Genomic DNA, 72,089 nt, shown 5'->3' with positions numbered 1-72,089 from the left:
GGTTCCAGGGAGCTACCCATGCTGTCGGTCCACACGGAGTTGTAACTGCATGTGTCCACTTCTAAAGAACCCCAGTCTGACTGGAGCATGCAGTGTGGGCCGAAGCCCACCTGCATTAAACATGACATTACCTCAGCTGTGATGGGCAATGCAATGGGATATATTTATGTACCGCCGGTGGCTTCCGGGCACCCACCCATGCTGTCGGTCCACACGGAGTTGTAACTACATGTGTCCACTTCTAAAGAACCCCAGTCTGACTGGGGCATGCAGTGTGGGCCGAAGCCCACCTGCATTAAACATGACATTACCTCAGCTGTGATGGGCAATGCAATGGGATATATTTATGTACCGCCGGTGGCTTCCTAGCACTCACCCATGCTGTCGGTCCACACGGAGTTGTAACTGCATGTGTCCACTTCTAAAGAACCCCAGTCTGACTGGGGCATGCAGTGTGGGCCGAAGCCCACCTGCATTAAACATGACATTACCTCAGCTGTGATGGGCAATGCAATGGGATATATTTATGTACCGCCGGTGGCTTCCTGGCACCCACCCATGTTGTTGGTCCACACAGAGTTGTAACTGCATGTGTCCACTTCTAAAGAACCCCAGTCTGACTGGGGCATGCAGTGTGGGCCGAAGCCCACCTGCATTAAACATGACATTACCTCAGCTGTGATGGGCAATGCTATGGGATATATTTATGGGCCGCCGGTGGCTTCCTGGCACCCACCCATGCTGTCGGTCCACAGGGACTTCACAATAGGGAGTTGTACCTGCCTGTGTCTATGAATTAAAAAGCCCGGTCAGGTTGGGGCATGCAGTGTGGGCCGAAACCCACCTGCATTTAATCTGACGTTAGCTCTGCTGTCCAGGGCACTGCAATGGGATACATTTATGTACAGCCGGTGGGTTCCAGGGAGCCACCCATGCTGTGGGTGCACACGGAATTCCCATTGCGGAGTTAGGGATTCCCAGTTGTACCTGCCTGTGACTATTTATAAAAAAACGCGGTCTGACTGGGGCATGCAGACACCTTGACAGAATGAATAGTGTGTGGCACATAGGTTCCCCATTGCTATGCCCACGTGTGCAGCTCCTGATGGCGGTGGCACAGGATTATATTTCTCATTGCTTCTGTACAGCATTGTGGGCTATCGCCCGGCCACTTTTAAAGAGGGTCGCTGCCTAGCCGTGCCAACCCTCTGCAGTGTGTGCCTGCGGTTCCTCCTCAAGGCAGACGCACTTATAAATAGACATGAGTGTGGCGTGGCATGAGGGCAGCTGAAGGCTGCGCAGGGACAATTTGGTGTGCGCTGTGGACACTAGGTCGTGCAGGGGGGGGGGGGAGGAGCATGTAACCCAGGAGAAGTGGCAGCGGAGTGTCATGCAGGCAGTGATTGTGCTTTCTTGGAGGTAGTGTGGTGCTTAGCTAAGGTATGCATTGCTAATGAGGGCTTTTCAGAAGTAAAAATTGTTGGGAGGGGGGGGGGGGCACTCTTGCCGCTATTGTGGCTTAATAGTGGGACCTGGGAACTTGAGATGCAGCCCAATATGTAGCCCCTCGCCTGCCCTATCCGTTGCTGTGTCGTTCCCATCACTTTCTTGAATTGCCCAGATTTTCACAAATGGAAACCCTAGCGAGCATCGGCGATATACAAAAATGCTCGGGTCGCCCATTGACTTCAATGGGGTTCGTTATTCGAAACGAACCCTCGAGCATCACGAAATTTTCGTCCCGAGTAACGAGCACCCGAGCATTTTGGTGCTCGCTGATCTCTACTTGTCACACATCCAACACTGTTTTATGTTGGTTAGAGGATATGGATGTACCATGATTAGACTTTTGCAACCTGAAGCTTTCTGAACAGTTTTGGATGAACTAGAACTTCGGGTCAGGAGAATTGAACAGCACCCATCTTTTTTGAGAGTACTTCTTTGAGAATACCAGCTGAAATGTATCAGACGCTAGTAGGAAGTACGCCATGGAGAGTATCTGATGTCATTAGGGCCAAATGAACACTACTAAGTATTAACATATGGAAATAATGACTACATCTAATTCTTACTCAGGAGTCCAATTACTTTTGGTAGGATAGCTTAATTGGTGAAATATAAAAACACAAGGTTTACTACAGTACAAATCATTATTTTTGTGGAAAACATTCATATCTTTGAGAACATCACAGCTTGCATTTCTATTTCCTAATTGAAAAAAGAATAACCTTAATGTGCCAAAGGTATCATTTAGGAAAAACTGCTCATTTGACCTTTAGTAACTAATCAGAAATCAGAGTTCCTGCTACATTATGGACTCCAGTCTGCTTTTATTGACCACAAGGCCACTCTTCCTCAAAGACAGTTTGGATATGTATTGTTTCTTTTTATTACTATACTTAACTTGAATTTTGCTTTAAACTAGGTTGTAAATTAGCAAGGTAAGCAGTCCTCTGATTTGCAGATATTAGCTGGCATTTAGTTGGTTAATCCATGCTGTAAGTATCTCCAGCATAAGGCTTAGTTGTACAGTATAAATGTAAAGGATGAAAGTCCATAAATACATTTTATAAAGCTCTTTCTCCTCATCTGTCTCTGACAAAGCATTTCTTGAGTCAGCAATTTAATGTGGAAGCTGCCATATGTTGATGAGTTGATTTTTCTCGCACTTCTAGCATGAGCAATATGGTTAAACCAAACCAATGTAAGTAATATTCAGTCACAGAGATCAGCCGTGCTTTGTGTTCTAAGCTCCAGCTGTTCTGGCCAGGTCAACAGGCCTTCTCACAATACAAAGGATTATGTTGTGAGTTATATTGAGAACTTACTTATTTTCTTCTATTAAATGAATCTTTTCAGCATTCATATACAGCAATCCTCAAAACCTTTAAAGGGGGGTTCTATTTTAGTAATTCCTGTTTCTTATTAGGGCCATAAGAATAAAAGGCATGGGTTTTACACTGATGGGGCACTTAGGATCAGCACAATTGTATGGGGAAAATAGCCACACCTGTTAAATTCCCCTGCTGCTCCCCCCGCAGGGAATATGAAGTATTGCAAAGCTGATTCCTCCAGAGTGTGGTTAGCTTTTTGTAGTCGTTTTCTGCTCTGACTCATAAATAAGAATCCTGAGAGACATTCATTTCCTCTGTTAACTCAGAATCCCTTAAAATAGTGTTTGAACTAACGGCTTCATAAACCAGGAAGCAATCTCAATACTTTAAGGCTATGGAAACATTGGTACATGAAAAATCAATACACACATATCTTACTGAGTCCTTGCAGAAAAAAATATAATATACCTAATTGTTTTTGTATTGAGTTTTCATTCTCATGTATTTAGAAAGCCTTATACTTGGTTTGCAGGCTTTCCTACATACCTGTTCCTGGCTCTTTCTGGCATTCCCAAAACTGATCAGCTGGTCTCTCTCTATAGACATGTCCACTCAAGACTACAGAGCTATATTTTATCTTCAGTAGCTGCTGATCTTCTTCCCCCTCACTGCTGAAGAGCAAAAGATTCAGGGTGCTTTCACATAGGCAGAATTATCCTGCAAGATGCACTACAACATGCTGTAAATTTTACACCAAAATCCGCAGAGCCACCTGCAGATTTTGATGCGGTATTGAAAGCAGCTTAAATCCGCCTGCAATTCCACATCAAAATCCATAGTTAGACTGGTAGATTTTGGTGCAGAATTCTGCAGTGGTAGCTTAAGCTGCGCCTTGTGGTGCATCCTAGCAAAATAATTCTGCCCGTGTATAATGTACTAAAAAACTTTGAATAAATTCTAAGTGGAGTCAAATGGAACTGATTTATTTTTATTTTTTTTAGTCACCAAAGAGGACAAGAAGATGTGATGGTTTGATAACTTCTATAGCATGATGTAATACCATAGCATTATATCATACCATGATCTGATGGGCAATCTATCAAGCCAAGCCACAGACATGGTTTGATAGACAATCTGCAATGGCAGCCCAAGGGGCTTTTAGAAGGCCCCTGGCTGCCATGGCATCCGAATGGGGGCATTTAAATTGATAGCGGCATTTAAAGGGTTAACAGCTATGATCAGCGATAGTGAAAGGTGCTGATCAGTGCTGTTGCGGTGTGTGTCAGCCATAAGAAACAGCTGGCAAAAAGGGTGTAACTACAGGGGATGTAGAGGATGCGGTTGCACCCAAGCCCACGAGCCATAAAGGGCCCATAAGGCCTCTCTTCTCTATACACAGAGCCCAGTACTATGAATAAAGCATTATAGTTGGGGGCCCTGTTACAGAGTTATGCCTCTGGTCGGCAACCACATTGTATGGAGTGGGATCGAACCCGGACCCCCTTTATACATACCCCAAGCCTCCATGATATAAATGTATGTACTGGAGTGTCAAAGAATTAAGGATAGAGATGAGTGAGCATACTCGTCCGAGCTTGATGCTCATTCGAGTATTAGGGTGCTCGAGATGCTCGTTACTCGAGACGAGCACCACGCGGTACTCGTCTTGATTAAACGAGCACTGACCATTGAATTCAATGGAGCCGGCAATACAGCCGGCTCCATTGAAAGCAATAGGCTGCCGGCGAGCGTGGGATGAATTTTCAGGAAGGGCTTAAAAAATATAAGCCCTTACCTGAAAATCATCCTAAAATGTGTAAAAAAAAAAAAATGTATACTCACCTGCAGCCGGAGTTCAGCCGCGTCTGGCCTGCAGTTCTCCTGAACTGCTCTCTGTAGTATTCAGCAGCCGGGGATTTAAAATTCCCGCCTGCTGAATGAGCTGCCTCTGATTGGTCACAGCCTCACCAATCAGAGGCAGCTGTCACTCACACCCATTCATGAATTCATGAATGGGTGAGTGAGTGCTGCCTCTGATTGACAGCTGAGAGCTGCCCCTGATTGGTCCCTGTGCTGAGCCAATCAGAGGCAGCACTCACCCATTCATGAATTCATGAATGGGTGTAAGTGAGAGCTGCCTCTGATTGGTGAGGCTGTGACCAATCAGAGGCAGCTCATTCAGAATGATCTTTATGCTGACAGTGCGGGGGGGGGCACTCTTGCTGCTATTGTGGCTTAATAGTGGGACCTGGGAACTTGAGATGCAGCCCAACATGTAGCCCCTCGCCTGCCCTATCCGTTTCTGTGTCATTCCCATCACTTTCTTGAATTTTCCAGATTTTCACAAATGAAAACCTTAGAAGAGCATCGGCGATATACAAAAATGCTCGAGTCGCCCATTGACTTTAATGGGGTTCGTTACTCGAAACGAACCCTCGAGCATCGCGGGAAGTTCGACTCGAGTAACGAGCACTCGAGCATTTTGGTGCTCGCTCATCTCTAGTTAAGGACTAGAGATGAGCGAACGTGCTCGGCCCCGCCCCTTTTTCACCCGAATACCGCGATTTTCGAGTACTTCACTACTCGGGTGAAAAGTACTCGGGTGCGCCGGGGGGCGGGGAGAGGCGTGGCGGCGTGGGGGGTAGCAGCGGGGAACAGGGGGGAGCCCTCTCTCTTTCCCTCTCCCCCCCACTCCCAGCTGCAACCCCCGCGCCGCCACGGCGACCCCTAAATTTTTTCGCCCGAGTACGGAAGTACTCGAAAATCGCGGTATTCGGGCGAAAAAGGGGCGGGGCCGAGCACGTTCGCTCATCTCTATTAAGGACCAAGCCTTACTTTTCAAATCTGACTTCTGTCACTTTATCTGGTAATAACTTTTGAATGGTTTTACCTATTAACATGTTTCTGAGTTTGTTTTTTGGGACATACTGTAGTTTCTGTTGGTGGTAAATTCTCATCAATAAATGTTGTCTTTGCTAGTAAACAAAAAAAAAAAACTAAATGTATTGGAAATTTGGAAAAAATTGCATTTTTCAAACTAAATCTTTCTTCTTCTAAGACAAATAGTCAAACACCACCAAATAGTTAATAATGAACATTTACCGTAGGATTACTTTATATTACAATTTGTTTTGGACTCCAGAAAGTATAGAAGTTTAGCAGTAATTTTTCACATAAAAATGCCTACATTTCAGAAAACCCCATGAATCCCTACATTTTAAAAACTGCACCCCTCAAAGTATTTAAAATGGCATTTAGGAAGTTTATTAACCCTTTAAATGTTTCACAGGATTCATAAAGAAAAATGTTTCAGAAATTACAACCATTCCATTTTTTTCTATACCACTCCAGGAGTTAGCAAGGAAACAAAAATCAAAATTTATTACCCGGATTCTGCAGTTTTTAGAAATGTCCCATATGAGGATGTTAACTGCTGTTTGGGCACATTGCAGGGCTCAGAAGAGAAGGAGGGGCTTGTTGAGGACATCAGATTATATTGAAAAATGGTGGTTCAATGCAACAATAGAATTTAAGTTCTGTGGCTGTGTAGTGTATTTTGAAGCAATTTTCATGCGTAGCCGGGTTGCATGGGGCAAGTTTCTAAGTGATATATGGTGTCCATCCTTGTCCCTCATTTGTAACAGCTACTGCACCTCACTAGGAAAGTGTGCCTTACTTCCAGAAGTACTGGGCTCACCCCTTTCTTGGTCCACAGAAATTAGGGCCTTGATAACCTCCTCTTGGAATTGAAAAAGGCACCCCTTTGGCCTGCACATCAATATTGCACCTAAGCATTATACAGTCTTACCTGTATGATGGGCATCAGATGATTTGTGGTCCTCTGAAGTAGTAGTCCTGGGATGCCTTTTTTTTTTTTTTTTTAACCAATAATTTTTATTAGATTTTATAAAGAAGCAAGAGCATATACACATCATTACATATATAGGTAGCAGATATATACATCGTTACAGAGTTTTCATAATATGACGATAAACATATCAAGCTTTACATTAGTGTAGCGATATATGTTTTAAATGTGATAGATTACTCTTTGAATTTAAGCAGTAGTAAAAAGAATTCAACAAAACAATTTTGAACATGTCAGAACTTATTTTCCAGTTCGAATTTCTGCCAATTGTTCCAAGTGCTATTAAACTTAGAAATACAGTTGTTGAATTTAGCATATATCTTTTCGTAGCAATAGTGGTCCGAAACTGCGCCCAAGAGGTCACCAATTGAGGGTGGGGGGACTCTCTTCCACTTTTTAGCTATAATACTTTTGGCGGTCAGTAGAAAGTGACATATCCACCCTCTTTTCTTCTTGGATGCCTTTTTGAGGGTACATAGGGTTCAGACTCACTTGATGATGAAGAGGATAATGCCCGAAAAGTGGGGTCATCCTCACTAGCTGTCTGTCTCAGATGCAATTATTGTGTTTCTTCCACAGTAAACCTCCTGCAGGCCATACCATAAATATATAACTTTTGTTTTTTGTTTTTTTTTACACTGATGGATATGCTGACACTACACTGACTAACCACATACAACACTATACTGACTAACGACGGGAGGTGTGACTATAGAAATTTTGGGGTTTTTGGGTTTTTTTGTATTTACACTGACAGGATCAGACACTACCCTAAACATCTAGAACTGTGTTTGGCAGCGCTCTCTCATGCAGGCCAGATGTGGTGAAGTGCCCCAGAGTTACTCCATCCCAGACTCTATCGGTATCAGAAGTAAACAGTTGGACAGCACACACTGAGGGTTTTTTATTTGCTCATAAGGTTTAATGGAACAGTCCAGATGTGCATATTAAGTACAGAGTTGCTGTCAAGTATATGCGGAAACTTGAAACACTCAGGTTTATTGACAGTAATTTACCCTGGATATAGGTAACGTCCGAATGTGAGTTAGGCTAAGTGTCAAAAAAGTCCTGTGGTATGGTATGCAGAAGGGTTAAACGCTTTCTTTTTGTTGTTTATTGCCCCCTTTACATCTTAATTGAGCCACATTGGTTTTGTCCTACTCCTAACGCCTTCATTACTGTAAGGTATAAAACTCTCCCAGAAAGTATTTAGGATGTTTTTACATATTTGCCGTTTATTGTCCATACTCTTATTTTTGAGGATATCATCCCAGTCAATAAGGTTAAGGGCATCTCTGAGCTGATTAAACTTTACCTTCTTAAAATTTAGTATTTTTGTAGCTCCCAGATAAAACTCCCCTTTGAAAGACAAGTGGAAATGTATTAAATTATGGTCATTATTTTCCAGGTGGCCCCCAATAGCGCATGTGCCATGTCTTGCTGCAATAGTATATGAACACTCGTGGTAAAACACTGCGCAAGCGCAGGGGCGGCAATGGCCCAGCATAGGATTCAGCATTTCCTGCTAGACAGTAAACACTATGTCACCAGTGACTTAGCGTACATTGACCTGCAGGAAGCAGAATGCCGAGAATGTATACTTCCTCACAGGCAGAAGAGGATCTGACCGACTCGAGGTGAGTACACTCGAGGGATTGGAGGAGCCAGGAGAAGAATGGTGAGGAGAAGATGGAGTAAGAAGACTGCCTGGGGAGGAATAGGTAAGTATTAGAGATGAGCGAGCCTCAAAATGCTCGGGTGCTCGTTACTCGAGTCAATCTTTTCGCGATGCTCGAGGGTTCGTAACGAACCCCATTGAAGTCAATGGGCGACCTGAGCATTTTTATATATCGCCGATGCTCGCTAAGGTTTTCATTTGAGAAAATCTGCAAAACCCAAGAAAGTGCTGGAAACGACACAGAAACGGATAGGGCAGGCGAGGGCCAACATGCTGGGCTGCATTTCAGGTTCCCAGGTCCCACTATTCAGCCACAATAGCGGCAAGAGTGCCCCCCCCCCTACCAATTTTTACTTCGGACAAACCCTCATTAGCAAGGCACACCTTAGCTAAGCACCACACTACCTCCAACAAAGCACAAGCACTGCCTGCGGGACACACCCCTGCCTCTTCTCTTGGGTTACATGCTGCCCAACCCTCCCCCCCCCCCCCCCCGCACGACCCAGTGTCCACAGCGCACACCAAAGTGTCCCTGCGCAGCCTTCAGCTGCCCTCATGCCACACGCTGGCCTCACAGCCACACCACCCTCATGTCTATTTATAAGTGTGTCTGCCATGAGGAGGAACTGCAGGCACACACTGCAAAGGGTTGGCAGGGCCAGACAGCGACCCTCTTTAAAAGGGTCGGGGCGATAGCCCAAAATGCTGTACAGAAGCAATGAGAACTCCAATCCTGTGCCACCTCCATCAGGAGCTGCAAACGTGGGCATAGCAATGGGGAATCCATGTGCCACACAGTATTCATTCTGTCAAGGTGTCGCATAGCTCAATCCACACTGCAAGGGGAAAGCGCTCTGCCCTCTACCCAAGTCAGTCAGTGCCTTTGTGCCAGACAGGTCAAACACTGCGATGGGAACTAAGTTTGCACCAACAGCATAGGGGGGTCCTAGGAAGCCCAAGACATCAACCAAAAATTGATCTGAGCGGCCAAACATGGCAGACTTGCACCGCGCCCACGACATAGGCCTCGGCCCACAGCTTCAGCAATCCTAGGCAGGAAGCGGACTTTCACTGCACCAAGGACATAGGCCTCTGCACAAACCCTCAGCAATTCCGTGCCTACAGCGGACTCCTATGCTAGCGTAGCTGTGCAAGTCTCAATAGCGCTGTATTGCTCCTGTAGTTTGTCCCAATGCAGTGCCCCGGATAGTAGAGCTAACGTCAGATTAAATACAGGTGGGCTTCGGTCCACACTGCATTCCCCAGTCAGACCGGGGTTTTTAATACATAGACACAGGCAGGTACAACTCACTAATGTGAAGTCCGTGTGGACTGACAGCATGGGTGGCTCCCTGGAACCCACCGGCGGTACATAAATATATCCCACTGCAGTGCCCAGCACAGCTGAGGTAACGTCAGGTTTAATGCAGGTGGGCTTCGGCCCACACTGCATGCCCCAGTCTGACCGGGGTTTTTAATACATAGACACTGGCAGGTACAAATCCCTAATGTGAAGTCCCTGTGGACCCACAGCATGGGTGGCTCTCTGGAACCCACCGGCAGTACATAAATAAATCCTATTGCAGTGCCCTGCTCAGCAGAGCTAACATCACATACAATACAGGTGTGCTTCGGCCCACAGTGCATGCCCCAGTCAGACTGGTAATATGCACCTTAACAGTAACCACGTTGGTGGGAATGTGGTGGTGACTGCGGACCTAGTAGCGCGGTTTTATTTAGTTGGTTTTCGGAATGTGGCCAGGATTAAGTGGGCCGTGGCGGGGGGATGGTGGGGGGGGGGGGGGGCTCTCTTGTTGTGTTGGTAAAGGTGAAATCCTGCAGAGGCAGGAAACAATTATGCGCAAGGCTGGGTATTAATTCAACAACTACTACCCCCAGCAGAGACGCAGTAAACTGAAGGCAGTGACAGGCAGGCCAAATACAGTATTTTTTTGAAGTTTTGGGGAACAACCACCCTGCCTGTGATATACACTGTATTTCGATTTCCCTGTTGGAGGCTGACTTTGCGTACGTAACGCACTACAGAGGCAGGCAACAATTATGCGCAAGGCTGGGTATTAATTCAACAACTACTACCCCCAGCAGAGACGCAGTAAACTGAAGGCAGTGACAGGCAGGCCAAATACAGTATTGTTTTGAACTTTTTGGGAAAAAGCCCACTGCCTATATAGTCAGTATACCTCTTTCCCTGTACCACTGTCCCTGCCTCACCAGTACTGCCCCTATACACAGTAAAATGACTGCAGACTGAGGACGCAATGGTCTGCACGCCCGATATACAAAAAAAAAATAATTGTGCAACACTGCTAAAAGCAGCCTCAACAGTACTGCACACGGTCAGATGTGGCCCTAAGAAGGACCGTTGGGGTTCTTGAAGACTAAAATAATACCTAACACTCTCCCTATAGCAGCAGCAGCATCAGCAGCACTGTCCCTGATCTATGTCAGCATGCATCTGTGGCGAGCCGCCGGCGGGGCAGATTTAAATACTCGGGTGTCACCTGATCTCCCCAGCCACTCACTGCAGGGGGGTGGTATAGGGCTGGAACGTCGCAGGAGGAAGTTGTAATGCCTTCCATGTCTTTCTATTGGCCAGAAAAGCGCGCACATTTCTCAGAGATGAAAGTGAAAGTAACTCGAACATCGCGTGGTGCTCGTCTCGAGTAATGAGCATCTCGAACACCCTAATACTCGAACGAGCATCAAGCTCGGACGAGTATGCTCGCTCATCCCTAGTTGTAAGTATTGATTTTTTTTTCTAATAACAGAGCTCCTTTAAGTCCAAAATGTCTGTCCCTCTAGTTGGGTCCTGTACAAGTTTGGTAAATTAATTGTCTTTAGTTATTTTTTATGATCCCCTCTAAACAGACTGTAACCCTGTAAGTTCACTGCCCAGGCACAGCTTTCATCCAACCAGGTCTCTGTTATCTCCCACTACTTTTCTGGTGTGACACGTCATACAAGTAATATTTCAGAACATACTACATTGGAGGTTCTTGCTCTAAGCTAACATCCCAGTTCCTTGAAATTGTCTTTAAGGACCTTCAACCTACTTCAAACTTTAAGTCTATTTTAGTACAGCAACTTTAAGGGGCTATTTTCTGCAGTACCATAACAGAGATTTTTGCAGTTGGTGTTTGGGTACCGAGTTGTCAGATGTAGCTGGACACCCAGTAGTGATGGTATATTTTTTATCATTAAAAGTTTGATGGTGAAGAATTGGAAAGACCATTTTGTCTTCATCTCTTGGTTCAACCAGCACCAAACCAATTTGGTGATTGAATTAAGATCATAATTGGTCTAATATGGGTCCATATACAGTATCTTCTCAGTGCATAAAAATATTATACATATATGTAATATTTTTATGCACTGAGAAGAATATATAACCGCAAAAGCCTTCACTGACTGGATGACTCACCACTAATTCTCTATCTTCCCGGTGTCGTACAAACATGAAATTTAGCACAACCATTTTTTAGGTCTTAAAGTGGAAAAGTAAAGGGGTCACAACTTGATTATTCAATGCTAAGTGCAAAAGTAAGTGACACCCTGTGAAATGTAACTAATAACACACATCTGTACCGCACCAACGTGAAATTTGGCACGACCATTCCTTACGTCCTACATAGTAAAGGTAAAGGGGTCACAACATCAATATTCAATTCTAAGCATGAAAAACTGTTTGAAAATCTGTGATACTTGAAATAGTTATTTTCTCAGAAATGGTAAAGCATAGGGAAATGATTCATATACTGAGGAGAATCTACATCATCTCTATGTGTATATAGTGAGGAGAATCCACCTCACCTCTATGTGTATATAGTGAGGAGAATCTACCTCACCTCTATGTGAATATAATGAGGAGAATCTATTTCAACTCTTTGTGCATATACTGAAAGTCTGTAAAGTACATAAGTAAGTGGCCATGGACTGCAGAAATGGAGCATGCCTTTAAGGCTAAGAAGGGTCCGCAATCTCCAGTCTGGGGTTAAATATGAATTAAAAGGGGCGTTACCTTTAAGGGTAAAAAGTAAGAGGTATGGCACATTCTGCAGAGGGACATCGGTACATGTAGTCTGAGGAGAATATAACACTCCTCTATGTGTATACATATTTTATTCCTCGGTTCCTCTGAAGTAACCATGACTTCATGAAATTTTCGCATGCGAACAACAGGTAGACACACCTGTACCAAATTAACTCTGGAAAAAACGGGTATTATGTATACTATGTATATTTTTTTATCAGTGGTAAAAAGTTAATTATTTTACAAAAGCCATATGGAAGATAGAAAGACTATTGTCAATTACTTCTGGAAGTTTCACACCAGAGCCCTATAACCAGATGTCTGATCTTGTCACCACACATGTCTTCAATGTTAGACATTTTCAGCCAACTCGGTTAAATCTTCTTAGGTAAAGCTGCTGCCTGCTGGGCCATGAAAGATTGACAAAGCTATTTCCTAACTATCTAAACCTATTTTAGTCCCAATAAGTATTTTAAGAAAGCTGAATGATACAGGTTGAAGATGTAAGTTTTCTTTCTAGTACTCAGTATAGCAATCAGCAATACTCTGACACAAAATGTATTTGTAGACCCCAGCTTCTCTGAAAGCTCTCTAGGTTTTTCTCATCAATGCTAACTCTGGAGAAAAGCAAAATATCACATTTTTAAGAATAAAAAGTGCACTTCTTAGCAGGAAAAAAATCTTTCTGAAAAAATGCCTGTATCTTATGGGAGAGCAGGGCTAGAGCCAGGAGAAGATGCAGTGACACAACTTTATATTGGAATCTGCTTTACCTGCTTCACTCAGCTACCTCAGGGCGGACACACACTGGCATTTTTTTCTCCATTGCGCTGCGAGAGCAAGTGAAAATTCTCGCCTTGCAGTGCGAGGAAAAAAACGAGATGACGCCGGGATATCACCAGTCTTTTCAATGGGGCCAGCGGCAGCAGCCCTAGCCCCATTGAAAATATATGGAGAATACCACGGACTTCTGCCACAGCTGTCACAGCTGTGACAGCTGTGGCAGAAGTGCAGCACGCTATCCCATTGCTTTCAATGGGATCGGCGCTGCTGCTGGTCCCATTGAAACCAGTGGTTTGTGGCAAACCCTGCAGTATGATTTTTGGGAAAGGGCTTGAAATATAAGCCCTTCCCTGAAAATCATCAATAAGTTGTTAAAAATGTAAAAAAAAAAGTACTCACTTCTCCGTCGCTCACACGCCTCCTCCGGCTGGCTCCCCGACACTGTTATCCAGCACTTTCAGCAAGCGGGGATGTAAAAATCCCTGCCTCCTATAAGGGCTGTGCTGATTGGCTGAGCACTCAGCCAATAACAGCTAGTGCTTAGCTATTGGCTGAGCGCTCAGCCAATTACAGATAGTGCCTAGCTATTCATTCTTGAATAATGCGAATGAATAGCTAAGCACTATCTGTAATTGGCTGAGCGCTCAGCCAATAGCTAAGCACTAGCTGTTATTGGCAGAGCACTCAGCCAATCAGCACAACCCTTTCAGGAGGCAGGGATTTTTAAATCCCCGGCTGCTGAAAGTGCTGGATAGCAGTGTCGGGGAGCCAGCCAGAGGATGCGTGTGAGCGGCGGAGAGGTGAGTACTTTTTTTTTTCTTTTTTAACCACTTATTGATGATTTTCAGGCAAGGGCTTACATTTCAAGCCCTTCGCTGAAAATCATACTGCAATGTTTGCCAAAAACCACTGCTTTCAATGGGACCGGCAGCAGCACCGATCCCATTGAAAGCAATGGGATAGCATGCTGCACTTCTGCCACAGCTGTCATAGCTGTGACAGCTGTGGCAGAAGTCTGCGGTATTCTCCCTATCTTTTCAATGTGGCTAGCGCTGCTGCCGCTGGCCCTATTGCAAAAGCTAGGGATATCCCAGTCTCATTCCGGCGTCTTTCTTGCGCTGTGAGGAGAGTGTTTTCACTTGCTCTCGCAGCGCAAGATAGAAAATATCGCCAGTGGGTGTCCACCCTCAGTGTACTGTTGTGCCATGGCACAGGCCTCGGGTAAAGGCTTATTCTTTAGAATCACTATGATCGGCGAGTGGCTGACTGTGCAACTGGGTTGATGGGTGGGCAGGCAAGTAGCCAGGCAGGGAAATGAGCTGATAGGCAGACAAGCAAGCAGGTGGGCAATCAGGCAGACAAAAGGGCAGTTATGCAGCTGGGCAGGCACTATGCTAAGGATGGCTTTACAGGGGACAACTACAATCTAAATAATCGCTTGATAGAACAAATTTAAGCAACAATTGTTCAGTGAAAACCTGGCCACCTTAACATTATTGGTTCTTTAAACTCTGCTCAGCCAATTAATGCAGAGCTGGATAAACTAATCACAGCCCTAGTATTGCTTCAGTGAGAGCTGCCTTGATTGGCTGCGTAGCGCTGGATAAACCAATTAGAATCATCACTTCCTGGAGGCGTGATTTTTGAATCCTGCAACCAGGAAGTGATCTTCTGTGGGTAAATGAGGAGTATAGGATGCCCGGCGGAGCTCCACATAGGGCAAGAGTACCCGGACAAAGCCTGCTAGGTAACTTTCCTGGGATGTTTCTCGTGTTTGGCATGTGCTTCTCCCCAAAGAAATTATTGGCTCCCGTTTTTTTTTAAAAGACATTTTGCCCTCCACCTTAATGTTCTATTGCAATTTTGAGAAAAACGAAACAGCAGAACCTTGTTTCATGTCGAACTTTGATAAAAGTTTGGTTCCATACAAACCAAACTTCCTGCAGTTTGTATTGGCTTTTCTTCTTTTTTTCTCAGTGGTTAGCACTGTTGCTTTGCAGCACTGGGGTCCTAAGTTCAAGTCTGACCAATGCCAACATCTGCTTAAATTTCTACAAACATTCATACAAACAAACGCCATGCAGATGTTGTCCTTAATCAGATTTGAACCTAGGACCCTAGCACTGGAAGACCCCAGTGCTAACTACTATGTAAAGAGAAGAAGGAGTCTTGTAGCTCTTAGATAGTTTTATACACCAGTTTTAGGGATACTGATGGAGTTCCAGTTGAACATGTCAAAAGTTCACTTAAGGCCTTAGTCAGACGGGCGTTTCTTCGCCCGATTTGCGGATTGCATGACGGATGCGCATCCGCAAATCGCGTGACCGGTGCCCGAAAATCGCCCGAAAATCTGCTCCTAGCCGCGTTTCATTAGAAACGGGCCGGAGCTGTCCAGCGCATTGCATTCAATGGAGCCGGCAATACAGCGGCTCCATTGAAAGCAATGCGCTGCGGGCGAGTGTGGGATGAATTGTCGGGAAGGGCTTAAATATATAAGCCCTTCCCTGCAATTCATCCAGAAAAGTGTTAAAATAAAAAATATATACATACTCACCTGCTCCCGGCAGCCGGAGTTCCCCGCGGCCGGCCTGCAGTGGGTGTGAAGGGGGTGTGAGTCAGACCTGCCCCCTGATTGGCTCAGCGCTGAGCCAATCAGTGGGCAGGTCTGACTCACACCCACTGCTGGCCGGCCGCGCGGAACTCCGGCTGCCGGGAGCAGGTGAGTATGTATATAATTTTTATTTTAACACTTTTCTGGATGAATTGCAGGGAAGGGCTTATATATTTAAGCCCTTCCCGACAATTCATCCCGCGCACGCCGGCAGCCCATTGCTGTCAATGGAGCCGGCTGTATTGCTGGCTCCATTGAATTCAATGGGCAAACATCGTTCTTCTCTTCCACAGCTGTTACAGCTGTGGCAGAGAAGAATGATTTGTCTTCTATATGTTCTCAATGGGGTCGGCGCTGCTGCCGTCGGCCCCATTGAGCGCATATAGAGAAGAGAACAGGAATCGCAGATCGCAGATAGGTGCGATCTGCGATTTCTGTTCTATAATTTATCGGACGAGCGCATAAAAAGCGCTCATGTGTCCGATACTATTGCAAAGCAATGGTTTTAAAAAATCGCCGGACGCATGCGCATGCGCAAATCGCGCAAAAAAACGCCCGTCTGACTAAGGCCAACACTGCTCATAAGTAGGTACTAGTGGTCTATAAGTAAACCCTCACTGCTGCAGTCTTTTACGGGTCTGAAAACACATTATAAATATGGTGCAAACCATGTAAGACATTTTTTGATACAATTTTCCCCAGAAAACTGGTGAATTTTAAAAAAGAAATCTGTCCCAGTGTACTTTTCGTTCATTTGTTTTTTAACTACAGAGGTGGGTCCTCGATGTACATTATAACAACCCAATACAGGATATGTAATCTGATGGCATGCACTAACAGCTGTGGATCAATTTGATTATTAGATTAGTCTGATTTAGAAAATCATTTTTAAAAGAACTTATTTGGGTGTTCTCAGTTGATAGAGGAGAATCCTCATTTGGGACCTTCATCAATTAGCTGGAGCTGATAGTGGCCACAAAGCATCTTTCAATTTGGAGTATTCAGCATTGTCCATTACAAGGACAACCTACTATGTTCAATAAGAAGGGTGTAATGCTTTAGTTCTCCTCTGGTGGCACTGCTAGGAAATGCAATACTTACTGCAGGCATCTCAAGCAGATTACAGATGATCATTTATGGTTCCCATGTGATCACTTATTTTCAGGAAACCCTTACAATGAAAAGGGTGATTGTCCAAAGTGGACAACCCTTTAAAATTTGCCAATTGCTGACATATTATATTTAGAAATATGCTTTAAAGTTACACAATGAAGCCAAAATTTCACCGCATTATGATGTTGTTTGTAGAAGTTCCAGCTGATTTGGTCGAAGAGAACAATTCACTGGATAGACAAGATGCATTCAAGCACACTGGTAGAGTCTTATTAATGAGCCAAAGAAAAGAACATGAATCAGAGACATGTTTGCAAAATCAAGGAAAACCCTGGGGTGTGTAGTGGTGTTAAGAGATAACAGCGTGAGGCATTGCTTGTTCTTCCTGAGGCTCCATGTAATCTCATAGCACCACTGCCCCCCCACCCCCCTGCGACTCGTCTGGAGTTGTGGTGTTTAATTAGAACACTTACTAAATGTATCAGCCAATCTGCATTACGTTCCAGGCATTCACGGTGCATATGTCCACTGGCAAATGATTTCCACGCTGTCGCTTCGGTTAATGAACATGCTAAAAATAAAACAAAATACTTTTAAATATAAAGCAATTTTACATTAATAATAATTTAATTACACTACGTTAACTCCCGGTGGTGGAAGATATCGAGCTTTTCTTTTTCTAACGGTGATGAATCTGTTCTCTTTGGTTTTTTCCACCACTTGATAGTTGCATTTTTAAAGGCACTTAACAACAATCAATTTACTTTTGCCCATATTAAATCCTGTCCAATTAATTCACCCAAAAATAATGGGCTCCGGTAATTCAGAATCCGTCAAATTATTATTTTAAATTAAGGGAGATGATGAATATGTGCTGTGGAATGAAAACCAAAATGGTAGATTGCTCAAATAAATGAAAAGAATAAAATACGTTCCTCATACACAATCATTTCCACATATTAAATGGATACAAGTGAACTTGAAAGATTTATTAAGGAAAATTTAATTGTGGAAAGATTTTTAATGGCAAAATTAAAAAAAATATACAATCAAAGCTATATATAAAAAATTACCTGGAGAACAAGAGACAGCAGAGCAGTTGGGCAGTTGGGCAGTAACTAAAGGTCCAGAAGTGGATGGGACCCGAGGATTACAGAGTTTTGAGCTAAAAGGAACACGTGAATGGCATAACCTTCCAATAAAAAGAGCAAATTGGCAAGGAATCTCTTCTAAATTTCTTTACGTTTTCGACAGGTGAGCGTGTTTCGCAATATACTCGTTTCTCTGTAATTTTTTTGTGCAGTGAATTAGTTTAGTTTATTTTGCCCATGTGCCTGGCACCACTCGTTAACATGGGCGGGGGAATAGCCTTGCCCTAATTTAAATGGCTAATTAGCCTAATGAAGTGCCAGTGATCGTAAATATGCTCAGTGGTTTGCACATATCCAAGCGTGCAGATATGTGTGTTTGTGCACCTTCCATAGACCTCTATAGGGCTCTTTGGTGCACAAATATGCACAAAACAGAGCAGGTCCTATTTTTTGTGCCTGCGAAAACAGCAAAAAAAAAAAACGAGAATGAAGCTTTTGAAATCAATAGGTTCTATTCTCCGTGGAGAATCCCACCCCCCAAAACATGCTAAAACACGACTGTCTGATGTCACCCTAAGTGTGATATAGGATCAGCAGTAAAACCTTCCTGCTGCTAGGCAGAGCAGTGGAGAAACTGAAAGTGAAAGTATCTATGAGTTAAACCCTGGAGACAGCAAGGAAGTTGTATGTGAGATGGAGAGCCCCTTTAAGACAATGCAGGCATCTTACCTTTTGTAGAGGGAGAAAATAAACCAGTATCCTTAATTGAATAAACAGTTGAGAAGTTATGCAGCAAGGATGGAGTCTTCTTCCCTGGGTGCATGCACAAAAACTCTCATGATAAACAGAATGTAATCCGGTCTACAGGCTAGACAGCAAATGTTAATCCAATGGTCTAGCATCTGGATTGGACAAAGGAGATGGAGCGGGAAGAGTCCCTTGAGTATGACTTCCATAGGGACTCAGATAGGTCCCTATCCCCATGTCCTAAAGACCCTGCACAGGACCCCCAGCTGGCTGGCGCTCACCTTGCCGTGCTAGACATACCTCTGCCCCAGTTTCACTGGAATGAATACTATTACAGGTTTTACAAGAATATTCTCATGGTAATGTTGGCGCTGGTTATTTCCATGCCTCATGGTCCAAAGTCACGTCACTTACATAAGCTTGCATCATGTGGTGCACCCGCCAGCATACATATATGCTTCAGTCAGTCCTAGTCATCAAGGGTTAAAAATCTCCCTGCTGATGTTTAGCTCAAGTACTGGTTGGTGATAAACAGTCCAGCTAGCTATTCAGTTACCTTAAGGCTGGCTTCACACGGGACAGATTTCCTGCAGAAATTCCGTGCAGAATTTCTGTGCAGCAAATCCACCCACGGCTCCTAATCCTGGGATTAGCCAGCCACGCGGACGAGATTTTGCAAAAATCTCATCCACACGAGGCGTCCAATCCGTCGCAGCAAAGCTGGGCGGAACTGGCGGTGCGGCACGGAATTGGCAGCGCAGCATGTCAATTCTTTTTTTTTTTTACATTGTGGCCTCACTCCTCTCTATAGGGGGAGAAAGCCCCAACAGACTAACGGCGGCCAAACCGCTCCAAAACCCGCAGCGAAATGCCACAGGCTTTGAAGCTGCAGCTTTCCTGTGGAAATCCAGAGGCTTTTCAGTGGGCCAAGCCATGAGATATCTGCAGGTAACTGTCCTGTGGGAACCCAGCCTAATAGAGTTTTTTATCTAATGGGCCAGTTGGGTTGATTGAGAGCTCAGTCAGGCAGTCTGCTACTTTCTTATGATAAATAGGCTGCTCCCTGCTTGGGGTGCTGGTTATACTCCTTGTATTCTGACCTGGCATGACTCTTAGCATACCTGTCTGTTTTCAGTCTTGTACTCGCAGCTTATCCGTCTGATTTCAGGTTGTCACTTGTCAACATTCTGCTTCCAGCCCTTCTGTAGTCCCCAGTCCAGTTTTCCAGTTCCTCTCTGTCTTTGGACCTTGCCTCTAGGGTCATTCTTTTCTAGATCGTTGCTCCGCTTTGAGGCATATGCTCCTCCAATCAGGGAGGTTCAGGGTGTTCTATTTACATCTGTACCCTTGTGTACTGTCCAGCCTTGCATCTAGCCACCAGTAGTCTCGCATATACATGCCTGTCTAGACTGAACTGGCATCTTTCTTTCCCTAGTTTAATCAGCATTGTCGACAGATGTATCAAAGACATGCCCAAAATGAACAAGATGAAGTTTGTATCAGTTACCAGTTCTTTTCAGCTCACAATTCTGTGTTGCTCCATGCCCACTTACAGTAAGTTGTCCATCTGTTTGGGCAGCTCATCCATATTATCTTTACATCATAGATTCACCTCCTTCTCTCCATGGCTCTACCATAGTCATGTAGCTCTTCAAGTACTATGATGGGGTTCCTCTACTCCCTTTTTATTTCATTGCACCAGGGATCTAAGCAGTGGTGCACATTGGAGAAAGGGGGCAAGATAGCAAAGATCAAAATTATTAAATTGCTGGATTTTGACACCCAGGCGTTTTTCTCTCCAGTCCCTTTCCAAAATCCTTAAGACAATTTCCAACCCTCTTGTTTTTGAGCAATTCAATTCTTCTGGAAAAGGGAGTATTGCACTTGTTCCAGCCAACCAGTGAAAAAAAGGAGGAACTAAACATTGCCGGGTACCCTCTCACCATGGGCCCAATAGCATTTACATGGTCTAGCTTTATAGTATGTATGCCCTTGGATCCAAGATCATTTGCCTACTAGCACACAGCCAGGTCTAATGGAAGATGCTCACTTGAAGCTATAAGTGGACTAAATTACCTTCCTCACCATTGACAGATTTTGATGGCTGGTTGATGTCATATTAAATGACATCACCTCATTGATTGTAGAATGTTCCCTGCTCTCTAGGTGGCCAACATAATATCAATCTGCCCCCTCTTCTAAATCTAGCATCAGAATAAATCAACGACAATTTGGTAATAAGAAGACAGGACTCGAAATTATTATTTTTTCCACCAAGCAATGCTAGCTGTGTGATCATGGATGAAGGGGTTTTTAAGGACTTCCATACTTATGGCCTATCAGAATAGACCAATAATACTAGATCAGTGGAGGTCAAACTCCCAGTGCCCCAGCCAAACTACTGATTGAAGACAAAATGCCACTCAATGGAGCCCTGTGCCCTCCGTATTGCCTATGAGGCACAGTTCTATATGCTTTGCATTAGTACTTGAGCTCAGCCCTATTCATATGGTCCTTGAATGAGACATGCTAAAGTTACCACGGTGAGTATCAAAAATTGTCAGTCTTTATCATACAATGGTGTGGAAAGTATACCAAGAATGGTGTGGTCAAGTAAAAGCATCCAGTGAAAGGGGATTCTGTGGACATACATTGGTTGTCACCAAAAAGGGTCAGAGTAGGATGTCAGGAACCATTCTGACATACAGTACTGACAGTGAACGGCCCAGCAAATTGCAGTCAACGTGTCCAAATACACAACTCATTGCTTCTTAGCACGGATGGGCTATAACAGCAGTGTCATTGTATTTTAGAAAAACAGAAAGGTGAGACTCCAGTGGGCAAAAGAGCACAAAAATTGGATCATTGAGCAGTGGAAAAACATCTCCTAATCAGATGGATCCAGATTTCTTTTGTATCTTGCTAATGTGAGGTCAGAAATTGGCACAAGTAGCATGAATTGATGACCCTTTTCTGCCTGGCAGATGTAGCAATGGTATAGAGAATGTTGCCTTGGATCCTCTGATGCTCATGGATGGGGTCCATTCAGTGTATTATGGGATCTAATCTACACCAAGTTCATATTTATGGGGCCCCTGTCCTGATGTTTTTCTTTTGCCGCCTACTATATATATATATATATATATATATATATATATATATATATATATATATATATATATATATATATATATATATATATATATATACATATATATAATCTGTTTAATTATTGTCATCTTTACCAGCTGTGAAATATAATTATTTCATCTCAAATCTTAATAATTAACAATTATGCAGTAACAAATCTCAGCTGAAACTCTAAAGACATTGTTGTGTTAACTGTAGCAGAATTTATAGTGAGTCGTACAATGTGGATGCCGCTGGACCCCTCCCGCCACATGAGAACATCTCAGGGGTAATTCCTCGGCTCTCTAGGGTAAATAAAATCAGCCAGCTGAATTCTCTTTCTACATTTTGTGCCAGCTGATCCATGGAAAGCCAGATCTTTAGGGATTATACTCTCTGATCTCATTAGTGCTTATGACAAGTCATAATGAAACCAAGTAGCATAGAGATATGTACTTACTGTCATTCACTACATATCTTTATAGCCTCGTCCTCTGGGGCTTTTTAATGTTGCTATTGTTAAGCTTATTCTCAACATGAATCTTTGTTCCTGTCGTTCAGATTGGGTAATTTATCATTAAACCTGAAATGAAAGTTTAAGAGAACAGGTGCATGAAGAGGAAATAGTTTATAGCGCTGAGGAAATTGTATATTTATAACTATAGGTGTCAGGGATTGGGACTCATTTACACTTTCTGTAAAATGGTGTAAGTTATTTATCCTCGGTGGAATTGTAGAACTGATAGATTTTTTTAGTCAGATATGAAATCCTTCATACATTGAGCACCATTTTTAAAACTGAAAAAAATGCTATAAAAAATATCTCAGTTCGTTAATTTTGATGCAGTTTTTTTCTTTTTTTATGGCTGGGGTGATAAGACCCTTCAATACAAACATTTTCAGTCCATGTTATATATATAGATATTTGAAGCATGTTTTACCAGTGGATTAGAGGATCTTCCAGTGAAACCAGACATAACATGGTAAGAGCTCATGGCTCATGTCCACGGACATATGGGTAAAAGGCTGTGGATGTCCTGTAGCATTTTACTGGTCCGTGTGATGCAGGCTCTGCCAGCAGAGACCAGGTATAGGCGGCAAGATTTTTTCTTTTTAATTCATTGCTCTGTTTCATAGCGAGGTTGTGTATGATTCGCCTATATGCATGTATTGCTAATGTACAGCGATGCATATGCTGCCCATAGAAAAGAATAGGGCTTATGCTGCGTCATACGCTGAGAAATAGAATCCTAGACTGGTAGAGTTGGAAGGGACCTCCATTGTCATCGGGGCCTACCCCCTGCTCAATGCAGGATTCACTAAGTCATCGCATTCATATATTTCTCCAGCCTTTGTTTGAACACTTCCATTGAAGGAGAATTCAACACCTCCCATGGCAACCTGTTCCACTCATTGATCCCCTTCACTGTCTAATATCTAATCTATGCCTTCTCCTTTTCAGTTTCATCCCATTGCTTCTAGTCATTCCTTGCACAAATGAGAATGGAAATGGAGCATACTGTGATCTATGTGCTGCATGTATCTACACGCAGTGCTTACATGTTCATTTGAATGGATTAATGAAAGGCCATTTACTTTTATTGACTCCATTCATTGTGTTTCTCATCCATACATCAATGAAAACACACCCATGGACATGAGTCCTAAGGGGCCCAGAGATTTAGTAGAAAATAACTCCATTTGATTTGACTTTGGGGTCAATCACCTGAAACTAGGGTCTATTTCTTATGGATTGATTAAAAAGTTACCTATTAGACCTTATAAATGACATGTCCGGTCTTTACAATGCTAACAAAAAAAATTACAAAGAAATTAAAGTATAACACAGGGTCTGTAGGGAACAGGATCGGTAGCTGACAGCTGACATCACCAACAACAATCGTGATTAGTGTGAACACTTATTGCGGCTCTTAACCCTTGCTATCAATTCTGACAGCAGCATTTAATTGCCCCAAATGATGTTTGGAGGTCCCAAATGCCACCTCCACTGCAATGAGATTGTGAGATCCTATCGTTTTTCTCTGGCTAAACCTTCACCGCCATGAATGATTACCTATGAATACATGCCTGTGGCACATCTTGATAGAATGCCTGTCAGGATATGGTATAATGCAATACTATGAGTGATCAAATGATTGCAAGTTCAAGTCCCCTGTAGGGACTAAAAAACAATGGAGAAATGAGTAAAAATCAGATTTTGATTAACTGTTAAAAATAAACCTTTTCCCATATTTATAATAAAAAAGTAAAAGAATCCAAAAAATATTTGGCATTGCTGGGGCCAAAAAAGTCTGATCTACCAAAGTACTACATTATTTATTTAAAAATGGTGAACATCATCAAAAAATAAAATACACAACACCAGCATTCGGCTTTTTTTGGTCAACTCGGCTACAAAAAATGTATGAAAAATGATTATAAGGTTATATGAACTGCAAAATGTTACCAATAAAAACTACAGGATGTTCCAAAAAAACTATATCAAAAGGATATGGCGGTCAGAAGATGACGGCAGAAAATAATTTTAGTTTTTTTATAGAGAGATTTTAATTTTTAATAGTAATGCAGCAAAACAAAAGTATAAAATTTAGTATCAACATAATCCTATTGACCTACAGAATAAAGTTAGCATGTGATTTTTGCAATAACAAGAACTCTTTGCCCCAAAAGATTGTGGAATTGTGTTTTTCATTTCCAGTTCACTCCGCTTATAAAATGTTCCAAGTTTTTCAGTAAATTATATAATACATTAAATAGTGCCATTGACACCTAAAATTTGTCCCACGAAAACAAGCCCTCAGACAGCTACGTCAATGGATAAAAAGTTACGATATTTTGTGGGGAGAAAAAAACAAAAAGGGCTATTAGGGCCCGTTCAGATGAGCGTATGCGCTAATGCGCACGCACATGCGCGCGTTTGAACGTGCGCGCAAAAATGTGCTTGAACAAAGGTCCGTGCTTTATATATGCGTGTTAGCAAATGTGATGTTGGCTGCATGGAGCGCATGTAAATGCACTTCATACCTTGAGCTGTATCAGCAACCCAGCCAATATACACGGCGCCAGTATTTTAAGTATTGATAGTTGTGAGACAGACGATTTTTCGCGCCCCAGCGAACTTTGGATTACTAAGTTTCTTCCTTTATATAACAGGCTGCACATCGTTTATTTGTGTTTACAACCAAACACATCCGGAACACAACATGGAGAGCTTTATGCAAAGGGAAAGACACAAAAGCATTTAGCTTTAGCATAAAAAAAAAAAAAATTACATTGCTGTCTATTGGGCCGTTCACACGACCGGACTTGCGTGCAGCGTGTCCCATAGGAGCCAATGCTAAGAGCAGCGCAGTACGGAGCAAACTGGTACGCATGTCCTTTATTCGTTGCTGCGCGCGTTCGCACGCACTAAAAACACGCCCATGTGAACACTTCATAGGAACTTCATAGTTTTATATAGGAGCGCAGTTTTGTGCGCGCGTATATGCGCGCGAAAACACGCTCGTCTGAAGGGGCCCTTAAAGGCTAAAACTTTTGAAACATCATAGTGACATGTCAGAAGTTTAGATCAGCAGGGTTCTGAATGCTGAGACTTCCACCAAACTTAAAAATGAATGTCAGAAGCGTTCAGTTGAGCACTATGCCTGTTCGGCTGTCATTGGGAGCAATGAATGGATTCCATAAGCTTTCTATGCAGCTGGTACACTGCTGAAGGCAGTGACAGAAACAACCTAATGTGCATTGCCCTCACTTCTGCCCATTTGTTTTAGTGATCGATAGGGTTCTCAGCACCCGAACCCCAAACATCAAATCTTCTGACATGTCACTATAAGGGCGCCCACCCACTGGCGTTTGCGATTTTCGTGCGTGAAAAACGCAGCGTTTTCGCGGCTTTTCCATTAATTTCCATTGACTTTCATGGGTGCATTAGGAGAAAAATAAGGACACATATGCAACTGACAGTTCCTATGTTAAAAAACGCAACGCAACGCAAAAAAAAACGCCAGTGGACAGGAGTACATTCAATTCTAATTGCTCTTGAGAAAAAACGCAAAACGCAAAGAAAAAAAAATCGCCAGTGGGTGGGCGCCCTAAGGGTGACTTCCCACTAGCGTTTTTTTTCTGCTGCAAATTTGCTCCTATTTTTTCTTCCAATTGTCAATGGGACTTTCTAATGTTAAAAACGCAAAGTTGCGTTGCGTCGCGTTGCGGTTTTAACATTAGGAAGTCCCATTGACAATTGGGAGAAAAAATTTGCAGCAGAAAAAAAAAAAAAAAAGCTAGTGGGTAGTCACCCTTACATGTCAAAAGTTTTTAAAAGGTTTAGTTACTATTTAAAAGTGTACTTCATGTTTTGTGTAAATAGAGGGTGGTCCTCAGAATCAACTCTTCTTGGGGGCTCAAAGAACCCCAGTCAACCACTGATTGAAATCAACACAGTAGTAATCTTTCACATACATCTTTTTCAGTGGGCACCAGTATTCCTCTATGCTTAGAATGATTGTGTATTAACACAAAGAGGTAAAGAAATAACTAGCACTGTTTGTTCAAATGATTGAGCATGTCTGCTTATGGAAACACCCATAAACCTTATTAATAGAAGGAAAAAAATGACCATATTCACCAAATCTTCAAGTTCCCTTTATTGAATGGACATAAAATCACAGTGGATCACATTCAGACTCGAGATTAAAGACAGTGACAATAAACAAGCATTTTGCATTACTCATGCTTGATCCTGGGCTAGAGTAGTTCTAGATATGGCTCTTAGATTTATCTAGAGCATCTTTCCAAGTTCTGGACCTTTGCACTGCTGACTCAATGTTCTCTAATACAGCATAGAACAAGGTGTATAGAGGGCTTCAGAATGTTGGACCTTACCACTAGTGTTTCTAAATGGTGACCATTTGCTCTATAGAAGGTGTTTCCACCTGGTAACTAGAGATGAGCGAGCACCAAAATGCTCGGGTGCTCGTTACTCGGGACGAAATTTTCGCAATGCTCGAGGGTTCGTTTCGAGTAACGAACCCCATTGAAGTCAATGGGCGACCCGAGCATTTTTGTATTTCGCCGATGCTCGCTAAGGTTTCCATGTGTGAAAATCTGGGCAATTCAAGAAAGTGATGGGAACGACACAGCAACGGATAGGGCAGGCGAGGGGCTACATGTTGGGCTGCATCTCAAGTTCCCAGGTCCCACTATTAAGCCACAACAGCGGCAAGAGTGGGCCCCCCCCCCCCCCAACAACTTTTACATCTGAAAAGCCCTCATTAGCAATGCATACCTTAGCTAAGCACCACACTACCTCCAACAAAGCACAATCACTGCCTGCATGACACTCCGCTGCCACTTCTCCTGGGTTACATGCTGCCAAATCCCCCCCCCCCCCCACGACCCAGTGTCCACAGCGCACACCAAACTGTCCCTGCCCAGCCTTCAGCTGCCCTCATGCCACGCCACCCTCATGTCTATTTATAAGTGCGTCTGCCACAGGAAAAGCAGGCACACACTGCAGAGGGTTGGCACGGCTAGGCAGCGACCCTCTTTAAAAGGGGCGGGGCGATAGCCCACAATGCTGTACAGAAGCAATGAGAAATCCAATCCTGTGCCACCTCCATCTGGAGCTGCACACGTGGGCATAGCAATGGGGAACCTATGTGCCACACACTATTCATTCTGTCAAGGTGTCTGCATGCCCCAGTGAGACCGCGTTTTTTTATATATAGTCACAGGCAGGTACAACTCCGCAATGGGAATTCCGTGTGCACCCACAGCATGGGTGGCTCCCTGGAACCCACCGGCGGTACATAAATATATCCCATTGCAGTGCCCATCACAGCTGATGTAATGTCGTGCTTAATGCAGGTGGGCTTCGGCCCACACTGCATGCCCCAGTCAGACTGGGGTTCTTTAGAAGTGGAAACAGATGCATTTACAACTCCCTGTGGACCCACAGCATGGGTGGGTGCCAGGAAGCCACCGGTGGTACATAAATATATCCCATTGCATTGCCCAACACAGCTGAGGTAGTAAAGTCATGTTAATGCAGGTGGGCTTCGGCCCACACTGCATGCCCCAGTCAGACTGGGGTTCTTTAGAAGTGGAAACAGATGCATTTACAACTCCCTGTGGACACACAGCATGGGTGGGTGCCAGGAAGCCACCGGCGGTACATAAATATATCCCATTGCATTGCCCATCACAGCTGATGTTATGTCAGCTGTAATGCAGGTGGGCCAAAAATTTATTGGATTACACTGTAGGCGAGGGCTCACAAAAATTGGTGTACCAACAGTACTAATGTACCTGAGAAAAATTGCCCATGCCCAACCGAGAGGGCAGGTGAAACCCATTAATGGCTTTGGTTAATGTGGCTTAATTGGTAACTAGGCCTGGAGGCAGCCCAGTTAAAATAAAAATTGGTTGAGGTGAAAGTTTCAACGCTTTAATGAGCATTGAAAGGTATAAAAATTGTTTAGAAAAATTATATGACTGAGCCTTGTGGGCCTAAGAAAAATTGCACGTTCGGCGTGATTACGTGAGGTTTCAGGAGGAGGAGCAGGAGGAGGAGGATGAATATTATACACAGATTGATGAAGCAAAAAGGTCCCCGTTTTGGATGGTGATAGAGAATGATGCTTCCATCCGCGGGTGCAGCCTACGTATTGCTTAGGTATCGCTGCTGTCCGCTGGTGGAGAAGAGAAGTCTGCGGAAATCCAGGCTTTGTTCATCTTGATGAGTGTAAGCCTGTCGGCACTGTCGGTTGACAGGTGGGTACGCTTATCCGTGATGATTCCCCCAGCCACACTAAACACACTCTCTGACAAGACGCTAGCCGCAGGACAAGCAAGCACCTCCAGGGCATACAGCGCGAGTTCAGGCCACGTGTCCAGCTTCAACACCAAGTAGTTGTAGGGGGCAGAGGCGTCACCGAGGACGGTGCTGCAATCGGCTACGTACTCCCTCACCATCCTTTTACAGTGCTCCCGCCAACTGAGCCTTGACTGGGGACCGGTGACACAGTCTTGCTGGGGAGCCATAAAGCTGTCAAAGGCCTTAGAGAGTGTTTCCCTGCCTGCGCTGTACATGCTGCCTGATCTCTGCGCCTCCCCTGCTACCTGGGCCGCGGAAATGCGCCTTCGGCCACTAGCGCTGTCGGATGGGAAGTTTACCATCAGTTTGTCCACCAGCGCCCTGTGGTATAGCATCATTCTCGAACCCCTTTCCTCTTCGGGAATGAGAGTGCAAAGGCTCTCCTTATACCGTGGATCGAGCAGTGTGTACACCCAGTAATCCGTAGTGGCCAGAATGCGTGTAACGCGAGGGTCACGAGAAAGGCATCCAAACATGAAGTCAGCCATGTGTGCCAGAGTACCTGTACGCAACACATGGCTGTCCTCATTCGGAAGATCACTTTCAGGATCCTCCTCCTCCTCCTCATCTGGCCATACACGCTGAAAGGATGACAGGCAAGCTGCATCTGTACCCTCAGCAGTGGGCCAAGCTGTCTCTTCCCCCTCCTCCTCATGCTCCTCCCCCTCGTCCTCCTCCTCCTCTGGCCATACACGCTGAAAGGATGACAGGCAAGCAGCATCTGTCCCCTCAGCAGTGGGCCAAGCTGTCTCTTCCCCTCCTCCTCATGCTCCTCCCCCTCCTCCTCAACGCACTGAGATATAGACATGAGGTTGCTCTGACTATCCAGCGACATACTGTCTTCCCCCGCCTCCGTTTCTGATTCCAAAGCGTCTGCCTTTATGCTTTGCAGGGAACTTCTCAAGAGGCATAGCAGAGGAATGATGACGCTAATGATTGCAGCATCCCCGCTCACCATCTGGGTAGACTCCTCAAATTTTCCAAGGACCTGGCAGATGGCTGCCAACCAGGCTCACTCTTCTGTAAATAATTGAGGAGGCTGACTCCCACTGCGCCGCGCAAGTTGGAGTTGGTATTCCACTATAGCTCTACGCTGCTCATAGAGTCTGGCCAACATGTGGAGCGTAGAGTTCCACTGTGTGGGCACGTCGCACAGCAGTCGGTGCACTGGCAGATTAAACCGATGTTGCAGGGTCCGCAGGGTGGCAGCGTGCGTGTGCGATTTGCGGAAATGTGAGCAGAGCTGGCGCACCTTTCCGAGCAGGTATGACAAGTGGGGGTAGCTTTTCAGAAAGCGCTGAACCACCAAATTAAAGACATGGGCCAGGCATGGCACGTGCGTGAGGCTGCCGAGCTGCCGAGCCGCCACCAGGTTACGGCCGTTGTCACACACGACCATGCCCGGTTGGAGGCTCAGCGGCGCAAGCCAGCGGTCGGTCTGCTCTGTCAGACCCTGCAGCAGTTCGTGGGCCATGTGGCTCTTCTCTCCTAAGCTGAGTAGTTTCAGCAAGGCCTGCTGACGCTTGCCCACCGCTGTGCTGCCACGCCGCGTGACACCGACTGCTGGCGACGTGCTGCTGCTGCTGACACATCTTGATTGCGAGACAGAGGTTGCGTAGGAGGAGGAGGAGGGTGGTTTAGTGGAGGAAGCATACACCCCCACAGATACCACCACCGAGCTGGGGCACGCAATTCGGGGGGTGGGTAGGACGTGAGCGGTCCCAGGCTCTGACTCTGTCCCAGCCTCCACTAAATTCATCCAATGTGCCGTCAGGGAGATATAGTGGCCCTGCCCACCTGTGCTTGTCCACGTGTCTGTTGTTAAGTGGACCTTGGCAGTAACCGCGTTGGTGAGGGCGCGTACAATGTTGCGGGAGACGTGGTCGTGCAGGCCTGGGACGGCACATCGGGAAAAGTAGTGGCGACTGGGAACTGAGTAGCGCGGGGCCGCCGCCGCCATCATGCTTTTGAAAGCCTCTGTTTCCACAAGCCTATACGGCAGCATCTCTAGGCTGATCAATTTTGCAATGTGCACATTTAGCGCTTGGGCGTGCGGGTGCGTGGCGTCGTACTTGCACTTGCGCTCAAACTGTGGCGCTAGCGACGTCTGGACGCTACGCTGAGAGACATTGCTGGATGGGGCCGAGGACAGCGGAGGTGAGGGTGTGGGTGCAGGCCAGGAGACGGTACTGCCTGTGTCCTCAGAGGGGGGTTGGATCTCAGTGGCAGGTTGGGGCACAGGGGGAGAGGCAGTGGTGCAAACCGGAGGCGGTGAACGGGCATCGTCCCACCTTGTGGGGTGCTTGGCCATCATATGCCTGCGCATGCTGGTGGTGGTGCCTCCCCAGCTGATCTTGGCGCGACAAAGGTTGCACACCACTGTTCGTCGGTCGTCAGGCGTCTCTGTGAAAAACTGCCACACTGTAGAGCCCCTTGACCTCTGCAGGGTGGCATGGCGCGAGGGGGCGCTTTGGGAACCAGTTGGTGGATTATTCGGTCTGGCCCTGCCTCTACCCCTGGCCACCGCACTGGCTCGGCCTGTGCCCACACCCTGACTTGGGCCTCCGCGTCCTCGCCCGCGTCCACGTCCTCTAGGCCTACCCCTACCCCTCAGCATGGTGTATTAGCAGTAGTGCAGAAACAGAACGCTGTAATTAAATGTGCCGCTTATTGGCCTGTGGTTGGAGGCTGACTTCGTTTACGGAATCCCAGGAAATAATTTGGCGCAAGCCTGCTGTAACAATTAGCTGGCTGCGTATTTATTTGGAGAACTACTACCCCCAGCAGACACGGACCCAGAACACTGAGCAGAGTGACAGGCAGGCCAAATAGATTTTTTTCAAATATTTTTTTCAAAAGGACCACTGCGTATATTCAATCTATAATATATGTCTTCTGGCCCTGCCTACACAATTCTATCCCTGGAGTATTACTGCAGGGCGCAATGCTCTGCACGGCCGATATACCAAAAAAAAAAAAAAGTGCAACACTGCTAAAAGCAGCCTCCACAGTACTGCACACGGTTAGATGTGGCCCTAAGAAGGACCGTTGGGGTTCTTGAAGCCTACACTAACTCCTAACGCTCTCCCTATAGCAGCTCCGGCACCAACAGCACTGTCCCTCAGCTATCTCACAACGCATCTGAGGCGAGCCGCGGGAGGGGCCGATTTTTATACTCGGGTGACACCTGATCTCCCCAGCCACTCACTGCAGGGGGGTGGTATAGGGCTTGAACGTCGCAGGGGGAAGTTGTAATGCCTTCCCTGTCTTTCAATTGGCCAGAAAAGCGCGCTAACGTCTCAGACATGAAAGTGAAAGTAACCCGAACATTGCGTGGTACTCGTTACGAGTAACGAGCATCTCGAACACGCTAATACTCGAACGAGTATCAAGCTCGGACGAGTACGTTCGCTCATCTCTAATTGTAACTAGACTTCATGCATAAGATGCTCACTACTGAGCAAATGCTGCATCATATTTCACTGTAATACACTATATTGCCAAAAGTATTTGGACATCCAGCAATCTTGTACGGTCAGGTGAAGGAGATATGCAAATTTGATGGGAAGGACTAGGGCCATTGGTCATAGTGAGGTCCACCTTCAACACTAATGGGTACAGAGACATTTTGGACAATGTGGCATCACCCACCCTGTTATAATACTTTAGTACAGCTCTGTGTCTCTACCAACATAACCGAGCACCATGTCATACAGTACGCAGCATGGAGGAGCAGAACGTTTGCACACTTCATTGGCCAACCCAAAGTCCATCATACCCTGCATCACTAGCTAAAACTCTCCTTAGGATTGGAGGCAAATTTCTCCACACATCAATCAGACTTTGGTGAAAAGCAGCCTAGGAGGGTTACTGCAGTCATTGAGGCCAAAGGCAGCTCAATATCATATTGATACAAATGTAAAAAAAATTGAATTTCATCACCTTGTAGGTGTGTCCCAGTACGTTTGTCAACATAATATATTATGTTTGTTTATATTGTTTTATTGGGCTAAATTTGGGGAGTGCAGCTTTTGTAGCTGCTGCAAATACATGCACATATCTTACTAAGATGTATCTGCACTATCCTTACACTCTGACTATGGTGAGTACTGGTATTGCAACTCAAGGCTCAGGATAAAATGCAGCATGGAGTAACCAAAGTTAACATTATTTATGTATGAACACAGAAAAAACTGTAAAATAGTTGAATGAGAGATAGTAAAATATCAGAATAACACTTCAATGTTCTATCACCTATAAAACATAAACTCTTTTGATACTGTGGTTAAATAAGGATACAAATGCACACAAGCTCTACTTTAAACAATATCTAGATTCAAATTTCAAATTTGCCCCCCAAGGTCCCTGTTACAGTCTCTGAAATACGAGTTCAAACTCCAATAATCCTGAGCACAAATTACACTGCTCCTATTGTGCGCTGGCCATAATAGTGTGCACACTGATGTTTACTTAGGCCAGCCTTACTTAAGGCCCATTTAGACAATGATTATCGCTCAAAAGATGTCGCTCAAGCAACTTTTGAGCGATAATCGTTGTGTCATTCACAGCGCATGATGGTCGCTCAAGATGAGCGATCACCTTGTACTGCCAGCAGAGGATGCAGAAGACTAGCGGGGTGTCCCCACTTGTCTTCTGAATCCCGGCTGTTCCCTGCGTCGAGTGCCCGGCTGTTATACAGCTGAGCGCTCGGAGCAGAGGATGCAGAAGACAAGCAGGGTGACCCCGTTTGCCTTCTGCATCCAGCTGTTTTCTACATGCAGCGCCCGGCTGTTATACAGCTGAACGCTTCTAGCGAAGGATGCAGAAGACAAGCAGGGTGTCCCTGCTTGTCTTCTGCATCCAGATATTTTCTGCACGGAGCACTCGGCTGTTATACAGCCGAGCGCTCCATGCCGGGTATGGAGAACAGAGCTGGACCGCTCTGTTCTTCATACCCAGCCTGTTATCAGGGAGCGGGATACAGCTGAAACAATAGTATCACCTGTATCACGCTGTGAATCCCTGATAAGGCTCATTGGCGTCTTTCAGCACGCTGAAAGACGACGATGAGTGAGGGCATAATGAAAACCGCACGATGTAAGTGCAGTTACACACATCGATTATCGCCCAAAAGACGGCTTTTGAGCGAATTTTGAGCAATAATCGTTGTGTCTAAATGGGCCTTTACACTCCATTATAGGGGATTATATTTGCTATCCTTTTCCCTAATACTGCAACAGTGTGTATGAGAGATTTGAACATGCTAATAGACACATTACTAGATTGGTTTGGAGGGACTCCCTAAATTGCAGTCCCTAGTAATGAAGTGACCAAAAAGGGTCCCACACAGCATTAATATTATATTAAAATAGTTCAAATATTTACCCAGGGCTTTAAATGGTTAGCTACAGGTAATCTGCCCAGTTACAGGGTTAGATATAATCTGCCATTCTCAGCAACCAGCTTATTTTCCATTGGCTGCTGGAAGTTCTAACTCTCACTGGCCAGTCTGCATGATGAGAAGAACATGATGAGATACAGTGGTGTGAAAGTGAGAGGGAGCTCATGATTGGAGAAGAGAGTCAGAGTGAAAGAAAAGTCCAGCACAGGAAGTGTGCAGTGAGTGGACAGAGCAGAGCAGATGCACGTGAGGCGAAAGAGAGGAGTGGATGGTAGAGAGATCCCAGAGCACGTGATTAGCTGTTAGAAAGGAAATGCAGGAGCCCTTCTTTCAGAATTTAAGGAGACAATTAAAAATGTTATCTGGACAGAACTCTTATTCCTCTTTCCTCAACTTTAAGGAACTTGCATGAAAGTATTAGGTCAAGAGACCCAGGCCATGCCTGAAGACACCTCAAAAAACATATTCTGTATCATAGGGAACAAACCCCAAGTCATGCCCACCAAGAGTGTATCTGCAGGACAGCCTGGTAAATCTTAGGCTGCCTCAACAGAGCTGTTAAGTGAAATGCAGAAACACATAATGAAGATGGTCTGCAGAGTAACAACCTTATGCAAGAGAATGGGAGAGTAAGAGGTTCATGCTGCAGAGGCTAAGGTGAACTCCTGGACTGACAAGTCCAAAATGGCTAAATTTTCCCCGACCGAACATTGGTCTGATGACAGATACAACAGACTAGGAAGGATTGTCTGTGGACACTGTCACAAAAGAGGACATACAGAATATAGTTGCTGGCAGTTAAACAGATATTCCCTAAGACAAAGAATCGCCCCTTGGGTGCACAAAGAGTCCTGAAAATCAAAGTAGCTATCTAAGTATGTGGGACTCGATCCTGAAGTTGCCATTTACTTGAACAAATTGCCTTTCCAGCTTTATTGGGCACTGGTTTGCAGATCACCACAATATGCAAAGCCACATTTGAGAAATATTGGAATCCAAATGTTTTGATCCAGCGTCCAGAATAACTACTGGACATTATTGCAACCAATGGGAAAATTATAACCCTAGTGGGATACTGGAAGACTACCATACATGCAGGAAGAGCTGAATTACCATGCCAAGGAGTCCTTTTTGTAGATGTGAAGGAGATAAATGCCCGTTCTGTAATATTAGGCATGAATGCCCTCAGAAATTGTTATGATGAAATGTTGGAGACAATCCAGAAATCTGTACACTTAGCTTCACAAACTCAACAAAGAGTCCTATGAAAAGCCATCATAGTCCTATCTGCCCAACAGAAATTCACAAATGTCAAAGGGCAAGTAAGCCAAGCATGCATCAGGGATTTAATACATCTTACTTTATAATCTGGAACGGAAACCTTACTATGGTGCCAAACCAAATCTGGCCTTCAAGGAAGAGATTATCAAGCCCTTATAAAACCTATTCAATTAGAAGATCACATTATAGGATCACCTTTATTGTATTCCATGATGGAGATAGTAGAGTACTTTCCCCAAGGGGTGTCTGATCACTCCCTGATCTAAATTATATTGAAATCTTATATTCCTCAATCCATCAGGATGTGGAGAGTACATAACTTTTTGTTATCCCTCACGGGACCCTCAGCCAGGATTCCTGACCAGACATAATGTTTCTTTTTGGTTAATCCTCCTAGTAACGACACCATATTGGTGTGGGACACTTTTAAATTGTATTTAAGTGGTTGCTTAAAATCTTCTATTTTGTTCATTAAAAGAGCCATGGCTCAGCATGAGGGGGAACTGTAGGCTAAATGTGCTGGACTTGACAGAATATACATAAGAGAACCAACTGAGGCCAATAGAACAAAATGGTTGATACAAGGAGAGAATATCTACAACTCTTGAAGGAGAAGATGCAACAAAAACTTTTTACCAATCATTTTTTTAAACTTGCCAATCAATCTAGTAAGCTTTTGGCATATTTACCATAAAGTTCTTCATCCCCTATACTGAAGATACGATCCAATGAGAACCACATACTTAAGGATCCCAATGCTATAATAGATTTACTATTATTTATAGAGATCTGTATCAGTCTCGGGTAATCTATACAATGGAGTTTCTCTGAACCTATTTGAGACCCATCACTTTTTCTAAATTATCTGCAGAGCATATAGCTCTATTGGATTCACCTATTACTCTGGAGGAAATAGCTGAAGCTTTATCTTCCAGGTTCAGATAGCCTCCCAGTAGAGCTTTATTCACAATATAGTGAGATTTTTCCTCCACTGCTGCTTACTTTTTTAAAGAAAGCATTGGCAGATGATCAATGTCCAGTCTTTTTTTTACAAGGCAACTATAGTGCTTATATTGAAACCGAAAAAAAGCTGGGTCTTACCGAACAATATCTCCCCTTAATACAGATTATAAAATAATTACAAAAATACTAGCAAATAGATTAAATTTATCTCTTCATGATATTATTCATCTAGACCAATCTGGATTTATACCGGGGAAATCAACATCCGACAACATCAGAAAAGTTCAAGTGATATCGCAGATAGGTTGGAAACATCAATGGGATTGGACGTTGGTGTCTTTAGACGCTTACAAGGCTTTTGACTCAGTTGAATGGCCCTATTTACTAGAGAAATTACAATGCTTTGGATTGGGTCAAATCTTCATTGAATATTAAGCTTACTAAAAGAACTGAGGACTTATACCTGCATAACTTTCAACCGTTGATCCCCCAAATAAAATCCCTTCTGCGCTCATACGATCTCCCACTCCTGTCGTGGTTTGGGAGGAAGAATATCCTAAAATCATACGTGCTCTCTATAATTATATACAGACTGCGTATGATTCCTATCCACCTACCACTCTCCTTCTTCAAATCCTTGAGAACTCTGTTCACGAACTTCGTCTGGAAACAAAAAAAAACCAGGCTTGCTTATAGCTTGATGACGAGAAGGAGGGCAGAGGGGGGGGGGGGGGGGGGTGGACCTGCCGAACGTTCAGGACTATTATCAAGCTACTCAGCTTAGCTACTGGATGGAGTTGACACACCCACCCAGAGATCTCCTGCTACAGAAGTTGGCGGTGGCCTCACATGGCAACACGCTGTTGGAGGACCTTTGGTTCCCAGTTAAAAACCATTATAGAGCGAAAAATTTCAACCCCCTTCTTAGAGGCCCCTGCGAGATCTGGGATAGACTCAAAAAATCACTGGCCCCAGACCCCTCCCCGATGATACCAATCTGTGGCGTAAACAGGATACTAGGGATCCACCACGACCCAGGATCATCCAGCATATGGAAACAACTCGAAAACAATAGGATAGAAGACGTCCAAAATCAAGTCCACAAACCCTCAGAAACCATATTAATCGAACTGGCGCCCAACAACTCGCTCACCCCTCTACAGGCAGCACACGTTAAAGGTGTACTGAAGGAATTTCTGTATATATACAAGTCAACTAGACCCAAAACAAGTTTTGAAAACAGCCTGGGTGCAACTACGCCCAACGGCAGGAAAATTTCCACCATAAGAAAAAGTTTTATAGCCCCACCCATATCTACCAAACCTAATTTCCTAACCTCTTGGGAAAAGGAACTGGGGATCTCCCTGACAAAGGAGGACACTAAATTAATCCTGGACTTGGCCTATGGACTTTCTCCTTGCGTACTTATGCAAGAAAGCCACTATAAATTATTAGTCAGGTGGTATAAAACCCCCCAATGGCTTTATAATTACAAACTAGCCCCACATAACAGATGCTGGAGATGCGATGTTGAAATAGGGTCCTTCCTTCACATATGGTGGGAATGTCCAGGCATTACTCCATTCTGGAAGGAAGTAGAAAAGGACCTAAAGGTACTCTGCCCAGCACTAACAATCACACCAGATATGGTCTTCCTGTGGAAGCCATCCACGCTATTCCACCCTCGCAAAAACAAATTAATAGCCCATTTATTAGACGCTGCAAAAGCATTAATACCACTACACTGGCTACAACAAACTCCACCATCCCCAAAACAATGGAGAGAAAAAGCAGATATGATCTGCAGCCTAGAAGAGCTCACAAGCTGGAAGGGGGGCACACATGAGGACTTTATCTTGACCTGGTTCCCCTGGAGCGATTTGAGAAGAAATGCCCGTGATCAGCAACAGCTGAGTCCGAACGAAACATGAGGGCCCAGGAGTGAACACAAAATTTTTGCGGTTCTGGCCTCACCCACCAACTGGGAGAGGAGGGGGCAGCTCTCAGATAGCCAGAGATGGCGAGATAATGTTGGGCCTCGGACGTTGAACGCAGATGCAGCATCAATTCCAAAAGAGACAATGATCCAGAGGAGGTAGGGAGATGTCCGATCCGCATGGAGCCTACACAAAGCCCCCACCCCTCCTAGCCTACCTCACTTCCCCTCCCTACCCCACCCGTCCACCAGTCAAACCCCTCCTTCTTACTTCTTACTTCAACTTAATTTAATTTTACTCTTCCTTTTCCGTCCCTTCTTTCTATCCAGCTGTTATTTTACCATGTCTACTAGTTACTCTGCATATTAGTCTGTGCATTGCTATGTTTTATTGAAAGATGATCTCTGGAGGTCTCCGCCCTCCAGCGCGTCAGTAATATAGACTAATTAACATCAGAGGGGCTCTCCCGAGCTTTGATCCCCACGTCATTACTTGGACAGGGGACCACCCAAATCTAATCTCAGACCAGGCTCCCCCGGGCGAGAGCTCATGGGCAACTGAGAGACAAGAAGACTGGCGTGTGGAGGACCGAGACATAATCTACGGAACAAGTTGTCCATACTACTGAAAATGTTAAAATTGTTTGACTCACAAGATGCTGATTGAAGTGTAAAAAATTTTCAAAAATGTTAATAAAAATCAGATTTAAAAAAAAAAAAAAATCTTCATTGAATAGATGTACATAAGTTACAAAATGCCTAGTGCTAGACGTCTTGTGAATAGCCTGCTCTCCTCTTCATTCTGAGAAGGGGTATGAGGCAAGGGTGTCCATTAGGGTGTTCACAGTGGCCATTGAGCCTTTTGTCTTACCTATCAGACAAGATTTAGAATATCGGGGGTATAACAAATGAACCTAGGGAGGGTCACATTGACTTATACACCAATGACATATTATTTTTCTCTAACCTGCGCTACACTGTTCTGCATGCCATTTCAATAATTGACAAATTTGGATCCTTCTCTGGTTTACACATAAATTGGCAGAAATCCATGTTTATGACACTGAATCAGCAGAGATGGGTTACAGAAGATTAAATATGTCGACTTAATGTAGTGTCACAATTTAGATATCTGGGAGTTTATATCTCTAGAGATTACCTGTATTCCTACAGACTTAATATTGTTCCTTTAATCCCCTTTCTTAAGGATAAATTTAAGATATGGAGCTCCCTACCTTTTATACATAGCTAGAAGAATAAACCTTATAAAAATGATCACCCTTCTATATTGATGTTATAATACCACAGCAATTCTATGTCACAATAGATTCAATATAGTCATCTTTCATTTGGGAAAATTTGAAAATAAAATTAGGAATAGAAATATTACAGCTCCCTAAAGAGATGGTGGGTGTGGGATTTTTGTATCTTTTGAGCAGCAACAACAGACATATAATATGTCTCCTCAGCCATGTCACACAGTATGTGCCCAGAATCCTGACCCTTGTCCAACCATATGGACCTATTCTTTGATTGGGATATTACGTATGCATGGGCCTAAATGGTTAATTTCTTCTCTGTATGCTCACCTGACTCAGTCAAAATGTTCAGCTATACATCTAAAAGTAGAGGATACTGCTTTTATACATTTGAAATGGGGTGTACTAAGATTCAAGCCTTTTGGTTGCAAAGTGACTCATTTGCTTAGTACAGTTGTGGGAATTCTGGTATGGAGAGTCCCAGAGCTTTGTTTACTGGGACTTCTGGACACTGAACAATGGCAAAGCCATGTATGGATTTTAGTATGCAAAACGCTTTTTTTTAGGCATGGAAAGTGGTGGTGATAAGGTAGATGGACAGACGACCACCAGCTATGGCACAACAGAGAGATGGGGTTAACATTATCATTTCCTTTATCTTTAAATATAGAACGTGTCCTGAAAACTTTCATAATGTTTGGGATTTATGGTGTAATTTTTCTAGAACTATATTTACACAAAAAAGCTTTTCAATTCCTAACAGACCAACTACACACTTACGTTAGGTAGAAACAGCGATTATTATAGTTATACCGCTCTTTGTATTTTCTTATCACCCTCCTATGCATGCTTACTTCCCTATGATTTATCAGTAGAAACTCTTCGAATGTAAATAGTAAATAATCACAACACACATTTTCATTGTTCTATAAATATTTATTTTATTTAATGCATGAAACACAATATAGATACTGCAAGTGTTTGTTATTATTCTTCAATAAAACAAGTTACAAAAAGAAATCTTTATATTGGCGAGGCAGCAGCCAATCAATGTATATCCTCCTGAGCATGCTCAGTTCAAATTGTCACAAAATTTGTTGCACAGACCAAACTGTCTTAACAATTGTTGCATCTCTGCCCATTATCATGGCCCATTAACTAGTTACAAGACCACTTAGGAGCCCATGTTATAGAAACATACTAAGGAAAAATGGGGTATAAAAAAGGGTTAGATGATTTCAGGGCAGTTTGAAACTCTTTTATCAGATAGTGTAGGATGGCTGTAAAGATTTACACATTTCACAAGGAAGGTCAATCGGATCAGTCCTTTCATGACATCCACAGAGATATATCTATTTGAGAAAGTAGAGGGAGGGAGGGAGGTAGGAAACAAAGGAAAAAGGAAGAAAGGAAGAAAAATAAGTAGAGGGAGGGAAGGAATGAGGAAAGAATGAAGAAGGAGTGAAGGAAGGAAACAAAGAAGAAAGGACGGAAGGTGGAGGGGGAAGGAAGGAATGAACGAACAAAGGTAAGTAGAGGGAAAGAGGGACGGAGTGAGGGAGAAAGGAAGGAAGGTAGGTAAGTAGAGGGAGGAACGGACTGAGGAAGAAATGAAGAGGGAGTGAAGGAAGGAAGGAAGGAAAGAAGAAATGAAGCAAGGTGGAGGGGGGAAGGAAGGAACAAAGAAAGGTGAGTAGAGGGAGAGAGGAAGGGGGGAAAGAAGGAAAATAGAGGGGGGTGGGAAGAAAGGAACTCTGAGACAACCACCCACAATTGCATCAAAAAGTGTTTCTACAGAGGTAGTACAGTCAAAGAAGATGGTGAATATAGATATGAAATTCATACTGCAGATAGATAGATTGATAGATTTAGTGTACACTATATGTTTAACCGTTACCATTATTCATCTCTTTTGCAGTTATTTTAGCCATGCATTTAATAGCATAGAGCTCAGGAGTTAACCTGTATTTTAGATAACTCTTATTTCACTCTGTTGGACATCAAAGAGGTCTATCTGACAGGCTCTGGATAACAAAGACTCTGTGATTGACATAATATAGAAAACAGCTCTGTACTGTCTGATAGGGCAGAGCAAGTCAGCGCCAACTATTCTGGTTGCCATGTGAACAGTTTACTACTGAGTTTTGTGTACCTATATTCCAATTCTCAGATCACACATATGGGCACAGGATTTATGTAGGATTTATTTACTCGTGCCTTTTTCTTCTTTCTTGCACCAACAGGTGTCGCTACTATTTAGTTCTCGTCTCCTTATTAAAAAACACAAAATCAAAATTTTAAGTAGTTTCACACAACATATAGTTTTATGGTGTGCCTAACTTCTGTATATTTTCATACATGATCCAAATGTTCCTCTACCTGTGACTGCAGATTTTATTTCGGCCTTTGACGTTTTTTCATGTGCCTCACTGTACATATGAAGAATAACATTTCTAAACCAAAGCACCATTAAATGTGTTTTTTTCTTCTTAATGAGGCTGAGGATTTAGTACTGGTGTACACATTATTAACACCGCTGATATATGTTCTGCACAAAGACAGATGCTCCATATCCTGACTGCTGCTTCTTACTATCAATGAAGTGGAAAAATAATGAGAAAAAGGGAAAGGGAAATTATAGATACATTGTGACGGTTTAGGTGATTTTTTTTGTCAGTAATTTTGATGGCAAGAACATTTAATAATTATCGTAGTATGAGGATTTTAATTGTCCTTAATTCTATTTTCATTTTTAGGATATGTGATGTTGGTGCATGTGAAACTAGAAGTGTCAGATTTGAGATTTCTAAGGAAAATCAATTCAAGTCTCTCATATCTATGCTATGCACACTGGTCATCTTCTTCGAAAGGACTTGCTCCTCTAGAAGGCCATTTTTCAATGCATCTCAAAGAACTCAACCTACCTTCCTTCTTTCCTACCTTCCTTCCTCTTTTGCTTCCCTCATCCATCTCGTTTCTTTAATTTCTCCATCTCTTACTTTGCTCCTTCATCTCTTTCTTATTTCCTGTCTTGCTCCCTCTTCCTTTCTTCCCTTCTTCCTCTCTTCTTTCCATGCTTCTTTCCTCCCTTCCTCTTTTCCTTTCTTCCTTCTGTCTTTCCTCCATCACTTCCTTTCTTCCCTCCTTCCTTCATCATCTCTTCTTTCCTTCTCTTCCATCTTCCCTTTCTTTCTTCCTTCCCTCCTCCACCACTTCATTCCATCTTCCAACTCTTCCTATCCTCCTCATCTCTTCATGCATGCCTGCTTCTCTCCTCCCTTCCTTCCTTCCTTCCTTCCTTCCTCTGATCTTATATATCTCTATCTACAGCATATGGAGTGTTAATTTTGGTGATAGTAGTGCACATGCAATAGATATTATTACGCTCCAAGTAATTTTTGAATCAACTCAAAATAAACCCCATCGGCAAGATATTGGATCCAAAATCAGCTCCAAATAATTTTTTGGAACCAATTATTATGTCAAATCCTGAAGGCATCTCTGGTCTGATGGGCCAATTTGCCCTGCATGTGATTTCTTTGGCACAGTTGTTAATGCATTGGGCTAACCTGCACAACCTATAATCGATAGTGATGCTAATGCTGAAAAAAAACATCCCTTTAAATATGGATAGTTGATGTCTGGTATCTATTTATTTATACCTTACACCCACTTTCTGACTTAATGAGGGGAATCACAGAGAAGACCATGCATCTATGGTCTGTACAGAATATTTTCCCACATCGATGCCTGTTCTATAGAGATGTGCTCAGTATTCACTATTAAATCTAACTGTTGTCTCAAAAAAACTCTCTTGAATCCACCATAAGACAACATTTCCAGGAGGTTTGTTACTCGCTGGAGAGAAAATCTGTCAACTTCATTTTAATGGGCTTCAAATGTTCAAAAGATCTCACAACCAACATAGTGATTTTCTATTTCGAGGAGAATCCCGCTCCAACTCTATACCTTGTATTTATCATGCCCGAGGATTCTCGGAGGACAGCAGTAACCAGGAGAAATAAGTCGTATCTCCAAGAAGCAGACAACAGGCTCAGTCTCTGCAACTACCAAAATGACATTTGATTGATTTCTATCAGTTTCTGCACTGTTTTTGTCAGTTTCTTCAGATATTGAAAGCTTCTTAAGATGCTCATGTTCCAATCTGAAGCTTAATAATGTAGTAACTAATAAAAACAATTACATAAACCAAAAACAATGTCTCAATTCAGTATTCAAAACGAATGAGAAGTGAATCAATAGCAGCGCTTTTTGCTGATTAATGCTACACTATATGTACAGGAACAGTAAGCTCAGGTGTGTTCATCAAGTTCTCATCCCTACAAATGGAGGTGAGTGAACTTTTCAAAAGTTTTTTGTTAAAAAGTTTGGTTTAGTTCAAACCAAATCGGAAGTTCATAAAAACCCCTAAAACCTCTATTGAACATTGTATAAAAGCCCTGAAGTGGTGGTGTTGATTGTACGAGTGTGGTTCTGTGGTTAACACTACTGTCTTGCAGTGCTGGGTCCTAGGTTTAAATTTGATAAAGTCCATTCAGATGCTGTCCTCGGTCAGATTTGAACCTAGGACTCCAGTGCTACAACACCACCAGAAAGAAACTGCCTTTGATTTGGGTTGTTGGTGAATTACATTTCTATGCAGTTCAACCTAAAACAGGGTTCTACCAGTTCAGTTAACTCAACACTATTTATAAGCCTACATCTCTTGTTTCTATGTGATGTACAAGAGCCCTGAAGAAGGTTAAATGGTTATTTATCCTTTTGCAAAGCGATTGGGACCTCCATTTGGGGTGTCATTTCATTAAGGGTTCTGTAGCGTTCACTTTTAATTTTCTTTCTTCAGTAAGAGAACATAGTAACATAGCATGCAAGACTGAAAAAGACACATGCTCACTGATTCAGCCTATTACGCCCCAATGTTGATCCAGAAGAAGGCAAAAACCCCAATGAGGGACAAGACAATTTTCCCCATTTCAGGGGTAAAATTCCTTCCTGACTCCAATCTGGCAAGTGGAATAATCCCCGGATCACTGACCGTTCTGAAATAATCAGTGATATAACATGTAATATTATAACTAGAGACGAGCGAACACCAAAATGTTCGGGTGTTCGTTATTCGGAACGAACTTCCCGCGATGTTCGAGGGTTCGTTTCGAACAACGAACCCCATTGAAGTCAATGGGCGACCAGAGCATTTTTGTATTTCGCCGATGCTCGCTAAGGTTTTCATGTGTGAAAATCTGGGCAATTCAAGAAAGTGATGGGAATGACACAGAAACGGATAGGGCAGGCGAGGGGCTACATGTTGGGCTGCATCTCAAGTTCCCAGGTCCCACTATTAAGCCACAATACCGGCAAGAGTGGGCCCCCCCCCTCCCAACAACTTTTACTTCTGAAAAGCCCTCATTAGCATGGCATACCTTTGCTAAGCACCACACTAGCTACAACAAAGCACAATCACTGCCTGGATGACACTCCGCTGCCACTTCTCCTGGGTTACATGCTGACCAACCGCCCCCCCCTCCCCCCCACAGCGCACACCAAAGTGTCCCTGCGCAGCCTTCAGCTGCCCTCATGCCACGCCACACTCATGTCTATTTAGAAGTGCGTCTGCCATGAGGAGGAACCGCAGGCACACACTGCAGAGGGTTGGCATGGCTAGGCAGCGGCCCTCTTTAAAAGGGGCGGGGCGATAGCCCACAATGCTGTACAGAAGCAATGAGAAATAGAATCCTGTGCCACCGCCATCAGGAGCTGCACACGTAGGCATAGCAATGGGGAACCTATGTGCCACACACTATTCATTCTGTCAAGGTGTCTGCATGCCCCAGTCAGACTGGTAATATGTACCTTAACAGTAACCGCGTTGGTGGTAATGTGGTGGTGACTGCGGACCTAGTAGCACGGTTGTATTTTGTTGGTTTTCGGAATGCGGCCAGGATTAAGTGGGCCGTGGCGGGGGGATGGTGTGGGGGCTCTCTTGTTGTGTCGGTAAAGGTGAAATTCTTGGACTGCCACCAGACGAACCAATGCAAAGACATTTGTCAAGAATGTTTTCCCTGTTGGAGGAGGAGGGGGATGTTTTTGAGGCACTACGTGTCCTCTCCACGTGTCCGTGGTTATATGCACCTTTACAGTAACCGCGTTGGTGGTAATGTGGTGGTGACTGCGGACCTAGTAGCACGGTTGTATTTTGTTGGTTTTCGGAATGCGGCCAGGATTAAGTGGGCCGTGGCGGGGGGATGGTGTGGGGGCTCTCTTGTTGTGTCGGTAAAGGTGAAATTCTTGGACTGCCACCAGACGAACCAATGCAAAGACATTTGCCAAGAATGTTTTCCCTGTTGGAGGAGGAGGGGGATGTTTTTGAGGCACTCATGTCCTCTCCACGTGTCCGTGGTTATATGGACCTTTACAGTAACCGCGTTGGTGGGAAATGGCCTCGCCGCCATCATGTCTTTGGGAAGCCTCTGTTTCCACACCCCAGAGACATACCATTAGCAGCGGTATAGGCAGAGCCCAGAATTCGTAACATTTCAGCCGTAGCATTAGGACAGGCCCCACTAACATATCACTAGCAGCATTATAGGAGGAGCGCAGTCTTCGTTCCATGTCAGCAATAGTAGCACTCAAGACAGGCCCCAGTAACAATTCCGAAGCAGCAGTATAGCGGGAGTGCAGTCTTCGTTCCATGTCAGCAATAGTAGCACTCAAGACAGGCCCCAGTAACAATTCCGAAGCAGCAGTATAGCGGGAGCGCAGTCTTCGTTCCATGTCAGCAATAGTAGCACTCAAGACAGGCCCCAGTAACAATTCCGAAGCAGCAGTATAGCGGGAGCGCAGTCTTCGTTCCATGTCAGCAATAGTAGCACTCAAGACAGGCCCCAGTAACAATTCCGAAGCAGCAGTATAGCGGGAGCGCAGTCTTCGTTCCATGTCAGCAATAGTAGCACTCAAGACAGGCCCCAGTAGCAATTCCGAAGCAGCAGTATAGCGGGAGCGCAGTCTTAGTTCCATTTCAGTAGCCTTAGTATAGCCAAGGCCCAAGTTACATTTATGTAGCTAAAGTGTAGGCCAACCCCACACACCTTTCTGTACCATGAGTGCAGGCGAAGAACATACAAATTGCTATGATTACACTGTAGGTGAGGGCCCCAAAAATTTGGTGTACCAACAGTACTAATGTACCTCAGTAAAAATTGGCCATGCCCAACCAAGATGGCAGGTGAATCGCTTTGGTTAATGTGGCTTAAGTGGTAACTAGGCCTGGAGGCAGCCCAGTGTAACAAAAAATTGGTTCAAGTTAAAGTTCCAACGCTTTTAAGCGCATTGAAACTTATAAAAATTGTTCAGAAAAATTATTTGAGTGAGCCTTGTGGCCCTAAGAAAAATTGCCCGTTCAGCGTGATTACGTGAGGTTTCAGGAGGAGGAGCAGGAGGAGGAGGAGGAATATTAGACACAGATTGATGAAGCAGAAATGTCCCCGTTTTGGATGGTGAGAGAGAACGTAGCTTCCATCCGCGGGTGCAGCCTACGTATTGCTTACGTATCGCTGCTGTCCGCTGGTGGAGAACAGAAGTCTGGGGAAATCCAGCCTTTGTTCATCTTGATGAGTGTTAGCCTGTCGGCACTGTCGGTTGACAAGCGGCTACGCTTATCTGTGATGATTCCCCCAGCCGCACTAAACACCCTCTCCGACAAGACGCTAGCCGCAGGACAAGCAAGCACCTCCAGGGCATACAGCGCTAGTTCAGGCCACGTGTCCAGCTTCGACACCCAGTAGTTGTAGGGGGCAGAGGCGTCACCAAGGATGGTCGTGCGATCGGCTACGTACTCCCTCACCATCCTTTTACAGTGCTCCCGCCGACTCAGCCGTGACTGGGGAGCGGTGACACAGTCTTGGTGGGGAGCCATAAAGCTGGCCAGGCCCTTAAAGACTGTTGCACTGCCTGGGATGTACATGCTGCTCGATCTACGCACATCCCCTGCTACCTTGCCCTCGGTACTGCGCCTTCTGCCACTAGCGCTGTCGGCTGGGAATTTTACCATCAGCTTGTCCGCAAGGGTCCTGTGGTATAGCAACACTCTCGAACCCCTTTCCTCTTCGGGAATCAGAGTGGGCAGGTTCTCCTTATACCGTGGATCGAGCAGTGTGTACACCCAGTAATCCGTCGTGGCCAGAATGCGTGCAACGCGCGGGTCACGAGAAAGGCATCCTAACATGAAGTCAGCCATGTGTGCCAGGGTACCAGTACGCAACACATGGCTGTCTTCACTAGGAAGATCACTTTCAGGATCCTCCTCCTCCTCCTCAGGCCATACACGCTGAAAGGATGACAGGCAATCAGCCGGTGTACCGTCAGCAGCGGGCCAAGCTGTCTCTTCCCCCTCCTCCTCATCCTCCTCATGCTCCTCCTCCTTCTCCTGTACGCGCTGAGAAATAGACAGGAGGGTGCCCTGACTATCCAGCGGCATACTGTCTTCCACCGCCCCCGTTTCCGAGCGCAAAGCAGCTGCCTTTATGGTTTGCAGGGAATTTCTCAAGATGCATAGCAGAGGAATGGTGACGTTAATGATTGTAGCATCGCCGCTCACCACCTGGGTAGACTCCTCAAAATTACCAAGGACATGGCAGATGTCTGCCAACCAGGCCCACTCTTCTGAAAGGAATTGAGGAGGCTGACTCCCACTGCGCCGCCCATGTTGGAGTTGGTATTCGACTATAGCTCTACGCTGTTCATAGAGCCTGGCCAACATGTGGAGCGTAGAGTTCCACCGTGTGGGCACGTCGCACAGCAGTCGGTGCACTGGCAGCTTAAAGTGATGTTGCAGGGTGCGCAGGGTGGCAGCGTCTGTGTGGGACTTGCGGAAATGTGCGCAGAGCCGGCGCGCCTTTACGAGCAGGTCTGACAAGCGTGGGTAGCTTTTCAGAAAGCGCTGAACCACCAAATTAAAGACGTGGGCCAGGCATGGCACGTGCGTGAGGCTGCCGAGCTGCAGAGCCGCCACCAGGTTACGGCCGTTGTCACACACGACCATGCCCGGTTGGAGGCTCAGCGGCGCAAGCCAGCGGTCGGTCTGCTGTGTCAGACCCTGCAGCAGTTCGTGGGCCGTGTGCCTCTTATCGCCTAAGCTGAGTAGTTTCAGCACGGCCTGCTGACGCTTGCCCACCGCTGTGCTGCCACACCGCGCGACACCGACTGCTGGCGACATGCTGCTGCTAACACATCTTGATTGCGAGACAGAGGAGGAGGAGGATGAGGAGGGTGCTTTAGTGGAGGAAGCATACACCTCCGCAGATACCACCACCGAGCTGGGGCCCGCAATTCTGGGGGTGGGTAGGACGTGAGCGGTCCCGGGCTCTGACTCTGTCCCAGCCTCCACTAAATTCACCCAATGTGCCGTCAGGGAGATGTAGTGGCCCTGCCCGCCTGTGCTTGTCCACGTGTCCGTAGTTAAGTGGACCGTGGCAGTAACTGCGTTGGTGAGGGCGCGTACAATGTTGCGGGAGACGTGGTCGTGCAGGGCTGGGACGGCACATCGGGAAAAGTAGTGGCGACTGGGAACTGAGTAGCGCGGGGCCGCCGCCTCCATGATACTTTTGAAGGACTCCGTTTCCACAACCCTATACGGCAGCATCTCAAGGCTGATGAATTTTGCTATGCGGACGGTTAACGTTTGAGCGTGCGGGTGCGTGGCGGCGTACTTGCGCTTGCGCTCCAACAGTTGCGCAAGCGACGGCTGGACGGTGCGCTGAACTACACTGCTGGATGGGGCCGAGGACAGCGGAGGTGAGGGTGTGGGTGCAGGCCAGGAGACGGTAGTGCCTGTGTCCTGAGAGGGGGGTTGCATCTCAGTGGCAGGTTGGGGCACAGGGGGAGAGGCAGCGGTGCAAACCGGAGGCGCTGAACGGCCTTCGTCCCACCTTGTGGGGTGCTTGGCCATCATATGTCTGCGCATGGTGGTGGTGGTGAGGCTGTTGGTGTTGGCTCCCCGGCTGAGCTTTGCGCGACAAAGGTTGCACACCACTGTTCGTCGGTCGTCAGGCGTCTCTGTGAAAAACTGCCAGACCTTAGAGCACCTCGGCCTCTGCAGGGTGGCATGGCGCGAGGGGGCGCTTTGGGAAACAGTTGGTGGATTATTCGGTCTGGCCCTGCCTCTACCCCTGGCCACCGCACTGCCTCTTGCAACCTGCCCTGCTGATGCCCTTGACTCCCCCTCTGAAGACCTGTCCTCCTGAGTAAGCGTTGCACACCAGGTGGGGTCAGTCACCTCATCGTCCTGCTGCTCTTCCTCCGAATCCTCTGTGCGCTGCTCCCTCGGACTTACTGCCCTTACTACTACCTCACTGCAAGACAACTGTGTCTGATCGTCATCGTCCTCCTCACCCACAGAAAGTTGTTGAGACAGTTGGCGGAAGTCCCCAGCCTCTTCCCCCGGACCCCGGGAACTTTCGAATGGTTGGGCATCAGTGACGATAAACTCCTCTGGTGGGAGAGGAACCGCTGCTGCCCAATCTAAGCAGGGGCCCGAGAACAGTTCCTGGGAGTGTTCCCGCTCCTGAGCAGGTGTCATTGTAGTGGAGTGAGGAGGCTGGGAGGAAGGAGGAGCAGCAGACAGAGGATTCGGATTTGCAGCAGTGGACGGCGCAGAACTGCGGGTTGACGATAGGTTGCTCGAAGCACTTTCTGCCATCCAGGACAGGACCTGCTCACACTGCTCATTTTCTAATAACCGTCTCCCGCGTGGACCCATTAATTGGGCGATGAATGTGGGGACGCCAGAAACGTGCCTCTCTCCTAATCGCGCAGCAGTCGGCTGCGACACACCTGGATCAGGAGCTCGGCCTGTGCCCACACCCTGACTTGGCCCTCCGCGTCCTCGGCCGCGTCCACGTCCTCTAGGCCTACCCCTACCCCTCAGCATGCTGTATTACCAGTGATTTGATTTCACAGGCAGCTAATAAATTGGCGCAAGACTGCAGGCCAAATATAATTTTTTCCCTTTTTTGAAAACGAAAGGCCCCACTGCCTCTAGTGAATGTATAATCTAAGTTTAATAACTGTGCTGTTTTCCTGCTAATGTGTCACAGAACGTGAGGGTAGCAGAGTTATTAACTGTGGCAGAGCAGGTATTTTTTTTCCCAATTAAGGAAAGCACATGGCGAAGCCAGCAGTAAACCGTAGCTGGGTGCGTCTGATTTTTAAAGGTTGCACACGCAGCCGACACGTGTCCACCGCCCTTAGGACGGACAGAGGCAGGACAAATAGAATTATTTTCCGTTTTTTTGCACCAAAAGGCAGCACTGTGTATATTCAATGAACATGAGAAGTTTAATAACTGTGCTGTTTTCCTGCTAATGTGTCACAGAACGTGAGGGTAGCAGAGTTATTAACTGTGGCAGAGCAGGTATTTTTTTTCCCAATTAAGGAAAGCAAATGGCGAAGCCAGCAGTAAACCGTAGCTGGGTGCGTCTGATTTTTAAAGGTTGCACACGCAGCCGACACGTGTCCACCGCCCTTAGGACGGACAGAGGCAGGACAAATAGAATTATTTTCCGTTTTTTTGCACCAAAAGGCAGCACTGCGTATATTCAATGAACATGAGAAGTTTAATAACTGTGCTGTTTTCCTGCTAATGTGTCACAGAACGTGAGGGTAGCAGAGTTATTAACTGTGGCAGAGCAGGTATTTTTTTTCCCAATTAAGGAAAGCAAATGGCGAAGCCAGCAGTAAACCGTAGCTGGGTGCGTCTGATTTTTAAAGGTTGCACACGCAGCCGACACGTGTCCACCGCCCTTAGGACGGACAGAGGCAGGACAAATAGAATTATTTTCCGTTTTTTTGCACCAAAAGGCAGCACTGCGTATATTCAATGAATAATAACTGTGTTGTGGCCCTGCCTACACAATTCTTTCCCTGCAGTATCAATGGAGGGTGCAATGCTCTGCAGAGGCGATTTTGAGAAGTAAAAAAAATGCAGCACAGCTAACAGCAGCCTGGACAGTACTGCACACGGTTAAATATGGCCCTAGAAAGGACCGTTGAGGTTCTTGAAGGCTACACTCACTCCTAACACTCTCCCTGCCTATGCAGCACTTCTGTCCCTAATGCCGGGTGCAACGCTCTGCAGAGGCGATTTTGAGAAAAAAAAATTTGCCACTGCTAACAGCAGCCAACACACAGCTATCAGTGGCCCTAATAAGGACCTTTGGGGGGTCTTGAAGCCTACACTAACTACCAATTCTTTCCCTACAGCAGCTCCGGTACAAACAGCACTGTCCCTCATCTAACTCACCAGGCATCTGAGGCGAGCCGCGGGAGGGGCCGACTTTTATATTCGGCGGACACCTGATCTTCCCAGCCACTCACTGCAGGGGGGTGGTATAGGGCTTGAACGTCACAGGGGGAAGTTGTAATGCCTTCCCTGTCTTTCAATTGGCCAGAAAAGCGCGCTAACGTCTCAGGGAAGGAAGTGAAAGTAACCCGAACACCGCATGGTGTTCGTTACGAATAACGAACATCACGAACACCCTAATATTCGCACGAATATCAAGCTCGGAAGAACACGTTCGCTCATCTCTAATTATAACACTCAAGAAAGGCATCCAGGCCCTTTTTACATGAGTTCGCTATCACCACATAATCAGGCAGAGAGTTCCATACTTTCACTGCTCTTACAGTAAAGAATGCCCTTCTATGTTGGTGTAGTAGCCTTCTTTCCTCTAGATGTAAAGGACCCAGGACTGTGACTTGTTACAGTCACAGTCCTGGGTATAAACAGATGGAAGAGATCTCTGTATTGTCTCCTAGCTAAGAAACCATAGCTTATACATCAGACTGTGGACTCTGATATTGACATATTTGCATTTACACATTTAAAAATATCTCTAGACCGACTACTTGAGGCTCTTTGGGCTAATGCAAAATTTGTAAAAGGGCCCCACTTGTACTGTTTATAATACTGGTCACTTCTTATGTGGCATATGGTTCTTTGGGACCCATCAGGTACCAAGACCCAAGTGTGTTCTTTGATACTCCTACAGAAACCCCCTTGAATGTGCCCTTTTCATTTTGTCCCTAAAGAGCCAGAAATACCATATGTGTAATCTATGTCAAAGTATAAGGGGCTTCCCAAAAGGAGTTAAAAGGTTGCTATGGCAACAAGCAGGAGCTGAGGCAAAATCTGTGCTAAATTGCAGCATATCAGAACAGAGTATGCCTAGAGCAGAGGTCCCCAACTCCAGTCCTCAGGGACCACCAACAGATCATGTTTGCAGGATATCCTATAGTAAGAACACCCGTGGCAATGTCTGAGGCACCGACAATAATTACATCACCTGTGCAATACTGAGGAAATCCAGAAAACATGACTTGTTGGCGGTCCCTGAGGACTGGAGTTGGGGACCTCTGGCCTAGAGGACACTTACTGATTGGCTGAGGCTCCACAAATAAAAAGGAGAATTTCAGGAGAGGGTGAGGTGTCTGGCAGGGAGCAGGCAGTGGTGCTGGAGCCATGTGAGAGATGTGATAGCCTGCAGAGAGGCTGTATGGAAAGTACAGTGTGCATTGCGTTGAAGAATCTAGTGTGTCTGCTGGCTGGAGTCAGAAAGAAATTGGACTGTGCAAAGTTTCAGGTGCAGAACTAGAGACTGCCTGACCAGAGAGGGCTGAAACAGTAAGAAGAATGAGCAAAGAAAATGGAAGTAGAGTTGCTCTCCTGACCTGAGGCAAGCTCGGGTTGGTGGTATCAGTGACTCTTGCATGTGAGAACTGTAACTGAAGCTAACCTCAACAGACACTAGGTGTGCACACCAAAAGGAAAACAGTATAGTAGTGAGCAGGCCTGCTATAGGAGTTAGGACTAACATTAGGGATACCAGATCTTGTGCAAGTTTTGGGTGCTCAAACATGGCTCACAGTTCTTTAAAGAGACATTGCAAATGTATACCTAATTAATAGAGATGAGCGAACACCAAAATGTTCGGGTGTTCGTTATTCGTAACGAACTTCCCGTGATGCTCGAGGGTTCGTTTCGAACAACGAACCCCATTGAAGTCAATGGGCGACCGGAACATTTTTGTATTTCGCCGATGCTCGCTAAGGTTTTCATGTGTGAAAATCTGGGCAATTCAGGAAAGTGATGGGAATGACACAGTGACGGATAGGGCAGGCGAGGGGCTACATGGTGGGCTGCATCTCAAGTTCACAGGTCCCACTATTAAGCCACAATAGCGGCAAGAGTGCCCCCCCCCCCCCCCCACTGTCAGCATAAAGATCGTCCTCCTCTGGCACAGCTGTAACAGCTGTAGCAGAGAAGAACGATGTTTGCCCATTGAATTCAATGGAACCGGCAATACAGCCGACTCCACTGAATGCAATGGGCTGCCGGCGATCGCAGGATGAATGGTCGGAAAGGGGTTAAATATATAACCCCTTTCCTGCAATTCATCCAGAAATGTGTTACACTAAAAATATATACCGGCGTATAAGGCGACCGGGCGTATAAGACGACCCCCCAACTGTCACCTTATACGCCGGTAATACAGTGGAGCAAAGAATAAAAAGCATTACTTACGTTTTTAGATGATCTGCGGCGCTCCTGCAGGCTGTCACTCCCTCCTGGTCCACGGCAGACAAGCTTTCTCCACGAAAGACTTTAAATCCCTGCCTCCAGAAGCACATGTGCCTTCAGCCAATCACAGCCAATGACAATGATGTCATTGAATGGCTGTGATTGGCTGTGTTTCTGGAGGCGGGGATTTCAAGCCTTGAAATCCCCGCCTCCAGAAACACAGCCAATCACAGCCATTCAATGACATCATTGTCATTGGCTGTGATTGGCTGAAGGCACATGTGCTTCTGGAGGCAGGGATTTAAAGTCTTTCGTGGAGAAAGCTTGTCTGCCGTGGACCAGGAGGGAGTGACAGCCTGCAGGAGCGCCGCAGATCATCTAAAAACGTAAGTAATGCTTTTTATTCTTTGCTCCACTGTATTACCGGCGTATAAGGTGACAGTTGGGGGGTCGTCTTATACGCCCGGTCGCCTTATACGCCGGTATATATTTTTAGTGTAACACATTTCTGGATGAATTGCAGGAAAGGGGTTATATATTTAACCCCTTTCCGACCATTCATCCTGCGATCGCCGGCAGCCCATTGCATTCAGTGGAGTCGGCTGTATTGCCGGTTCCATTGAATTCAATGGGCAAACATCGTTCTTCTCTGCTACAGCTGTTACAGCTGTGCCAGAGAAGAAGGATTTGTCTTCTATATGTTCTCAATGGGGTCAGCGCTGCTGCCGCTGGCCCCATTGAGCGCATATAGAATGCATCCATAGCGAGCAGCGGGAGGGGCAGACTTTCATATCAGGCGGACACCTTATCTCCCCAGCCACTCACAGCAGGGGGGTGGTATAGGGCTTAAACGTTGCAGGGGGAAGTTGTAATGCCTTCCCTGTCTTTATATTGGCCAAAAAAAAGCGCTAACGTCTCAGGGAAGAAAGTTTAATTTACCAGAACACCGCATGGTGTTCGTTACGAATAACGAACATCCCGAACACCCTAATATTCGCACGAATAGCAAGCTCGGACGAACGCGTTCGCTCATCTCTACTAATTAACCTTTATAGGGCCTGTGTGTAATGTTGTGCATCTGTATCTCTGTGCAATGGGACTAATCACTGCACAGCATCTTCATTACTACTGTTCCTGCATTTACTGTTAATTTGTATTTCAAAGTATTAGAAATCCTATGGTTTAGTTAGCTGTAGCTAGTGTTAGGTAAATCTACAGTAAAAGTTAATTGCATACTTGTTAATATACCGTTATTCATTAGCATTGCTCTGCTTTAAATACATATTAGATATTTTTGTAACTCTTTCTACTGCATTGTATTTTGAATCTGCGTTGTGGGGTAATGCGCATTTCTAAGGACGGTGTGCCATTTCTGTTCAATGCAGCACACACGTGCTTTTTTCTCGCTGGAGCGCATGCTTGAATGTCAGGTTGGCTCTGTGAGACGTGCATACGCAGTTACGTTGACTTTGCTCCCATGTTACCAGCAAGTCTATGGTCATGTCACTATATCTATATATCAAACTACTAATGACAACCTGCCGGTCTATGTGTGAGTGAGTAGTCAGTGGGTTTGTGAGTGACTTACATGCTCAGTCCCCTGATCAAATGATGGTGATGTCATCAAAGGTCCTTCATCTCCAGTGAGGGAGTTACATGCTTCGCAGCAAATGAGGCCGCAGGGGGTTTGTAATTCGCCCATAATCTTAACAAGGATGCAGGACCATTGATGACGTCACTGTCAAGTGATCAGGTGCGGAACATGCAAGTTATTCACTCAGGATAAGCTTCACCAATATGTGATCAGGGCCGGGGCATAATGGTGATGTCATCACAGGTCCTTCATCTCCAGTGCTGTGCTGCTTCTGATCCCTGTTATATGGGATGAACAATGCATGTAGTGGGGGGCTAAATTATTCTACACAACGTTGGATTCAGCCTTGTGTTTGAAGGAAAGTACCCTTTTTAATTTTGACCTTCCTGAAGACCAAGGGAACATATTCCCCCACTGAGTGTTACTTTGATGTTTACCATATTGGTTTTTAATATAATATTTTAAACACTTTGAGCGAGGGATTTTATGTATTTGCTACAAAAAGCTTAGAACTAAGAACACCAGAGTACCCGTTTCAACAGAAATTGTACTTTTGCCTCTTACACCAGTTCCTTGGAGCCTTGCTAACCAGACTGTGTTAATATTTGAAACAAACCGTTTAAAGACGATACCGAGTTCTGCCTGTGCAAAGAAGTCCTAGAATTTTGAGCATGCATTGTGGAACCAGAACAATTTGTCTGCTAGCTTTAAAGCCAAGAGCCTAGCTAGCAATCAGAATTTACCAGCTGCTCAGCATCCCTGGGTCCTAACGACTGGTGCAGTGATTACCGAGAGATCAGAAAGCCAGGTAAGCTACTTAGTTCTACTACCCCCTCGGTTTATTCCTGAACATGGAAGGGCAAAGGAAAGCCCCAAACTAACTTCACGTGTGACAATTGGTCAATAGATGTCCTGCAATATCATTTGCATTTGTATATCAGTAGGAAATTTATGGCTCTATACATACTTACAGTAAATATTACATTTTCTTAACGTTACTTCGGATGCATATAATTGTACATATCATAATAAGGTATCAAAAATGCAATCTGACCTATAATCCGCTGGTCATTTCTACCAATTACAAGCTATAGAAAATAATGTAATTATCTTTAAACTTTGAGGCCTTAGTCAGACGGGCGTTTGTTGCCGCGATTTGCGCATGCACATGCGTCCGGCGATTTTATAAAACCATTGCTTTGCAATGGTATCAGACACATGAGCGCTTTTTATGCGCTCGTCCGATAAATTATAGAACAGAAATCGCAGATCGCACCTATCTGCGATCTGCGATTCCTGTTCTCTTCTCTATATGCGCTCAATGGGGCCGGCGGCAGCAGCGCCGACCCCATTGAGAACATATAGAAGACAAATCCTTCTTCTCTGCCACAGCTGTAACAGCTGTGGCAGAGAAGAACGATGTTTGCCCATTGAATTCAATGGAGCTGGCAATACAGCCGACTCCATTGAAAGCAATGGGCTGCCGGCGTGCGCGGGATGAATTGTCAGGAAGGGCTTAAATATATAAGCCCTTCTCTGCAATTCATCCAGAAAAGTGTTAAAATAAAAAATATATATATACTCACCTGCTCCCGGCAGCCGGAGTTCCGTGCGGCCGGCCTGCAGTGGGTGTGAAGGGGGTGTGAGTCAGACCTGCCCCCTGATTGGCTCAGCGCTAAGCCCTTCCTGACAATTCATCCCACACTCGCCCGCAGCGCATTGCTTTCAATGGAGCGGGCTGTATTGCCGGCTCCATTGAATGCAATGCGCTGGACAGCTCCGGCCCGTTTCTAATGAAACGCGGCTAGGAGCAGATTTTCGGGCGATTTTCGGGCACCGGTCACGCGATTTGCGGATGCGCATCCGTCATGCGATCCGCAAATCGCGCGAAAAAACGCCTGTCTGACTAAGGCCTAAAGGTGTAAAAACCATAGAGACAAGTTAGACAGAATCTATGGGAAGGTCATATCTTAGGTTCTCTCCAGCTCTTTTCCTCATGAGCGGGGTTAACTTGAGCAGGGAGATTGGCCTCTCTACAGACACTACAACATTAGCAAGCAAGACAATAAAGACAAACCTAAGGTTCGCACTACCATTTCTCTTACAAAGGGATGTTAGATAGAATATTGTTCCATTTACTCTGTACAGACTCTTGTTCTTTGTCATGTTCCAAATAATCATTTAATTTGAACTGATTTAACACTTAATTGTATTTGTTTAAAGGTCCTTTTACACAGAGCAAGTAGATAAGCACTGATCAACGAGATCAATGCTTATCTCCAGGGCTTAAAGGCCCTTTTACAAGCAACGATTTCGCTCAAAATTTGTCCAAATGGCCGAAAATGAGCGATAATTGTTACATGTAAACACAGCCATCGTGCAATTTTCGTTTGAAAGATGGATTTTAGTTAACTTAAAACCCATCATTCGACCACTGGAAGTCTGAGCAAATACATTCAATTTTAATCTATTTCGCTCATCTTTCAAGAGACTACAGGATGTTCTACCCATGGCTAGTGTAAACAAAGGAGAACAATGCAATCTGCCAGAAGCCACAAGGAGAACAATGGAATGTGATGGCAGCTGTTTATACAGGTGGAAGTGTGTTTAAACACAAGCTGGGCTCAGCAAGCATCCTGTGCAGGTCCTTTCACATGCAAATGAAGATGATAAAGTGTTAATGGACATTAATACTTTATACAAATAGATTGCTAAATCTTTCAATCTTTCACTCGTTTCGAAGACTATCTTTGCGTGTAAAAGGCCCTTACCTCTATTAGGTGATGAATGACTGTTCATATATAATTGTTCCTCTCCGTAGAGTCTCATCATTTTTGGCAGCATATCCCCCATTTACACAAGCGGATGTGCCGCCAATTACACAAATTTTTTATAACATATAAAAGATGTGATCATCCAACAAACATGCATTTGCTCATTTGTCAGATCAGAGGCACCATTACATGTCTTCATCATCTGCCAAATTAACATTCTAACCTCATCAATGGGCTGTGTAAAAGTTCCTTAAGACATGATGTTTAACAGTGATTAGAAATAGGGAAATTGCTATAATGCTCAGAATATCGCTCTAATAATCCAATTTCCTTATTGTTGGATAAATACAGGTAATCTTATAGGAGTACAATGCAATAATATAACTAAAAGTCTTGACTCCTAGAGATGAGAAAGTTTGTGAAAATTTGCTCTCCTGGAATTTCACCGATGTGTGACTGTCCTACTTTGTGGCCATTTTTCCTTCATATAACAAAATAAAAGTTTAAATAGGATCTCTATTAAACCATTTAAGAAAAGAACAAAGTCAGCACTTCCAACCAATAAATGAAATGTGTAGGTGAATATAAGCCATGTTGCATATATTTCCCAGAGGAGCGTGCATAGCCTTATAAGTCTCCTCACTCACCTTCTAAGTGCTTCCCCTAAGGAGAGACAATACCCCTCCTGGCCACATCATAAGACTCTCACTAACCAAGCCACAAACCTACTGCGAACTGATGAGGGACAAAACTCAGAAACAGCTGTCTGTGTATGGATTCAGCTTGGCTTTCAAATCCCAATCATTGTTCTAAAGACCCGCATTAAGGGTTGGACATTGATTTGAAGAAATAGGTGGCGCTGCAGAGGTATTGTTCCATCTTCATCATTTGCAACAAATACAGTAACAGAAACACATGTTTCAAAACATTTAATAGCAGAATAAAATTGCACAATTGTTGTTGAATATATGAATCAAAAGATATGAGTCCATCCATCACATTCAGGTGAACCTCAATGGGCAAGTTCCTGAATCTAAAAGACACTTATCTTTGGGGAAAAGCATTTAAATGGATTCAGTTAAAGTAGGATACCTGGCTTTTTACGCTAGTGTAAGCACCTCAATGAATAGGGTGCGCAACATAAGGGAAGGCAGCCACTACTCCACAGATGTAAATGCAACATAAGACAGTCAGCACTTTCAAATGAATTAGATGTGAAGGTTCATGTAAGCCATGGCTGCAACAAATACAGTAACAGAAATACACGCCTCAGCACTCATACACATTTAATATCTAACCTATCAAATAAGGTTTGCCTGGACGTCTCCGGCCTGAATGTTTTCATTAAAATATGCAATTAGGAACCTTGCATTTTTATGCAGTTTCATAAACAGTTGTGGCATTTTATTCGGATATTACATATGTTCTGTATGAGTACTAAGCATGGGTTTCTCTTACCATGTTGAACCATTTCAGTCTTCGTTGTCTTAGACAAGTCAGATACGGCACCAGAATAAGAAATTTGCCAACTGGCAAAACGCTAACTAAAGCTTCTTTCCAAGGAGCGTTGGTGTTGCTCACTAGTGGAGGACGTCATCGCTGTCTGAATGGAGCCCGATCCTATCCTCTGGTGAGTGGATCCAAGCTTCTTGCTGATCTTTTCCCTGCTTCCGACGTTGTTGACTCTCACCATGTTTGAACCGGCGAGGCATTCTAATGAGAAGGCGGGCCAGCATAATTAGTCGCTGGAGTTATCGTTTAATATCCCAAAATCATTCTGGACAAGTGGTAAATAGCGCAATTTCATTCTGGACAAGGGGGCATTTGCGCACAGCATAGGCTCCTATGGAGCTTAGGTTGCGCAAATGCAGCCAAAAATAGAGCATTTGTGTATTTCAACGGAAACTGGCCAACGTGAATGAGTCCATGGAAGCCTATGGGTTTTAATGGTTGTAGTTCCCGCAGCCTATTCCCACTTGCAAATACGTGCACAATAGCGCTCATGTGAATCAGGCCAAAGAGAAGTTTCCCAGATTTTCTCATGCCCAGTTTAAAGTCTTGACTTTTGGTGATATCATTTCATTGGGTTGTCATAAGAGGAATGGTACTTGTTGAAAAAAAGAGAACCAGTCATATCAGAGATTTATTCTGGACCCTCTCGATCTCAGATCACCACCAACAATCACATCTTATCCAAATACGATACGTTAAGATTTTAAGGTGTGAATTCAGTTTTGTGAATTTCAGATTGACACTTGGGACACCTTTGGTATAGAATATAAGAACACAGCAGGATAACGCGTCTAATATATGTCATTCACTTCCCTTCCTGAGATAGACCTTCATGTCAGAGTACAGGTGATACACTTCACCAGCTATCAACATGCGCATTTGACAAAGCTATGACAATCGAGAACATAGTTGGGAGAGATCACATTTTTAGGAATGAAAACTGGCTAAGCTGTGCCAAATTTGTTCAGAAGTCATAATGTCATCGATGAGGAGAACAACTTCATCAAGGCTCCTTCCTGTCAGGGTTTTATTAACTCAAAATCATATATAACGGATGTGCGTACTTTTACACTTGAAACACAAGAGAGAAAGTTAAGCTGAAGTTAATGAAATAATATATAATAAAAAGAGCCAATGACACCGTAACGCTTCTGACTGTGGAATTATCTATTTTAAAGGGTACGTTCACATGTTGCGGAAATGCTGCCGGTTTGTTGCGGAATTCTTGCAGCAGATCAGCAGCAAAACCGATTTTGTTGCATTTTTTAATTTCTGTTGTTTAAATTCTGTTTTTTAATTTTTGTCGTAAAATTTAAAAAATGCATTGAAAAATGCATGCATTTTTTTAAAATACACATGGTTAAAAAAAAATACAAACATTGCATCTGGACGGAGATACATGCATAACCACAGGGTATAACAAAAAAAAGACAAAGACACACTGTACATGGCAGCATGAGTGACATCCGCCGCCATACGTGGTCTCTGCCGGCATCACATAGGTATACAGTTGTGTGAATGAGGCCTTAGGGTACGGCCACTTTCACACGGCTGAGAAACACACGCAGGATTTGTGCATTGCGAGACACACACATTCCGCACAAGTATGAACCCCATCCTTTTGAATCAAGTTATATACATGGGCATTTTTTTTTCCTGCATTGCATCATGGTCCTGGAAAAATTGCAACTCGTCCTATCTTTGGGTGTTTCCTCAGATCGCCTTGCCCATTGCTTTCAACGGGGCCAGAAAATACATTGCACGACGCAGGATGCAAGGTTTCCAATTGAAAACAATGAGACACACTTGCCGATCCTGAGAGCTGCACTGGAGGATCACTATTTCCCTGAAATGATGCAAGGCATTTTTGATGCAAAAATGCCTCACATCAGAGGGGAAATCACAAGTTCAGATGGCAATATTGCGCCGAGTTTTACACCCTATTATTGCGCTCAGCTGTCTGACATTAGCCTCAGGCTGTGTTTCCACAGGATGGAAATCCTGCTGAAATCTCGCGGCCTGGCCTCACCAAAAAGCTGTGAGATTTCCATGGGAAGATACCCAGGTTATACCAGATTGCTCCGTATCACCATATACAGGAGATGTATAACTTATACCAGCTGTACATATATAATTATATACAGAAGATATCCAGGTTATACCAGCATGCCCCATATCACTATATACAGGAGATGTATAACTTATACCAGCTGTACATATATAATTATATACAGTAGATACCCAGGTTATACCAGCATGCCCCATATCACTATATACAGGATGAATAACTTATACCAGCATTATATGTATAATTATATACAGGAGATACCCAGGTTATACCAGCATGCTCCATATCACTATATACAGGAGATGTATAACTTATACCAGTAGTACATATATAATTATATACATGAGATACCCAGCTTATACCAGCATGCTCCATATCACTATACACAAGGAAGTTATAGAATCATAGAATGGTAGAGTTGGAGGGGATCTCCAGGGTCATCAGTGCAGGATTTCCTGGACAGATGTCTGTCTAACCTTTGTTTAAAGACTCTCAGCCTTCTTTTTGGCAAGGTAAACATTTCCAGATCCTTTAGGCTGGGGTCACACAGGGCGGATTTGCCGCGGATTGCCGTTGCATATCCGCACTGCGGCAAAACCGCTGCGTTTGCAGTGCAATGCAGCACAAATGAGATTTGCCAAAAAGCTGTTCTCACAGGACGGATTTTTTCCGCACAGCCGCAGTGCGGAAATGCAACTGCGTCGCGGTTTTAAAAGATGCAGCATGTCCATTCTTTGGTCGTTTCCGCAGCGCTTTTTTGTCCATAGACCTCTATGGACGCAGCCAAAACCGCACCAAATACGCGACAAATACGCGACAAAAGTAAAAAAGCGCTGCGGAAAAAAAACACGAAAATCCGCAGCAAAATCCGCAAGCCCAAATTAACCTTTGAAGCGGTTTTGCCGCAGAAGCAGTTCTTCTGCGTCAAAACCGCAACGGAAAAACCGCAGCAAAACCGCAACAAATCCGCCCTGTGTGACCCTAGCCTTAACCTTTTCACCCGGGCCCACGTGACATGCTAATAAGACATGATCCATTCTACTGATAGGGAGGTCCAAATACTTTTGGTAGGGCAGTGCAGATATGAACAGATTCTAAGGAAAAACTATATTCCAGGCTCTTTGCTTCACAGAAGATTGCCAAGACTGGATACAACTGTAGCGAACCCACGGCGCAAATTTTTCCATCTCTTAATGGAAGTGATATTTCCTTTCACTGAGCACAAAGTAAACGCAAAGTTCTTCAATGAGTAAACTTTATTCACATAAGACTAAATCTATTTGAAATGTTAAGTAAATCTTCCAGATTGCTGCATGCTTCTATTCCCTGACCACGTAACGTGGATTAATGATATGGAAATCTAGGTCATACAGTGCGTACATCTACAGTAACTAAAGGCTAAAGACGAGGGAACCCATCGGATACATTAAAACGATCTGTCCTAGTGCCAGCATCCTATTCAATGTCTTGATGCCGTTTCCCTACCTGAGTCCGATGTTATTATATAAAGTGTAGTTTTTATTATGCTACAGACTCATCGCCTCGCCGTGGTTCACCCTTCAAACAAGTTGAAGGTGAATTATGAACACAACATCTGCTTTACCTGTGTTGTGTGTTCATACATCCCAGCGCATAGCTTTACGCTGTTTTCACTACTCTCCCGAGTACATGGCAAATAAAGTTTCAATGGTCTGGAAACGCATGCTTCAATGAATAGCTTAAAATGTTATTGGCCTCTGCAGATCGCCGAGGATATTTAATTTCCCTTTATAAACACGGCTTTTCCATTGCTTCTGGTTGTGGTTATAAATTGAGAAGTTACATTTTCTTTTTTTTTTCCCTTTTTATATTTTTGCCAGGAACGTCGTTAATGAAGCTACAACTTCCCAGACTTCTACGATAAATTGCCTCCGTTGTATGCTTGAAAGGGAACTAGGTATTTATAATTGGATAATTTACAATTGCTCGATCGGGTGTCCTTGAAACTTTGCTAAACTTTATAGATGTCATAGAGTTGAGTAAGTTATTTCATTGATGGGACAGCTTTGGTTGTGCAGAATGATTGGGGTCTGAGTTAAAAGGAATTGTTGACAGCCTCTTCCCAGATTGAGTCTCCCATAGTTTTTGTCGTTAGCAGAAGATACATACATGTAGTATTAACCACTTCAGGACTGCCGAATGACTATAAATGTCCTGTGGTCCTGAATAGTGTATGGACTAGGCTCAGGAGCCAAAAACTATCAGCTGTTTCTGACAGCTACCAGTAACTGCTGGAAACAGAATTAGCTCTAATCATGGCAGTTAACTGTTTACGTGCCGTGATCAAAGCTGACAGTGCATCTAAACAGTCACCCAACTTGCAACCCTCGCAGTGTGATCGGAGAGTGCCAATGGCTAAGCATGGTAGCCCAGAGCCTACTGAAGGCTCTCATGGCTGCCACACATAGATGTCTATCAAGCCATACCTAAGGTATAGCTTGAAAGGCAATATTAAAAAATCACTATATACTGCAATACTGATTGAGCCCTCATACGGCCCAACTGACAAAAAAAAAGAAAAAAAAGTTATGGGTCTCAGAATAAGGCGACAAAAAGCAATTTTTGATGAAGAATTTTATTTACTTTTTAAAAATATAAAAACATGGGAATTATTTTATTTCTCCCCACTTAACAATTTGTAATGGTTTTTCAATATACTACACAGTACAATAAATGAAACCATTAAAAAATGCAACCCGTCCTACAAAAAATAAGCCTTCATGCGACTATCAATGGAAAAATTAAAAAGTTATATCTCTTGGAAGGCTGGAACGAAAAAAAATAAAAATTAATGGCCCCAGATTGGTTAATATCAGTGCCATAATAATGGTCACACTGGGTTTTTTTCTAGCACCTTCAACTTTGGCTCTTAGAGAGCTATCCTAGGGCACCCCTTTAACCTGTTAAGGAAACAAGCCTAGTTTGAACTTAAGAACATTATTATTTTGGGGGGATTTTCATTTCCACTTTTTAAAAGCCATAACTTTTTTTTTTGCCATTGACATAGACATATGAGGGCTTGTTGTTAGCAGGGTGAACTTTAATTTTTATTGGTAGCATTTTGGAGTACATATAATGTATTCTATAACTTTTTTTTACAGTGTTCGGTATGCGGTGTAAATGATCGGATAACTTTTTTTCTGCAGTTTGGTAAAATTGTGGCAATGCCAAAATTATTTCTTTATTTTAGGTTTTCCTATTTTTCTACAATAAAACCCTCTGTGAGGGCTCGTTTTTGTTTAAGGAGCTTTAGTTTCTATTAATATCATTTTGGGGTACATATGACTTTCTTTAACACTTTTTTTTGGGGGGGGAGGTGAGATGAAAGAAAAAATTCAGATGTGCGAGATATTTGAGAGTTATGTGTTTAATTAATGTGTTTAATTAATTAGGGCCATTACTCATGCGGCATTTCTTTTTTAAGGGAAAAATATACAACAAAGAGTTTATTATTTTTTACTATTTTTGTTTTCACCTTTTTATGTTTCTTGAACCATCCTATGATCACTCAGAAAATACACTGCAATACTTCTGTACTTCACTGTATTTTTGCTTTTCATTTACATTGAAAGCCATTTCAGACTCCAGTTGCCATGGAAATCCATCAACCCTCTGTGATTTCAAGATGGAGGGCCAATGAAGTTTCCAAGGGAGCACCCTTCCTCTTTGAACTCTGCATATACTGTGATCAACATGTTGATCGTGGCATGTAAGGGTTTAATGGAAGGGATCAGTGTTCTTAATGGCCCCACCGTTGCAGCTAGCTGTCAGTCACAGCTGCTTCCTGCTGTTGATCGCGCAGGCTTAGCTCCTGAGCCTGTGATGTCGATATGCTGTAAATATATGGTACATTATATCGTAGCATTACTTCTGCTCTTGCAAGTGTATTCCAATGCTTCCCTTCAAGATGGTGGCCTGACATGAATTCGAGCACTCTGCGTTAATAAGATGAAGAGATTTTTACCGTATATACCGGCGTATAAGACGACTTTTGAACCCCGAAAAATCTGCTCTGCAGTCGGGGGTCGTCTTATGCGCCGGTAATACAAAAAAAAAAAAGTGTAAAAAAAAAAAATTTTATTACTCACCTCCCACGGCGTTCTGTCGCGCTCCGGCAGGATGTCGCTCGCTCCGGCAGGCTGTCGCTGGCTCCTCGTCCCCGCCGCAGCATAGCTTTCTGAATGCGGGGCTTGAAATCCCCGCTTCCAGAAAGCTAATACACACGCCGGCAGCCATGACAGCATTGAATGGCTGTGATTGGCTAAAGCACACGTGGCTTCAGCCAATCACACTATTCAATGACATCATTGAATGGCTGTGATTGGCTGAAGGCGCACGTGTTAGCAATCACACCCATTCAATGATGTCATTGAATAGTGTGATTGGCTGAAGCCACGTGTGCTTTAGCCAATCACAGCCATTCAATGATGTCATGGCTGCCGGCGTGTGTATTAGCTTTCTGGAAGCGGGGATTTCAAGCCCCACATTCAGAAAGCTATGCTGCGGCGGGGACGAGGAGCGAGCGACAGCCTGCCGGAGCGAGCGACATCCTGCCGGAGCGCGACAGAACGCCGTGGGAGGTGAGTAATAAAATTTTTTTTTTTTTCTCCACTGAATACCGGCGTATAAGGTGACAGTTGGGGGGTCGTCTTATACGCCCCGTCGCCTTATACGCCGGTATATACGGTATTTTTATTATTTTTAGGCCACTGGGAAGAAATTACCTTTGAAAATAATTTAGAGAAATACACTGAATGGGCACTTTACTAGCGACCCCAATATAGTAATGTGTTGGACCTCATTTGGACTTTACAACCTCAGCAATTCATATTCGTGTTCATCCAGAGTTATCAGAGAAGCCATGGCATGCTAAGAAAACCTTCCCCACACAATTCCTGTACCTACACGAGCTTGACAGAAAGGGGTCATCGATTCATGCTGCTTGTGCCTCCCAACAGAACTCTGGATCCATCTGACCAGGAGATGTTTATCCGCTGCTCAGTGATACAAGTTTTGTGCTCTTTGGCCCGCTGGAGTCTCGCCTTTCTGTTTTTCTTAAACACAATGGCGCTGGAACTGGTCATCTGCTGCTATACACCATCCGTGCTAAGGACTGCAAGTTGTGCACTCAGACACATTAATTGGATCACCAACATTATATTCAGCTGCTCTGACTGTGCAGCACCTGTTTATCAAAATAATTCCTGACATTCTCCTCTGAAGCCCTTTAATAATGAGTTGTTTCTGTCCACAGGATCCCCTTTTTCTGGTTGTTTTCATTTAACATTCCCTGACTGCTGTGTCTACTCCTTGACAAGTATTTCTTATTCTAGGACCTACAGTGAGGACTTTATTGGAAACATGCATCAATAGATCATTGAAAGGTGCTGCCATCTGCTCCTGGGGTGTTTTTCTCTAACCGTGTGGTAGGGGGATGTAATGATTGTCCAGTTCATATGCTTTATAAGGGTTGTACCAGAATTTTTTTTTATCACATATCTTTGGGAGAGGTGATAAAAGTGTGATCAGTGGGGCATTTACTGCTGAATGAATAGGGGGTCCCGTGTTCCACCATTCCAAAGTGGACTTATTGCAGCTCCTGCTTTGAGGAGCAGATTGAATGGAGTGGTGACCATGCATGCACAATGCTGCTCTAGTCACATCCAATGGGACTGCAGGAAATAGCAGAATGCTTGTACTCAACTATTTCTGTTAGCCCTATTGAAGTAAATGGAGAAGTGGCTGTGCATGCTCATTGACCAGTGCATTAAATCTAATGTCTTCGCAGGTGGGTGCAGAAAGCCCACAGTGACAGAAGAGGGGGATGCTGGACTTTTGTTCACGGGATCAGTCCTCAGACTGCCACCAATCACACTTTTATCCCATATCCTATGCACCTACTTCAATGGCTTCCAATCCAGTGCTGGAGCCATGGTGCCTGCCATTTGGCACCTAAAAGAAGCCAGAGGCCGTCATATGATGCTTACTGTACTCATGACCACTAAGCAAATCAAGGGCTTCAGCAGTGGCCGCTGAAGTCTGTGATTGGTTGATTGGTCACATGCACATTGAATGTCACTTGACCACCCAAGGGCTTCTTCTAGGTTCCCAACAATGGGCAAAGGGGCTCCAGAGAAGCCGAGTATATCCTTTTTCTTGCACTATTTTCAAGTGTACCTGAGTTTTCAACATGTTTTCTACAATAGCCCAAGTTCTCCTCCTCTCACATGCTGCTATTTGCACCCTGTTTCATGTCTATAATTCCTGACTTTCCCCATTTTTCTGTTGCTTTGCTGCTTTTGATCCACTTTCAGGGAGGGAGTATGTGGCAAATCTAGCATTCTGCGAGCAGTTCACTGTCCTGGCTTCCTTCCCCTTATTTCTCATGTGCCATTGCACTTTTATCCAATCAGCAGGAAAGCAGTGTCTGAATACACCCCCCCCCCCTTCTGCTCTCCCAAGATGATTCAGGCATTAAATCCAAACTGTTTGTGTGTGTGATGTGTGCACACACACAGACACACACTCACATGCTGTAACAGCAGGAGAGGCAGAGACTGTGGGGCGTTATCACAGTGTCTGCAGATCTGTCAGCCTGCAGCTTTTAAGAGCAGGATAGCAGCCTGTGAAGATAGACCCTCCCCCTGTTCCTATGGAAATATTTCTGTGTCCTTGTTACTACAGACATTCTGTACATAAGGACAGTAATGGGATTGCAGAGATGATGGACAGGAGATCCCTAGTGGCAGCCACTTCAAATGTGATCTGCAGTAGTAAAGCAACAACTATTTTAATGCAAGAATATTACCAACATAATGAGACTAGTACAAGCTACGGGTTTTCCCCAAAAGTAAGCCCTACCCTGGTTTTCGGAAGAGGCTTGAAGTAAGAGCTGGCGCTCAATCATTCACAGCCATTCAATGAATGACATCACTGAATGGCTGTGATTGGTTCATTGAGCGCCGGCACTGATTGGCTGGCACTAAACCCAATCATAGTGCTTGCTTTTCTGGAGGCGGGATATTCAAAGCCCTGTCATATTGCCACCGGAGACCAGCAGAGCGAGGCACTGTGATGCTGCGAAACAGGTAAGTATAAGCCCACCCCCTACGAAAATAAGACACTGTGCCTCTTTTGGGGCAACAATGAATATAAAACAGTGTCTAATTTTTGGGGAAACACAGTAGTTAATGAGCAGACGTTGCCCTGCAAAGCCCCTTAAAGTTTTTTATGATTGTTGTTTTATTTGTACACAACGACCACAACACAATGGACTCAGATGAGGTAGATTCTGAAAAAGCAAATAAAAAAAGATACTTTTTGTAATCAGTTCTATTCGTGTCTCAAAAAAAATGAAAAGAAAAAAACCCGCAAAAAAACATCACATTAATTCTTCATTTTACAAGAAATGTTCAGAAACGAGTCATCTCATGATAAAAGTGTTAATCATCGAGGCTTTTAGACCTAAACGGAAATAGTACTTTTCCTTGTTTGAGAGAAAGCGCTGTGACAATTATCTTGTTAAGGCTGCAGACAGGATAAGCAAATTTCAATTCGGTTTGAGACATTCATTTGATTAAAAAATGAAGTAACATATTTTAGAAATGTTATCTCCTTTAACCTTCAAAGAAAATGAACTCTCTTTACAGCGACACAATCAAGGATCTTCTAGATTGCACAAGGGGATTGTGGATGGAAAAAAAAATACGAGTCAGAAGAAAAGGAAGAATCAAAGATATTTAAAGAGAAATAAAACTTGAGGAGATGATACTATAACAAAGTATACAGCACACATACACACACACACACACACACACACACACACATATATATATATATATATATATATATATATATATATATATGTATATATATAGTGTATGTGTGTCTGTATGCTGTACTACTCAAGTTTTATTTCTCATTTCATGCTAAATATCTTTAATTCTTCAATTCTGTATGAATATATATATAGTGGCAAAGTCTGCATGGGGGATAGGGCTCAGCGACGACATAGCGGCTCACTCAGTCCTTGTAAAAGTCTGAATAACTTTATTTTTTTGAATATTTAGAGATAACAGAAAACCCAGTGGAAGACAATCGCTGCTGTCAGTACATGACTTTGTGCAATCAACAAAACAAGGCGCTAACTAGAGATGAGCGAACACCAAAATGTTCGGGTGTTCGTTATTCGTAACGAACTTCCCGTGATGCTCGAGGGTTCGTTTCGAACAACGAACCCCATTGAAGTCAATGGGCGACCAGAACATTTTTGTATTTCGCCGATGCTCGCTAAGGTTTTCATGTGTGAAAATCTGGGCAATTCAGGAAAGTGATGGGAATGACACAGTGACGGATAGGGCAGGCGAGGGGCTACATGTTGGGCTGCATCTCAAGTTCCCAGGTCCCACTATTAAGCCACAATACCGGCAAGAGTGGGCCCCCCCCCCTCCCAACAACTTTTACTTCTGAAAAGCCCTCATTAGCATGGCATACCTTTGCTAAGCACCACACTACCTCCAACAAAGCACAATCACTGCCTGCATGACACTCCACTGACACTTCTCCTGGGTTACATGCTGCCCAAACGGCCCCCCTCCCCCCCACAGCGCACACCAAAGTGTCCCTGCGCAGCCTTCAGCTGCCCTCATGCCACACCACGCTCATGTCTATTTAGAATTGCGTCTGCCATGACGAGGGACCGCAGGCACACACTGCAGAGGTTGGCACGGCTAGGCAGCGACCCTCTTTAAAAGTGGCGGAGCGATAGCCCACAATGCTGTACAGAAGCAATGATAAATAGAATCCTGTGCCACCGCCATCAGGAGCTGCACACGTGGGCATAGCAATGGGGAACCTATGTGCCACACACTATTCATTCTGTCAAGGTGTCTGCATGCCCCAGTCAGACCGGGCTTTTTAATTCATAGACACAGGCAGGTACAACTCCCTATTGTGAAGTCCCTGTCGACCCACAGCATGGGTGGCTCCCTGGAACCCACCGGCGGTACACAGAAATATCCCATTGCATTGCCCAACACAGCTGAGGTAGTAATGTCGTGCTTAATGCAGGTGGGCTTCGGCCCACACTGCATGCCCCAGTCTGACTGGGGTTCTTTATAAGTGTACAGATGTAGTAAAAACTCCGTGTGCACCTACAGCATGGGTGGGTGCCAGGAAGCCACCGGCGGTACATAGAAATATCCCATTGCATTGCCCAACACAGCTGAGGTAGTAATGTTGTGCTTAACCCTTTCCAATCCAATTTGTATATGGTTTTCCTAGGGGGCTTACTCTTTTTCTGCTGTTATACAACGGCGCTATATGCTGGCTAAAGCCAGTACTGCATGAGCTGACACGTAGGATAGGCTCCGACAGCAGAGAGGCTGGCAATATACAGTAAGAGAACCCCGACGGACGTCTACCAACAACGGAGCTGTACAGCCTTAAACCCTAATGTCTTCACAGGTCACACAGTGGACTGGAAAGGGTTAATGCAGGTGGGTTTCGGCCCACACTGCATGCCCCAGTCAGACTGGGGTTCTTTACAAGTGGACACATGTAGGTTTAACTCCCTGTGGACCCACTGCCTGGGTGGGTGCCAGGAAGCCACCGGCGGTACATAGAAATATCCCATTGCATTGCCCAACACAGCTGAGGTAGTAATGTCGTGCGTAATACAGGTGGGCTTCGGCCCACACTGCATGCCCCAGTCAGACGGGTTTTTTAGAAGTGTACAGAAGTATTAAAAACTCAGTGTGCACCTACAGCATGGGTGGCTCCCTGGAACCCACCGGCGGTACACAAAAATATCCCATTGCATTGCCCAACACAGCTGAGGTAACGTCAGCTGTAATGCAGGTGGGCTAAAA

This window comes from Eleutherodactylus coqui, chromosome 10 (genome assembly GCF_035609145.1).
Source record: "Eleutherodactylus coqui strain aEleCoq1 chromosome 10, aEleCoq1.hap1, whole genome shotgun sequence".
NCBI classification, from domain to species: Eukaryota; Metazoa; Chordata; class Amphibia; order Anura; family Eleutherodactylidae; genus Eleutherodactylus; species Eleutherodactylus coqui.
Note: the sequence above shows the minus strand (reverse complement) of the source record.